The 54,645-nt window shown below is 41.3% G+C and overlaps 4 protein-coding genes across 4 annotated transcripts in view; 2 read left to right on the forward strand and 2 right to left on the reverse strand.

Annotated features, from left to right (window-relative positions):
- Positions 1 to 5,876, forward strand: part of LOC109464871 (bifunctional endo-1,4-beta-xylanase XylA-like) — an 8,960-nt gene extending 3,084 nt beyond the window's left edge. The window contains exons 2-5 of the mRNA XM_019761961.1: positions 332 to 460; positions 1,348 to 3,045; positions 4,712 to 4,847; positions 5,688 to 5,876. Of these exons, the coding sequence (XP_019617520.1) occupies positions 332 to 460; positions 1,348 to 3,045; positions 4,712 to 4,837 (1,953 nt within the window). The 3' untranslated portion in view covers positions 4,838 to 4,847; positions 5,688 to 5,876. The remainder of the gene's footprint in view (positions 1 to 331; positions 461 to 1,347; positions 3,046 to 4,711; positions 4,848 to 5,687) is intronic.
- A 4,880-nt stretch (positions 5,877 to 10,756) lies between these two features.
- LOC109464863 (succinate--hydroxymethylglutarate CoA-transferase-like) lies at positions 10,757 to 21,068 on the reverse strand. The gene is made up of 5 exons (XM_019761952.1): positions 20,998 to 21,068; positions 19,840 to 19,906; positions 13,031 to 13,104; positions 11,586 to 11,671; positions 10,757 to 10,831 (listed from the first exon to the last, which is right to left on the reverse strand). The coding sequence occupies exons 1-5, from the start codon at positions 21,056 to 21,058 to the stop codon at positions 10,757 to 10,759; spliced, it is 363 nt and encodes a 120-aa protein (XP_019617511.1). The 5' UTR covers positions 21,059 to 21,068.
- Positions 21,069 to 23,981: 2,913 nt separating this feature from the next.
- Positions 23,982 to 43,251, forward strand: LOC109464864 (kinesin-like protein KIF28P). The gene is made up of 27 exons (XM_019761953.1): positions 23,982 to 24,062; positions 26,984 to 27,184; positions 27,483 to 27,615; positions 28,289 to 28,374; positions 28,768 to 28,885; positions 29,341 to 29,452; positions 29,924 to 30,031; positions 30,521 to 30,615; positions 30,754 to 30,792; positions 31,316 to 31,386; positions 31,538 to 31,598; positions 32,219 to 32,413; positions 33,132 to 33,247; positions 33,875 to 33,989; positions 34,355 to 34,418; positions 34,856 to 34,996; positions 35,783 to 35,946; positions 37,409 to 37,557; positions 37,974 to 38,111; positions 38,697 to 38,780; positions 39,305 to 39,439; positions 40,012 to 40,080; positions 40,810 to 40,929; positions 41,508 to 41,681; positions 42,107 to 42,184; positions 42,352 to 42,408; positions 42,946 to 43,251. The coding sequence occupies exons 1-27, from the start codon at positions 24,021 to 24,023 to the stop codon at positions 43,249 to 43,251; spliced, it is 3,171 nt and encodes a 1,056-aa protein (XP_019617512.1). The 5' UTR covers positions 23,982 to 24,020.
- Positions 43,252 to 45,537: 2,286 nt separating this feature from the next.
- LOC109464865 (thyroid peroxidase-like) lies at positions 45,538 to 51,817 on the reverse strand. The gene is made up of 11 exons (XM_019761954.1): positions 51,691 to 51,817; positions 51,334 to 51,481; positions 50,915 to 51,126; positions 49,664 to 49,837; positions 49,024 to 49,187; positions 48,468 to 48,552; positions 48,258 to 48,286; positions 47,851 to 47,874; positions 46,631 to 47,343; positions 46,351 to 46,511; positions 45,538 to 45,707 (listed from the first exon to the last, which is right to left on the reverse strand). Exons 1-11 carry the CDS (start codon positions 51,815 to 51,817, stop codon positions 45,538 to 45,540), a joined length of 2,007 nt encoding a protein of 668 aa, XP_019617513.1.
- Between the last annotated feature and the right edge of the window lie 2,828 nt (positions 51,818 to 54,645).

Genomic DNA, 54,645 nt, shown 5'->3' on the forward strand with positions numbered 1-54,645 from the left:
GCACACACAGACACACACACACACACACACACACGCGCACACACACACACACACACACACACACAGGCACGCACAGACACACACACACATACACAAACACACACACACACACACAGACACACACACACACACACATACATGCACACACACGCACAGACACACACACACGCACAGACAAACACACAAACACACAGACACACACACACGCACAGACACACACGCACACACACACACGAATGCCAACAAAAACATATCCTTCTTGGCAGAGGTAATGAAATGAAAGTACTCCTTAATTGACTGTGCCTCTGTGTCAATGGTTATTTCCCAACAGCAGACCCACTGGCTTCTGGGACCAGATCTGCAACACCAGGCCAGCAGGGAGATCATAAACCAGCTGCTATGGGGACCAATCAGCCACTACAACAACGTCCTGCCTGTACGAGTCACCCGGGGATTCGGGGTAGGTCACTTTTAACCCTTGTCCTGCTGGCATTTTTTTTACACAAGATCTGTATTAGGTTTTGATTTATATGGCACAGCCAAAGAATTTTTTGTGCACCCAATTTTTGAGCATAGGTGCACCAGTGCACCTATTCCCAGAACTGAATTTCGAGCCCTGTTAATACTTCTTAATGAACCGTGCCACTGTGTCAATGTTTACTTCGGGGAAGGTTACTTTTAAAGCGATACCGGGACTATGTAAGATTTGTCACTATTTTAAACATTGTTGTTTTACACATTTTCTTGTGCTACATTGAGCCTACCTGGGTTCTATAGAATCTAGATCATCGACTTTTACATGTCGTATTGTACCTTTAAGTTAATATCCTTTGACATTACCAGAGATCATTAATAGAACTTCAAGCTTCTGTTAATTAACTTTCTTTTAGCCTTTATTAACTTGTGAAGAACCTGGATCCTTTTGATATCCTTTCTCCCCTTCTTTGCTTTACGACATGTATATGATTGTATTGTACCTTTGATACTACCAGATCATTTATAGAAGCTTAATATGTTTGAATGTTAAATTTCTTCAAGGAGGTTATATCCTTGGTTTCTTGATTAACTTTCTTTGAGGCTTTGTTAACTTGTGAATAACCTGGATCCTTTTGGATCATTTCTCTACTTTCTTTGCTTTATGTACAATTCATAACATGCTGACTTGATATTAAGATCTAATTTCATTCCGCAATGTGTTTGTTGGACAAGGGAAGAGTTTCCAGTCCCTGGCAAACTGTTAACTTGTGAACAACCTGGATCATTTTGTTAATATGATAATTTCTCACTTTCTTTGCTTTACGTATAATTCATAGCATGCTCTTGATATGGTTTTATTTGTTGGACAAGGGAAGAGTTTCCAGTCCCTGGCAAACATACTCACGCCTTTGGGTACAGGGCCGCAGCAGGGCTACCCGTAACCAGGGGCAACCGCGGAACGACGAAGACGCAAGCTCAGGCCCGGACGCATCCGTCCACGAAATCCAGACCAGAGTGAATCCATGGCAGAAGTATGGGAAGCTGTGGGTGCACGGCGCGTCGAGACCCGACAAGCGAAGCTCGGACAACGAAGACGCGACAACAAGCCTCCTCGACGACCTTGACGTCGAGATAAGGTCAAACCCGTGGAACAAGTATGCCAACTTGTGGGTCAAAGGTCAAGGCAAGAGGGGCGCCGACGAAGAGGTAGAACCAGCTTATTCTGAGCTCAGTCCGGCGGACCAGACAAATTTTGATAAACGAGGGGGTGGGAATCCCTGGAATAAGTTTGCAAACCTTTGGGTGAAGGGCACAGGAAAGCGGTCAGTTGACGCCGATGTCGATTCTCCAACTGACCCGCTTGCTGAGAAAAGGGGGGGAGGGAATCCCTGGAATAGCTACGCAAACATGTGGGTTTCGGGTGTATCACGGCCTTCACGAAACTTTGACGATGACGACGACATGGAACTCCAGGCTAGGTCGAACCCGTGGAACACCTATTCCCAGTCTTGGGTGTCCGGGAAGGGCAAACGTAGCCCATGGGGCAAGTTCGCCCATCTGTGGGTCGAAGGTCAGTCCCAGGGCAAGAGAGGTCAAAATCCGTGGAATCGGTTCGCACACATGTGGGTGGGGGGTGCATCGAAGCCTGGCAAGAGGGGGGACACAGATTTAGAGGATCACACAATTGACCTAAGAGCAAATCCATGGAACCAGTTTGCTCATATGTGGGTGAATGGCAAGTCAAAACAAGGCAAAAGAGAAGAAGATCTAGACGATCAGGCAATCGACCTAAGATCGAACCCGTGGAATCAGTTTGCTCACATGTGGGTCGGTGGGAAGTCAAAACAAGGCAAGAGAGGAGAAGGAGAATTAGATGACCATGAAATTGATCTAAGATCGAACCCATGGAATCAGTTTGCTCACATGTGGGTCGGTGGGAAATCAAAACAAGGCAAGAGAGGAGAAGGAGAATTAGATGACCATGAAATTGATCTAAGATCGAACCCATGGAATCAGTTTGCTCATATGTGGGTGAATGGGAAGTCAAAACAGGGGAAAAGAGAGGATATTAGCGAACTAGAGGATCATGAAATTGATCTAAGAGCGAACCCCTGGAATAGATATGCTCACATGTGGGTGGGGGGAAAGTCAAAGCAAGGAAAGAAGTCTGAACCTACCACAAACCAATCTGTGCAAGGAGACAGTCTGGAAGACGGTAGTAGCCAAGAAAATCGAAGCAAAGAGTTTGAGGATAAGGAAATAGATGAGATAGCAATGCACAGTGATGGGGAACAACACGATGTTGTTAGCAAGAAGGACAACCCTTGGCAGAACTACGGGAAACTGTGGGTGGAGGGGACTGGGAAGCGAGATTCGAACACCGTTGGCTCGGTCGACCAGCGGGCATGGAACAAGCAGGCGCAGATGTGGACGAAGGGGATGAAAAAGGACGACCCGTCCGAAGAAGAAACCGAAGACGAGAATGAAGCGGTCGAAACGCGCTCATGGGGCAAACAAGCTCAACTCTGGACCCAGGGTCAGTCCAGGCGACAGAAGCGAAGCCTTGAGGTCAGTAAGTAGCCGCTCAGCTGGAGCATACGTAGCCGCACGGCCAGCACAGAGTGCATGCTATTGTAGAGGCATGCAGTAGAGGCAGCTGCTTTGATAGAACATCGATAGAGCATCTTCCATGTCCGAATAGCAAATTACACACTTTCAGTTGCATCATTTCATACAGCAGCAGAGGCAATGCCTTGAGGCTGGGGCAAAGTGCATGCTATCGTAGAGGCATGCAGTAGAGGTGGCTAGCTGCAATGGTAGAAATGGTAGAGCATCTTCCATGTCTGACATAGCAAATTACCTCATACATTTGTAGGCTTTCAGTTGCATCATTGCATCATTTCATACAAGAGAAAGCTTGTAGTATGCACCTGCAAAGTGCATGCATCGTAGAGACGCATGCAGTAGACTCAGCTGCATCTGTAGAGCATCGTCCATGTCCGATACAGCAAATTCCATGGGCTTTCAGTTGCATCATTTCATACAGCGAAGCCTCGAGGTCAGTAGTACGTAGCAGCTTGGCCTGTCACCAGTGCAGAGTGTATGCTACATGTATCGTAGAGAGCTATCATAGTAGACCCACATTGCACAATCATCATGAATATAACAAATGAATGTACTTGTGGTAGCAGCAGAGGACCATCTTCAGTTTTCTTCATAAGATCAGATTCCATTGCTTGAAGCAGCAGTGTACATGGCCAATATGATAAATAGCAATTTGAAGTAACTTTCTTCTTTTGCTTCATTCACTGCATGCATGGTAAGAGCATGCAGCAATTGTTTGAGGCATGTTTTATGCATGTAGTAAATATCCTATTTCCAGTATAGTGCTTTCATTTTCATGCATCCAACTAACTCCAACTCCAAGGTGGTGAGGGCAAACTTTCATCAACTTCATATCAAAGGAGGCTGCAATTTGGCTTTCCTTCAAGTTCAAGTCATTTCTGCAACACAAAACTGACATAAAATTACTTACATCTGCAACAAGAAAGCATAGATTGCACACCTCTTTGAAACGTGTTTTGAGAATTTCTAACTTTGATCTGTCTATATGCGTTTTACCATTGGTAAAAATAGCAACAGATAAACAATTTCAGCAGGAAATCGAAGACAGGAAATGAGATAACCTTTTCTGGGACCTTTGGCCTAACTTCCTGCCAGCATCCCCTATATAACTACAGAAACACGATCAAGCAAACATGCAAACAAAAAACTTTAAAAACATGACCTCCATACATAAGAATCTGCATTCAGGGAAAAATGTTTTAAAAGCATACCCTGTCCTTGGTGCTGAAAATGCCTTCGACACCAGACATCCTGCTAGATATGAACTCTTCCTGCTCTCTGCAGCTAAATCTGCCTTCAGACTTGGAGAAAACATTTTAATGGGCACCAGTGAGAGGCATATCAAGTATCTCAAAAGCTTAAACTCTTCAAAAACAATTACACTGCCAACTGCTGCTATACAATGTAGACGCAGTGCAATGTGAACCAGTCAAAATTGCCCTGAGAAAGGTGACAGACGGTCACCGAAACGTCAGCTGAATAAAAGACTTGGTTGAATGTGTAAAAGGTCTCTTTTTCCCACTCCAAAAACTGTGATCACAAAACCACCGCAAACACTTTGAACTTCACAATTCAGAGTAATAAGAGGCTGTTTCTGTCTTGTTTCCAGAGCCGGGGACCGAGGCGGCCCTGGACCACGTGGACCAAGTTGTGGATCGGAGGGACGGGCAAGGGCGAGCGCGTCGCTCGGAGCATCCGGGAGGTCAGGAGATCCGGCGCTGACTTTGGCTTCTGACAAAGCACAGGTAACACCTTCATATGACAGTGTACAAAATACTTTATTGAGCCAGGTTGCTCAGTGGGCAACCTACGGCAAAAGTTAGGTTGCTCATCAGAATTTTAGGTTGCCCCACCTATATATGAACCTAAAATTACTGTAAGTAATGTAACATACATAAGCCTTTGACAATATTTCTAACAGCCTTTAGTTAACTGATACTAGTAATAGCCATTAATACCTAAAATTAAAACGCACCTGCCGGATACAGTGCGCATGATTTCTTTGGCGGGAGGGGGCATTTTTAAAATTCAGGTAGCACACTGGGCTACCTAGGTTCAAAAATAGGTTGCCCAAAGTAAAATTTGGATGCCCGGGGCAACTGGGCAACCAGGTATTTTGCACGCTGTATGATATCTTGAAAGTTCATCTGTGTTGGTAGAAGTCATTATGGAAGCAGTTTAAACATCTAACTTCCAACACAATAGATTGGACTTACCCATATTTTTGGCTGTACAACTCGAGTCTTTGTCAAGGAATGTACATTGCTGAGTTTCACAGTCAAAAATTTGAGTAAGTCCAATCTTTTGCGTTGGAAATTAGAGTTTAAACTGCTTCATAATAACCTTCATATGATATTTGAGTTTGAGTTTGGCCCCAATGATTTATATAAGTTTATGGATCACATCTGCACACGCATTGATTTTCGCCAATATATATAACATGTAGCAGTAACTTTCAAACCTTGGACCTCTCTTGCAGTATCATACATACACTTTTTTTGTTATTGTTATTAATGGATGAAGATGAATTATTTGTTACGTGCAAATAAAAATCGCTAATAATGCCATCTTGTTTATTTCTTTAGATGACTCGACCAGATGACAACACGTGATGTGCTGATCAACAGCAGGATGACTACAAACGATCACGACCAAAGGAGACTCTTCTCAGTCGAATACATTTCTTATGTACAAAAGACTATTTTCAGAACTGTAACGGAGGCAACCTCATGTGTACGTCGTCTAATTATAAGTGTTATGTGCTTCGGAGGCCAGTTTTTTTCTGAGCCTGAAACAGAGACAAGCACAGAGACGTACAAGTTGTACGGCGTTGCCTAGAAGGATGGAAAATACTAGATATACGAGCTGCAAGTATTCTGCAGGAAAAATAGGAATAAACACTCACTGGAAGTTTTAAAGAATCAGATGCTTTTTTGTCATTCTTTCCAGTTCTGGTACTAGTATGTTTAATTTGTTTAGCAAATACAAATACAAGAACTTAATTGACACAACAGATTTGAAAGTCATCAAGTTTCTTAAGATCTTAAACTGGTACATCATGATTCTGTATCTGTATCTGTACAGTCGGTATAACCGCCTTTCGGCGTAACACACCAGCTTCTGTATCTGTATTGCCGGTATAACCGGCCTTCGGCTTAACACACCAGCTTCTGTATCTGTATAGCTGGTATAACCACCTTTCGGCGTAACACACCAACTTCTGTATCTGTATATAGCCGGTATAACCGCCTTTCGGCGTATCACACCAGCTAATGTGTTGTAGACATGTACAGACAGATACGTGGGTACAACAAAATTGACATACATACAAGACAATTGATGAATCAACTTACTAGACTAAGTATACTGCTTGTTCTAAGGTCTAAACATAAATCAATATATATATCCCTACTTGTCCAGAGTAAGGATCTCATACTCAAGTTTTAGTGAATTTCTGATTCCACCCATTGTTGCTGATTCTGTTGACATTTTCCCACAAGCTCCCATGAGGAAACAAACTGACCCTTGTGGCTAATATAATTATCAGTAATGATAGCTTAATTAATGAAGCCAGGGAAAACGAAGTGACTAGAGCACAAGACAGTGTACTAATGAACATGGTTACTTCCTTCCTAATGGAGCCCCCATGGGAGTGTTGAACCGTGATTTATTTTACACCAAAAAGCAGTTACTCAAGCAACTGGATATGATTTTGAAAACGTCAGACGTTTCAGCTAGTATCCACTAGCTTTCGTCAGTGACTGACAGACCAGAGGTGAAATACAGGTTTATAAGCACAAAATGATATCCAGTTGCTCAAGTAACAGTTTACTGCTTTTACTAAAAGTTTTAGGGGAATCTTATTACCTGGATGTCTAACCTTCACTGACGTGTAATTTATTTTATTTTATTTTATTTGCATGGATTTATAAGCATCAGATAGCAAGTGAAATAGGATCCTTCGCTCAAGAACATAAAACATACAAAATTGTAACATGTAATTTCCAGCACAAGAAATTTGACTTACCCAAATTTTTTACTGTAAAACTCCAGGCTTCTCTAATGATGAACTTTCAAGACAAAACCAAAGAATTGTATAAGGATCTTCAATTGGGTCTAAGAGAGAAACTCTTTAGGGTTGGAGGCTGACTCATGCAATCCTACCGGGTGCTGATTTTAAGATCTCGTTGTTACTAGTGTAACTGACGAAAGGTAGTGGATGCTACCTGAAACATCTGACCGCTTCCAAAATTATATCCAGTAGCTTGAGTAACTGAGTTTGCTTATTACATGGATGTCTGAACCTTTACCAATATGTGTTTGTTTCATTTTAATCTTGTTATATGAATAAGATATGAAACGTTTTGTATCTTTTTATTTGTGCTTTTTACAAAATGTAGGTCAAGAAACCTAAGGCGATTTTCTTCTCACTTTCTTTCCAAAGCATTTTCGTCATTCACAGATGCGGTCCACACCCCCACAATCCTTTCTAATGCAGCCTCTAAGTGTCTATTTCGCACGGTATAAAAGAACACAAAAGGTCAAAAGGAGGCATCATGATTGAATAATCAACTCCTAATCACTCTCGCACGATTTTGAATCTCTCCGTTGTCTGACGAAAGGCAGTGGATACTAGCTGAAACATCTGACTGTTTCCAAAATCATATCCAGTTGCTTGAGTAACTGCCTTTTTTTTGCATATCTCATTACCTGGATGTCTAACCTTTGTTTGCCCTTGTTTCATTGGAAGCTTGTGATATATGAATAAGAAATGAAACATTTTGTATCTTTTTATTTGAATGTGCTTTTTACAAAATGTAGGTCAAAAAATCTAAGGTGATTTTCTTCTCACTTTCTTTCCAACTCATTTTCGTCATACTCAGTCTGTGGTCCACACCCCCACAATCCTTCCTAATCCGGTCTCTAAGTGTCTATTTCGCACGGAATAAAAGAACACAAAAATTCAAAGGATGCATCCTGATTGAAAAATCAACCCCTAATCACTCTCGCATGATTACGCTGGCTTGTGGCTTAGACACAGGCCTTTGATGAGCAAACATAATGTAACATAAAACAAAATCGTAAAGTTCAAAAAACATGTCATGACTTTCAAGCCTTGTTAAAGTGTATTTAGCAGTTAAGTGACACCATAACAAGAAGATCCAAAACACATTATAACGTTCGATTGGAAGAACTGCAAAGATAATAAAGATGCCGCTACTTGAAAGATTCTTAAGTACAGATTATCCTTAAGGCTTAAGTTAAAATGGTTCTTTGATGCCCATGTACGTGCTAACATGAAAGCAGACAGGCAATATGCAATAAAAGGATATAGAAGGTATTTGTATCAGGATCTGTATTGGTTAGCCAGTTTAACTGCACTTTGGTGCAACACACCAGCTTCTGTATCATTATGTATAGCCTGTATAACCGCCCATCGGCGTAACACACCAGCTTCTGTATCTATATAGCCTGTACAACCACACTTCAGCGTAACACACCAGCTTCTAGATCTGTATCTGTATAGCCGGTATAACCGCCCTTCGGCGTAACACAGCAGCTTCTGTATCTGTATTGCCGGTATAACCACCCTTCGGCGTAACACACCAGCTTCTGTATCTGTATAGCCGGTATAACCACCCTTCGGCATAACACACCAGCTTCTGTATCTGTATAGCTGGTATAACCGCGCCCTTCGGTGTAACACACCAGCTTCTGTATCTGTAAAGCGGGTATAACTGCCCTTCAGCGTAACACACCAGCTTCTGTATCTGTATAGCCTGTATAACCACACTTCAGCGTATCTGTATAGCCGGTATAACCGCCCTTCGGCGTAACACACCAGCTTCTCTCTCTCTCTATATATATATATATATGATTCTGTATAGCTGGTATAGCCACCCTTCGGCATAACACACCAGCTTCTGTATCTGTATAGCCGGTATAACCGCCCTTCAGCATAACACACCACCATTGCAGGCACGCGGTGTGGCGGCAGCCGGCTACATTACACCGAACAACTTGTTACATCTAACCCTTGAACATCTAACTCTAGACATTGTTTAAAGCTATCTGGTGAAGATACCCCTACTGTACTTCCACTTGCTTTGACTCTACAGTATTCAAATGACACTTCCTTTGGACTATTCAAATGACTACGGACTTTCTTTGGGCAAAGTGATGATGACATGTACTTTTTTTTAGTATGTCCCTCTAGACTTCTTCATTAGGAAGTAGCAAGTCCCAAGTGTCATAACGTGGAAGTAATTGGCATCCTCAAGTTAACGATGACACAAAGTGATACAGTGACCTACAAATGTATATATACAAGGCTCGAAAATCATTTTTGGGAATACATGTAGGTGCACTGGTGCACCCAACCTAAAATATTAGGTGAACAAAAAGTCTTTTGGGTGCACCATATAAAACCAAAACTAATTACAGATCTTACTGCTCCTCTTCTGAGCTTGAATCTGAAATGGGGGCTAACTTTAAAGTTTAAGTTACAACAAAGATTTTATAATTTTTCTGACACTTGTACACCAAGAATATCCTGCATACTATCATATACATAATGTGTACAAAAATATCTACAAAAATAATTGGGTGCACAGCTCCAATTTTGGGTGCACTAAGGTGAACATGCACCCAGTATTTCCAGCCCTGTTATCCAAAGACAAATCAAACTCTACAAATGGATGAATTATGGAGATTACTTCTGGAGATTTCAAGTGACATCTATTACATCTATCACTCTTCTTCAGCATCACGAAAATGAACTTAGAGAACTAGTCAACACTAATTACAAGTTAATGTCAAAGACAAAATATAAACATGTTAATATTAAAAATTACCAAATAATAACACAAATCAAATAAACTAACTGTAATTTCCAACACATGAAATTTGACTAACCCAAATTTTTGACTGTAAAACTCCAGATATCTACATTCAACGATGAACTTTCAGGATGCAACCGAAGAAATTGTATGAAGTTCTTCAATCGGGGCCCAGATGACACTACGTCATACAGTGACCTACACTGTATATATCCAAAGACAAATCAAACTCTACAAATGGATGAATTATGGAGATTACTTCTGGAGATTTCAAGTGACATCCGTTACATAACTCTTCTTCAGCATCACAAAAATGAACTTAGAGAACTAGTCAACACTAATCACAAGTACAAGTAAACAATCACACCAAGCCATACAGTGACCTACATTGTATATATTCAAGGGAAGTCAAATTCTACTACTGGATGAATTATGAAGATTACTTCTAGAGATTTCAAGTGACATTTGATTTGATTTGGTTTATTGAAATTGCAATTGTGCAATACATGTGGGACAAAGGCAGCTATTGCTGGTGTTGTGTCCCACACATGGGAACAAATACAGGACAGACAATACTCATTTTCACTTAAGCTTGGGTTAAGTGGGGGAAAGTCGTGTAAAATGCCTTTCCCAAGGGCACAAGATCGGTGACATGTCAGGACTCGAACCCGGGACCTCTTGGTTCTGAGTCGAGCACGCTGCTGTTGCGCCACACAACCCAACATTCAACTATCTTTTCCAGCATCAAAAAAATTAACTGAGATAACACTATTATTAATAATTATGTATGACAATTCCTGTCCATTACAGTAAAGCTACTCAGTGTTAGTAAGATTTACCTGTTTGATAATCTTGGCCCCCTTTGGATCTTTGAGGTTTACAGCAATACTCTGAAAATAAAAGGCAAATTTGTCATTCTTTTTTACATGTATTTCAAATAGCTACACATGAAAGGGCATCATTGCTATAATGTATTGAAGTGGCTTTTATCCCCACAAGCCTTTGAATTTTTACTTAATATGATATAAATTACTAGCGATAAATTCAAAAGAAGAAAACAAGATACTGACTGTATCTTTAGATGTATTTCTAATAGGTTACATGAAAGGGCATCTGTCATTCTGGACTTCAAAGAACAAATAAACCCCCAATCGTTTTTAGAGCTCCTTTAGCGAACGAGCAAACAAATGAACGAAGGTTAAGCTTCAGAGCCCGTATAGGACTTGTGAGCCACAGCCGGACACACAAGACCTGATGTGATGTTCATTGGTCATCGTCGACTACGACGGACGAACAACAACAACTGTACTAGTGACTAGTACTGGTACCTTGTTGGATTCTGGGTTTTTATGACAAACTTTAAGTCTGAGGGAGAACAAGTCTTAATGTACATTTACCATTAAAGCATCCAACGCAATTTCACGCCAGAAAAAAACTGGACTTTTCTGGTCATAATGTGGAAAGTGAAATACAGAGAGATACAAGTAACATGCCAGGGAGTCGGTCTGCTAGAGAGAACAGTTTGCAGCAAACTGTTCTCTGTACTGTACTGTACTCCCTTGGCCAATTTCTACTCTTTCCAGCTGCCTCCTGAAGCCTGGTGGAGGCTACATTGAAGCTTAAGGCACAGTACTGTTACAGTACCTTCTTGTTCCTGTTGACTGAGAGGAAGTAGGCTGACTCTGTTCCACAGAAGGGCGGACCCCAGGTTCGCGTGTCATCCCCCGTACCTGCAAAACAACCAGACATGCCGATCAGAGATGGCAGACTTCATCCCCTCCATCCTATTCTGGGCATAAATGATAGATCATTCCTTCGTTCATTCATTTGTTTGTTCATTCATTCATTCATTCATTTGTTCCTTCCTTCATTTGTTCTTTCATTCATTATTTTGTTCATTCATTTTTATTCCTTCATTTGTTCCTTCATTTGTTCCTTCATTCGTTCGTTCCTCAATCATTCATTCATTCCTTCAATCATTCATTCATTCAAATTCACATTCTTCCCCACCAACCTCTGCTTGAAGAGAAATTAAACCTTCCAGCTTGCAGAGTTAGTCAAAATATGGAACTAGTCAAATTTTTACAGACATCAACCAGCAGTTTTGCCTAACTTGACAACACCACTATGTGTGCCTTTGCACCAGCGAGACTGCCTCACTAAGTTAGCCTAACTGCGTAATCAGACACAGTTAAGGTCAGTACCCTCTATGGAGAAATTATGCATAATTTTGCACTCTTAGATTAATCCCTAGGGGTCATTCATGGCTGCTATGTACTTCTAACATCATTTTTTACTTTTAACTTGCGATATTAGCCCAAAAGCCAACTGCAGGACCTGGTATATACATGTGTAGAACCTGCAAAGAAGGCTACAACAGGTTGTAAAGTCAGCTGAAGACTGTAGTTCTCTATCATCATATCCCCCTCCACTCCCTGTCAGAGGCCTGCTGTGGCCTGTCACCTGCAGGTTTTTCACAGTTTATGAAGAACCCTGCTCCAATCTTTGCAGGGACCAGTCTGGATCAGATATACATGACCCATTTACTGTTGAGGCAAGGCCAATAACTCCAAGCATTTATTCACTAGAAGGCCAGACTGATTTGATTATATGGATGTCATCCTCTGGGCACCCTAACATGCAGAATATGTACTGCGCCTGCACAGAACCCTGGATTTTTGCGGTTTTCGCTGGATGTTTGGTCAATGTTGCATCAGAATTTTGCCTGTTGTAGACGATATATTTTCCGACCTTACATTTGGAAACGACAGACATTAACATTATATGCATGAATACGACCTTATATGAGATGTTCTATACATTACAGGCTTTGTGCAGGTGCAGTACGTTCTGCTGACGTGCTGGGTGCCCTAAAACTGATGCTACTACCAAAAGAAATCACCATGCAGGGTATCAAGTATGTATGGGAGCACAAATGCAACTAACTGTTGCATGTATTTCAATAGCTAAATTTTTCCTGGTTATGGAAACTTTTTTACCTTTGAAACCGTGAGTGTCAAAGTTTTTCTACACCATGAGTGACAAAATTCATCCTCCAAATTTTATTCTCTCCTTGTCTAGTGCCCTACCTGGTCTCTCCACCTTGATGACCTCTGCTCCAAGGTCACCCAGGATCATCGTTGCAAAAGGCCCGGCCAAGACCCTGGGAACAAACAACAATAGCCTTTACTAAACATTATAATTATATTAACTGTCACACAAATATCTTTCTGTATCTGTAGCTGTATCGGTAGAGCCGGTATAACCATCCTTCAGCGTAACACTCCAGCTGATCCTATGATCTTTGTAAGTTATGTGACACATAAAAAGAAGGCAAAGTCCAGATCCTATGAAATACTTATAAGGGTTCACTCAACCACTCACAGATTACCAGATATGTTCCTTATTAAGCCTGTTTTTTTCTAATACACATTGTTTTCCCATTGTGTACATCTTGGTCTTGAACAGGAAAAACAGCTATCCTAAATGAAGCTCAGCAGAAGTCATATACCTTAGGTAACCTTTCAGATTTCCAGCCCTAAGCCCGGGGCCCCCCAAAACACTGACAGTGACAAGTTAAGTTACAGAAACTAAAAATCAATCATCACTATCACAGCATCAATCGCCTTAAAAAAAACCTTAAAGTTTTTTTTTAAAGCAGATATCACAAACTTACTTAATGACTTTCTTGAACTCCACCCAAGAATGCAACTTGCATTCTTATTGCAAGACAACAAATCGTCAAACAAACGCAAGAAGGAACAGTAAAACAACCTACATTTTGTACCCATAACCACAAAACACCAGGCTGGACTCTATAGGTGCAGCTCTCCATCTACCATCCAACAGACAAGTAACCCTGTCTGGAAACGTTCGAAGGATTTACATCGTAAAAGAAAAACGCTGTCCTGGCAAAAATCCTGTCTCGTGGAAAAACGCCAAATGAAAATACTCTGGCAAGGATAAAATCAAACTACATCTTACAAGCTTGAAACCTTGGCTCACAGCAAAGGAAAAAAGCAGTTAACAATCTGGAAGATAAATACAAAGCTTAAATCCTGTCTAATGGAAAAACGCCAAATGAAAATACCCTGACCAACCCCAGCAAGGATAAAATAAAACTGCATCTTACAAGCTTCAAACTTTGGCTCACAGCAAAAAAGCAGTTAACAATCTGGAAGTTCGAGAGAAATCAGCTTTTCTCCTGTCTCGTGGAAAAATGCCAAATGAAAATACTCGACTATCTTGTCAAGAATACAAGAACAAAATAAAACTGCAACTTACCGGGGTACTAGTTACTGTACAAGCTGGCTCACAGCAGAAAAACAACTATGCTTATTACTTAGTAATAATAAGAGGAATCAGCTTTTCTCCTAGACTAACCAGTCTGTACTAATCTCCTAGACTTGAACGTCGTCCAAGCCAGTCTGGTTTGTCGGCCTCATAAAAGGACAATCCTGTCTCTATTCCTTCACGTCGCCTGGCAGCCTGATTTCGTGGTGGTCACAACTCCACGTCTGGGTCAGACATAACAAAGATGACACTCTCTCCTATGATTACTGAACAGACTGTGAGGCAAGGTCTCAGAAGATCTGCACTTAACTCAAAATGAAACCAAACTTGAACAATAATAAAAAAAACGTTCTGAAATTTAACTTTGATGATTCAGATGATGTTCCTTGAATAGTTTCATCAGGTTGGTAAGTCAGTTAAAGTCACTGAGTAGCTAAGAGACTCTTTTCACACAACCAAGTCTTTTATTCAGCTGTCTTTTTGGTGACCGTCTGTCATCTTCCTCAGGGCAATTCTGACTGGTTCACATTGCACAGCACAGGTGTCGCTGCTATAGATGCATTCCCAATTGTACAATATCTACATGATATTTACATATCTACACATATATGTGATTACAGGGAAATATATCAATGCGTTCCCAAACGTATGTATAACTCTTATTTCTTAAGAATCCTTAAACGTTTGCTTTTCGTTAGATATCACAGCCTCGAGTATTCTCTTTCCTCACATGATGACAAACGACCTGAGTTCACAACCACCTGTGTTTCGCACTGAACTTCTGAAACCCTCCCCTCCGGCATCACCAGCGATCCACTCTGCCAGCCGCCAGCCTGGACAAGATTTACACAAAGTCTCCGACCTTGTTCAAGACTGAGGGGAGATTTACACAGCCAGAGTCTGATCTCATCATATCTACCCCATTTACTATTCCTGTCTGTTTGAACGATGTCCTACAGCCACAGGCATTCCTAGAAAGGCCGAGGAAAAAAATGTTGTGTTTCCTGTTTCAGTTCTGAAAAAAATAGGGTTGTAGGTACAGGGATTATCTTTCCTTCTTTCCTTTTTTAAGAGACTTTGGCAATCTGTAGTGATCCAACGTATACAATAAAACTTGCATGAGGACTAGTACTTTCTTTTTCATTGTCAATATTGGAAATCCGATTATACAACGTCTCATCACTCAGGTGTCAGATCATGGAGATAGAAAAGGTCGATCATCTTGAAAAATTTTGTCTCCGACCTTATTCAAGACTGGGGGGAGATTTACACAGCCAGAGTCTGATCTCATCATACCTAACCCATTTACTATTCCTGTCTGTAACCCTGTCCCAAAGACACAGGCATTCTTTAGGCCATGCCAATTCAATTGGTTGGTTCTCGGATTTGCCTCTTAATTTTTTTCTGATTTGCCAAAAAAAAAAGATCATTGTTCTGAATCAACTCAAATATGTTCATATTTTGCCATCTCTAGTGACTTATACAATAAAACTTGCATGAGGACTGTTTCTTTTTGAATGTCAATGTTGGAAATCCGATTGTACAATGTTTCATCACTCAGGTGTCAGATCATGGAGATAGAAAAGGTCGATCAGCTTGAAAATTTTGTCTCCGACCTTGTTCAAGACTGAGGGGAGATTTACACAGCCCCAGTCTGATCTCATCATATCTAACCCATTTCCTATTCCTGTCTGTAACCCTGTCCCACAGCCACAGGCATTCCTAGAAAGGCCGAGGAAAAAAATGTTGTGTTTCCTGTTTCAGTCCTGAAAAAAATAGTACCGTAGGTGTCAGTAGTTAGGGATTATCTTTTTTTATTTCCTTTTTTAAGAGATTGGCAATCTGTAGTGATCCAAGTTATGCAATATGAGGAGTTGAGGACTCTTTCATTTTCAATATCAATGTTGGAAAACCGATTGTACAATGTTTCATCACTCAGGTGTCAGATCATGGAGCTAGAAAAGGTCGATCATCTTGAAAAATTTTGTCTCCGACCTTGTTCAAGACTGAGGGGAGATTTACACAGCCCCAGTCTCATCACATCATATCTAACCCATTAACTATTCCTGTCTGTAACCCTGTCCCAAAGACACAGGCATTCCTAGAAAGGCAGAGGGAAAAAATGTTGTGTTTCCTGTTTCAGTCCTGAAAAAAATAGGGTCGGTAGGTAGGGATTATCTTTTTTATTATTGTTTTAGACTTTGCAATCTGTAGGGATACAATAAAACTTGCATGAGGACTCTTTCTTTTTGAATGTCAATGTTGGAAATCCGATTGTACAACGCCTCATTACTCAGTCAGGTGTCAGATCATGGAGCTAGAAAAAGGTCGATCAGCTTGAAAATTTTGTCTCCGACCTTGTTCAAGACTGAGGGGAGATTTACACAGCCCCTGTCTGATCTCATCATATCTAACCTATTCACTATTCCTGTCTACAACCCTGTCCCAAAGCCACAGGCATTCCTAGAAAGGCCGAGGGAAAAAATGGTGTGTTTCCTGTTTTAGTCCTGAAAAAAATAGGGTCGGTAGGTAGGGATTATCTTTTTTATTATTGTTTTAGACTTTGCAATCTGTAGGGATACAATAAAACTTGCATGAGAACTCTTTCTTTTTGAATGTCAATATTGGAAATCCGATTGTACAACGTCTCATTACTCAGTCAGGTGTCAGATCATGGAGCTAGAAAAAGGTGATCAGCTTGAAAATTTTGTCTCCGACCTTGTTCAAGACTGAGGGGAGATTTACACAGCCCCTGTCTGATCTCATCATATCTAACCCATTAACTATTCCTGTCTGTAACCCTGTCCCACAGCCACAGGCATTCCTAGAAAGGCCGAGGAAAAAAAATATTGTGTTTCCTGTTTCAGTTCTGAAAAAAAGAGGGTCGTAGGTAGGGAGTAACGTTACGTTTTTTTTTCTTTCCTATTTCTAATCTGTAGTGATTCAACTTATACAATTAAAACATGCATGAGGACTTTTCATTTAAGGCTTTTAAAAAAATGTTGTGTTTCCTGTTTCAGTTCTGAAAAAAAGAGGGTCGTAGGTAGGGAGTAACGTTACGTTTTTTTTTCTTTCCTATTTTTAATCTGTAGTGATTCAACTTATACAGTTAAAACATGCATGAGGGCTTTTTCATTTAAGGCTTTTAAAAAAATGTTGTGTTTCCTGTTGAATTCAATGTTTTTTTTTACTGAATTTTGGGACGGGAGCTGGAAAAGGTGCTTCGCCTGTTCTCCCTCCCTTTCCACATATCTGGTGGAAAATCTTAATAAACAAACAAAAAAAATAGGGTCAGTAGGTTGGGTTTTTTTTCTTTCCTTTTTTAAACTTCTAGTGATCCAATTTATAAAATAAAACTTGAATGAGGACTCTTTCATTTTTAACGTCAATGTAATTGTTGGAAAACTGATTGTACAACGTTCAAACTTTCATCACTCAGGTGTCAGATCTTGGAGCTAGAAATGGTCGATCAGCTAGAAAAATTTATGTCCCTTGCAGGGATCCACACAAAAGAAGGCTCCAGTTGGCAGTTTTTTCCAGGGTCGGCGGGAAACAGGAAACACAACAATTTTGTTCCTTGGCCTATAAAGCCACAGTCGAGACTAAAAACATTAGAACTGCATTAAAAATCAATGTCAATGTTGGAAAACTGATTGTACAGCGTTTCATCACTAAGGTGTCAGATCATGGAGCTAGAAAAGGTTGATCAGCTAGTAAAAGTATGTCCCTTGCAGGGGTCCGCACAAAAGAAGGCTACAGTTGGCAGTTTTTTCTAGGGTTGGTCGGGAAACAGGCAACACAGCATTTTCTTAGGCCTAAAATTATACAGATGTGTGGGATCCCACCTGTTTCTGAATTGTTGGCAAGATCAGTTACTCCCTACTCAATTGATTTAATGCCTGTCTGTCTTTGTTGGCATACGAGTTTTGGAGCCTGCTAGCCTCTACCAGACCAACAACGTGGGTTCTACTTCAAAACTGTTGAAATTTAGCCAAAAAGGGAGAAGTGCAAGGGTCCACATAAAAAAGGTTAGGGTCGGCAATTTTTTTCAGGGTCAGTCGGGAAACAGGAAACACAACAATTTTGCTCCTTGGCCTATAAAGCCACAGTCGAGACTAAAAACATTAAAACTGCATTAAAAATCAATGTCAATGTTGGAAAACTGATTGTACAGCGTTTCATCACTAAGGTGTCAGATCATGAAGCTAGAAAAGGTTGATCAGCTCAAAAAATTAATTATGTCCTTTGGAGGGATGCTAGCCTGGGTACCATCCTGGTTATTAGTTTACGTCCACTCCCACAGTTGCTCCCACCAACTGACCAGGATGGTACCCAGGCTACAGTGATGCAGGAGTCCACAGAAATAAAGGCTAGAGTCGGCAGTTTTTTCCATGGTAGGTCGGGAAACAGGAAACACAACGTTTTTTTCTTAGGCCTCAGGCTAAAGCCACAGTCGAGACTAAACACATTAGCACTGCTGGAACATTGCTCCCTGCAGGTGCTCTTGATGTGGTTTTGGCATTGTTATTTGGAATAGTTGTGGGTTGGCCAAGAAACCACAAAGCTGAGACACACTTCCTCAGCATCTTGCAGACTCAGCACCTTTCTACTCTCCAAGCAGAGGTTTGGGTTATTTTTGGCGTGTTTTTAGGCTTTTTTATCTGGGTTTCCTTCTTGCACTGGAATTTTTTTTTTACTCAACCCAAAAAAAATTCCAGTCTAAAAAAAGAAACCCTAAAAAAACCCTAGAAACAACCCCAAACCCAAACCTCTGCTTGGAGAGTAGTACCTTTCTTGGTTACCACAACAATTAAGAACAAGAAATCATTGATTGAACCAGACTTCCATGTCATTGAAATATTTTGGGTTTTCGTGACCTTAAAGTTCACTTCATTTCCTATGATTGGTCTTTGTCATTCACTTGAACCCCACTGTTACAAAAGTATAGACAAGCCAAACTTCTAGCGTCTGTTAATTGTGACCCAAACTGATGGAGTTTGCAACATCCTCAGAAGCCCTACTGTTAACAAACATGTTCTGCACTTTTCCCATCTCACTTCTTATACTCTTACTAGTACTTTGATTTAAAGCCAGCTGGAGGGTCAACCAAGGTAATGTCACGGCTCCATCTGGTTTTGATTGCTAGTTGTTCAGAGAGAAGTCTTGAACTCCTGAAGGTCTAGGACTTTTAAGGTGTTAGACATGACAAGCATCCAGTGGTGTTAGCATAATTGTAGTTAGGGTTGTTGATTTAGATTCTAACAGTTCTGAATAACTTTTGGGACATCCTCTCTGGTCCCATGTTTGAGGACAGCCACACCTTGAGCATGTTACAGACCCACCACACTTTCTGATAAAACTAGAGGTCCTTCCCAGTTTGAGTGGATCACCTTATTTGATATAGTCTGGTCCTAAGTAGCTTGTGCTTGGCTACCATACAAACCTGTACATGTGATACATATTAACTAGCCTAACTAAACTGCGCTCCTACTAGTGGCCCTTGGGGAGAGGTCAATAACCACTGGTAGCAAGAGATTTTGTACCACAGGCATGAAAAAGAAAAAACAGCAACATTTCATGTCCATTCTGAAGCAATAGGCCTTACCTTGTCAAGTCTAACACCCTGATTCCACTTAGAGGTAGGTCAGCTGCTGCCACACTACTGCAAAATCCTGCAAAAACAAGAGCACTGAAGAATGATACTGTAAATGGTCAAAAGCAAAGATGCATTGAAATCAGCTAAATTAAAAGCAATTTGCACCCTTATCTAGCCTTTATCTAAAAGATCAATATATGTAGTACACACAGGTTAAATGTAGTAAAAAATCTCTGCTAGTAACGTTACATTTCAACAACACTGAACTATTCGAATTCTAGACTGCAAGTCGGGTGACCAACACCCCATATATTAAGCAGACTTGCAATCTAGTACTAGACCACACATCTACTAGTACTGCTGTCACTTCTTTGGAGTCCTTCAGGCTGTACAGAAGACACTTATCTCTGATCCCACTTGTGCAGTACTAATTATAAGTATTGGCATGCATGTAATCTGCCGTTTGGAAGGAAACTGCTAGGAGGATCACCAAAAGAACACTCACGTAATAAGAATATGTCATCCATAAAATAACTTCAGTGGGGTGTTTTGATAATACTGAGCGCTTTTTGATGTTTTAATCATGAAATTAACGTTAGATCTGACACTGCATAATAGAATACAAACGTTAACGTTATAGCATACAAATCAGGAGGGCTTATAATAGATTACTAGTATCACCCGCCCTCAACCTTGACACCGAGTGTTCAGCCATGAACTTGTCAAAAACAGACATAACACAGAGGACTGGTAAATCTGATTCTGATTCAACTTGCTTATCTGCCCCCCTCCCCCATGCCATGTGAACTTTGTCATCACTAATCCTGAACTTTTACATCTGTAACGTTACATGTGTAACAGGCCAATAACTGCGTTACTATAGCATGCCTATGTAGCTGCGTCTATCTAAAAGCTATGGATTATGGAATATGACATTTATCTTTTGCTTGTCGGTGCATAAACGCCCCCATCGAACGCAAGCGGCCAAGTTAAAAAGCGCGCCAGTTCGGTGGGCATTTAAACGTTTAAATTTTCACAACTTCACAACTCCATAAAAGTTCCTACAACTATCGCATGCGTACAGAAATGATACCAGAATGTTCGTAAGTTCTTCAGAGTACGTTTGGGTTGTTGAAATCGGGTAGAAAAGCAAGGAAAGGGGCGTACTTCTGGTGTGAAGTTTCGGCAACAGCAGACGAAATGCCATTTTCGAAGCAGCAGACGCCATTTTGTGATGACATCATCACTGGGCTGCTGGTTACTGCACTTCATGATATATCAGATAGGTGTCGCTAATATTAAAATACTAGTACTAGTAAGTTATACGTTAATGTTACTTTAAAATAAGCTTGTTTTGCAGTGTGTTTTTATGTGTTCGTGTATTTTATGCTCAACATCAAATAAATTACTATGGGTTGAATCTGACAAATAGAGAATAAAGTTTTTTGTCTTCTTTTCAACATGGAACATCTGGTTTGTACCTACTTGGTTGAAGTACCTTCATTTTTCATTAGGTGGCGCTTTAGCAAGGACCTACACGGGGTTTATGAGAACGCTTGATACCGACATAAATCAATGGGTGTTTCGGGATTTCGGGTGGGTGGTGAGCACTACATGGGGACATGAATACTGCATGGGACCAAGGATGGGACTTCAATAACACTATTTTACGCCAAAAACATTTACTCAAGCAACAACTGGATATGATTTTGGAAACGGTCAGACGTTTCAGCTAGTATCACTACCTTTCGTCAGTGACTGAGAGACCAGAGGAGAGATGCAGGATCATGCAGGTTTATATGCACAAACTATTGATTGATGTGCAAATAAAGTGAAGTCGAAAGGGAACAAAAGTCAGACAAGTCAAGACAGGATAATGCAAATTAGTCAGAAAGCTCCTGTTATACAGAACAGGAACTTCTATTTTATTTCATCCTTCATCCTTCTGAAACAAAAACTCAAAAAAAGACCACTTGACTGTTTATGAAGTGTACAGTGTGTTGCTCAGGTTGAGTGACATTTCAAAAAAGCTAAGTTTCAAAAATTTACGATGCCCTAGACTTAAACCTAACCTGATTATAATTACGCTACAGCCTACTTTATGTAAAGACCTTTGCTCTCAAAGCCAATGTATTCATATATTTTGGATCCATTCTAGGACAAGGTGGCCACTACTTGTACTAGAATACAGGCAAAATACACGAAAAATAAAGGCTAAGACAACAAAAGACTTTCGCTTTAGACTACAACTAACTTTAACACTAGAATACAACTATTCTCAACACTATACTACAACTATTCAACACTAAACTGCGCTTACGTTGGTGAAGGTTAGACATTCGGGTAATAAGATACGCCAAAAAACAGTTACACAAGCAACTTAATCTACTTTTCTCCTGCAGTCTCTATTGTCACTGACAAAGTAGTGCAAGTGGATGCTACCTAAAACATCTGACCGTTTCCAAAATCATTTTTTTCTATGCTGTCACCAAGTCCTCAGCTTAGCAGCTGTACCGAATAACGTTTGCTATACAGGTCTCTGACGAGTGGCGCTGAGGTAGGCGTTGACTTTACGTTTGAAGTTCGGAAGGTCCCTGGTGTTGACAATGTCCTGTGGGAGACAGTTCCACAGCTTGACTGTAGCAGGGACGAAATTTTCTTCTGTGGCAGGAGGATGTCGACTTGACAGGTTCCAAGGCCGTGTTGGGGTTATGTAGATAGGCGAGTTTCTCGGCGATGTTCATAGGGCTCGGGTGGTATGCTGTTCAGTAGGGTAGGTGCATCTTGATGGTACATCCTGGCCTGTGTAAGAGTGAAAGGGCCCCAACGTTCCTCCGCTGCTCTACTATAGGCTGGATCTTAATTCCACTTCAGAGAGGATAGTGTCCATGAATCCAGTTGCGTGAGTAACTTTTTTGGCATAAACTGCACTCATCTTAACATATATATGTTTAAAAACTAGACAACTACAACATAATCCTAAAAAGAACATTTACAAGTTAAGAAATCTTGGCTACTAGTAATCAAAGGGGCATTCAATTTGTGACTGCATTATGCAATTAAAAAAACATTCCTTTGACATCTCACAGCTGGTAATTACGAGGAATGTAGCTAAATAGCAGGCAACTATGATATTTCTATAAAACTACATGGCCCTAGCACCATGACAAATTTAGGTTCACCCAGGAAGACGGCAAAAGAATAACAACATGAACATATAACATGAACATACAACCTGAGCAACATTGTCTATCATACATAATGATTATAAAACGTATGCATGTCTATATCATTCATTCATTTATATCAGTATAGCCGGAATAACCGACTTTCGACGTAACACACCAGCTTCGCAGGCACGCGGCGCGGCGGCAGCTGGCCATATTACACCGATCGACTTGTCACACCTAACCCTTGAACTTCTAACTCTAGACATTGAGCTATCTAAAGCTATCTAATGATAATGCCCCTACTGTACTTGGTGACAGTGAGTTCCACTCTGCGATAGTTCTAGGAAAGAATGAATATTTGAACACCTCAATCCTTGGTTGATAACTCTGGTACTTGAAGGCATGGCTATTTCTTGTTCTCTTCTGGGCTGGTATTAGGTACTTAGTAGTTGGGATGTCCACCAGTTTATTAGTCATTTTTTTTACATCATGCATAGTCTGGACATCTTTCTTCTGTCCTCCAGTGAGGCCCACTGTAGGTTTCTTTTAATTTCCGTGACACTAGCACCTCTTTCATGTATAGTTGTTCATACAGAATCTTGTAGCTTGATTCTGTACCCTTTCCAACTTGTCTTTCTTTGTACTAATATATAAAGCCTTATCGCATTTCGTGCACTCATACGAGAGTTAACGTTGATATATGCACGATATCCCGGCCCATCCCCATTATTGTCTGGGCTATTTATTCACCTGTTACCTAGCGACGGGCGTATACAAGATTTGGGTCAATGAAGGGATCATACACCTGTACACCTCCCCAAAATATTTCAATAAATTGTAATAAAGAATATCATTACCTTACGTTAACGTATTATAGATGTACCATTTCATTTTAAGAAAGAGTTTCTGAATAAGTTGCTTTGTGTAAAAGTGAAAAGAATATTGCGAAAGCGGAAATTAAAGCTGACAGGTGCATCCGTTCGGAGGGGGTAGGTTGATTTCTGGAACAGCTATTCCAAGATGGCGGAGAATGTAAAAGTTGCAGTGCGGGTTCGGCCTTTTATATCCTTTTTCTGTCGTTTTTGGTGCCTTCTAGGGTCTAGATGTTGGTTTATAGGTTTATTAGATAGTTTTGTAGGCCATGTCGTCGTTTTAATGACATAGGTAAACGTTAAAGGTGTTAAATCGCCATTGTTGTTAGTGGTTGCCGGTGTTTTGAACACAGAACACCTGTTCGTATTTATATGTGGTAACGTAATACTGTACCTTCAAGTTTACGTAATATAATTTAGTGACAAAGAACGGGAGAGGGACCTCTTGTCGAGAATAGTGAATAGAAAAAACTAACTGTGGGCAAAGACGTATCATTGCTTAAAATGCTGCTTTTGATTATTGGAGATCGGGATGTTTTTGTCAAAAATTGTGCCCTGCCCCCTTCTAGTTCTACATTTAATACAACGTAACTAATCGGGTTACGCTGTTCTTACGGTAATCTGCTATTTCTGGGGGCCCAGAAGAAAAGCCAGTTCCACTTATATGTAGTTTGTTGCCTTCTTTGATGACCCAATAATATATTTTTGCCAGTACATTATGTTTTTGTTTCGTTGTCGTTTTTTCTTTACATCAGTTCACTTCCTTGTCTGAATTTGAAGTTTCGCTATTTGATCTTAAATCCATTTACCTTAAACTTGTTTTGAAGTATTGCTAGTAATGTAACTTGTACTAATTTACTAACTTAAAGGTAAAAATTATGTGGCCAAAAGAATTCAATTTTAAAGACAACTGAATGATGACAAAATCTGTATTTAACTCCAAGATAAATATATTCTGACTTACAGTAATTTACAGTACAGACAATAGACCCTATTGTTAGGTATATTGTTTTGCTCTTTGAACTTTGAAATCCTTGAAATAATTCTAACTGGCACTAACTATTAGCCACGCCAACAGTTATTTATTAGGGTACACAGTTTATCAGTAAAACGTGATGTTTTGTTTGTAATTGAAACAGCCGAGTCATGTATTTGAACAGAGAGGAAAGTCCACAAGACAAATTGGCTATTGACTACTGGGATAAACAGTGCTAAACAAATCAAGAAACATTCAATTCACATTCAAATTGCAGCATCTCTGTGTTTAGTAGTTTAGTCAATACAAGTTTGTGTTGTGATTGGGATTGCAAGTTGTTTGCATTGTCCTCAATTGACTTAATTTTTGGATCAACGAATAGCTCTGTTGCTATGAAAATACAAATTTACTCCCCAAACTTGGCACTTAAGGAGGTTAAGGCTATGTTAACATCGGCTAAAGCAATTGCTTTCTTCCAGGGTTCAAAAACAAAATCTTCAGTTGCCCAATAGGACATTTCCAACTTTTCACTATCAAAAATTTTCAAAATTTCCACTATTTTTTTACACCATTTGAAGCAAGAAAATATTTAGAAGACCAATAACGTATATGTGTGGAAAAAATGGCTATGGCCTGACTGGGCAAGCATACAACGATATACATGTATGCTGGCTGAATTGGTCCTTAATTCAAATTGGCCCAGGCTATTAAGTATTTGATCATTGAGTTTGTATTAAAAAAATTAGAATTATATATAATAATGTACGTATTGACAAATTTAATGTGAGATATATCAACAGAATTTTCATTCCATTTAGCCAGAATGACTTTGTACATGAAACTTCGTCGTTAGTGTTCTGAGAAGAAAATCACCTGTTATCGATTAATATTTCATAGCAAGCAAAGTTCACCTACATTTTATGTGTGTGCAAATATCATATAACTGGTACTTCTTACTAAGTGCTGTTGGTTTGAATTGCAGTAATTGAGTGTCCTTTCAATTCCCGCCCTATTCTGTCAATGGCTAATCAAGTTACAGTGTCTGCACCATTCGTTTTCGTGTGAAACGTAGTCTTTGAAATGTCATGTGGCAGATTGTTATGAATTATTTATGAGGATATCATATTGATTGTAAGTATGGTAGGAGAGATGTTAAGATAACACAGCCATAAGGAAGTAAGATATCACCATGGCGCCTTTGAAAACATAAGAATATTTCATTATATTTCATAAAGATAGATAATGATCATGGTATTTTTGTACATTTCAGCGATACTGACTTTAACTGTAAGACCATCTTTAATTTTTTTTTTCTTTTTTAAGGGAACACAGATCAACTTTGTCTATTAGTAGAGGATGCACAGTTCTATAAAACATTAATTTCACTTTAGATAGAAATCCTGTACGGTGCTTTAAGTCTTTTTTTTTTCCAGAAATTGGTTTAGAAGGCCTCTATACAAGTGAATAAACCATGCAGGCCTCAATGCCTCAGAGGCCAAGAAAATAAACAAGTTTCCAGTTAAGTGGCCTGTTGTATCTATAACCTACTTCCTAGTAAGAATTAACAAAACTGTTAAATAGCTAACTAAAGGTGCTTATTCTTACATTGCAAAATACAGAAATAGTACACAAATTTACAGATTGTATGACAGAATACATGATTGTACTATTTTGTAGGTCGTCTATTCAGTAAAAATAACTAAAATGTCCAGCTCTGCATAGGACCATCTGGCCATTGTGGCCATTTTCTGATCATAGTCTTTTGAATTTTTTCCCATTGACCCAAGAATAAGAAATTCAATCCTAGTTAAGCAATCAGGAGTAGTTTAAAAAGCAATAAATGTTGTAAAAGAACGCACCATATATAAGCACAATGTTTTTACTCCTCCCAGTATTATACTCTACTTGTTCAGTAAACATCCATCTCTACATCAGAATCTCTATAATATCTGGGGTTGAATGTAAAATGTTAGACCATCCTTAACAGTACTCACAATGACCGAGGGAAGTCCCGCAATGCCACACTCATATAATTTAATATATGATTGTGTTATTCTACTGTACTTATTATTAAATAGCATACAGACTCTATATCAGTAATATGTTTTAAGACTTGGAGCCTTAACCGTTCTCACAATGACCGAGAGAAGGCCCGCAATGCCACCCTCATCATCAACATGGTGGGAAACACCACCCTGATAAAGGACCCGGCTAACCTGGCGGAGGAGGGACGCAAGTTCACGTTTGACTTCTCCTACTGGTCACATGATGGGTACAGGGAACGGGAGGATGGATATCTGGAGAGGGCTGGGGTGGGGTCTAACTATGCAGACCAGGTAAGGCAGTACTAAGTCTGTGTGTGAAGACCAGGTAAGCAATAGCCTCAGTAACAGGCTTTGGAGGAAGTGAATGGTATGGTGGAGGAACTCAGGAACTCCCCACTATTTCATGCAACAACTTGGTCTTTGAAAAAAAAAAAAGAATTTTGTATGGGATAGTATTGAATTTGTATTGAAGATATTATTTGATGTATGCCTATTTTGAACCGCTTATCCTTCTGTTACTTAAGTCCTACCACTAGCTCCAAAGCAATTCTTTTATGATTATAATCTTTCATATTCATCTTGCCCCTAGGCGTTGGTTTTTGAGGATCTTGGCAGAGGGGTGCTGTCCAATGCCTGGAAGGGCTACAACTGTTCCCTGTTTGCCTACGGACAGACTGGGTCTGGGAAGTCCTACTCTATGGTGGGGTATGGCAACAACAAAGGTGTGGGCTCTTTTCTAAAGTCAATAAAAATCTAACAATGATCTTACACAAAAAAAAATCATAAATTTGACACAAAAAACTAAAATGGACAGACTGGGTCTGGGAAGTCCTATTCTATGGTTATATGGCAACAACAAAGGTGTGGGCTCTTTTATAAAGTCAATAGAAAATCTAACAAAGCTTACACAAAAATATAACAAGTTGTACACAAAAATCTAACATATTTTCCACAAAAATCTAACATATTTTCCACAAAAATCTAACATATTTTCCACAAAAATCTAACATATTTTTGCACAAAAATCTAACAAATTTTACATAAATGCATGTCTTAGGGTCTGTAGAAAGTTGTCATTCCTGGACCAGAAACTTAATGAATTCCCACTAAGGTTTTGTGCAATGCTTCGGAATTTTAAAAACAAGGAAAGCCATGCTATGGTGCAATGCCACAGTGCATTTGTTGAAAAAGGCAAGGAAATATTGTAGTACATTTTAGCTGTACATTAGAGCGTATGTTGTTCACCAAGTTTGTCTTAAATCACTCGTCATAAACAGTGCATTTGATTTGGTAAGAGTACCTATATTTCCATTCATTTGTCAAATATCAAATACAGTACTTCACAATATACTTGTATCATAAGCTGTTCATACAACACTTCTCTTGTTTCCATAGGTATTGTACCTATCACCTGTGAGCAGCTTTTTGTTGGTATCGATGAGAAAAAACAGAACCCTGATGCAAAGGACCAGGAATTTCAGGTCAGTTCATGTTTGTTGACTTTCAAAATTTGTTGACAAAATAGGTCACATTTTATATTGCAAGGTACACAGTATTAGTCTAATATCAATGATCTGACAGGGCTAAAATACCACTTGTACAAGATGTACATGTATATGCAGGTTAGTGCAGGTAATATTGTTTTTAATGTCTACCTGCACTTATGTGGATTCTTATTTGCTGCATTGACTGTTACTATCAAGTATGAAGTATAAAAAAATAATGGCAATGGTAGTTTTAAGTATGATCCATACTTCCTAGGTCCTGAGTGGCACAGGTAGAATTTGTCTGGTGCAGGTATGCAGAAAAAAAAGGATTTCAAGCCCTGATGCTGAACATGATAAAAATGTGTCATCTTGTATCACCATCCACAGGTGTCTGTCAGTATGTTGGAGATTTATAATGAGCAGGTCAGAGACCTTCTCAACCCCAAAACTGCCCACATCAAGGGGGGACTCAAGGTCAGACAGCACCCCAGCAAGGGCTTCTACGGTAGGTACATGGTCTTATGGTACTGGAAGAATCAATTGATTGATCAGTCAAACTGTCTATGTTTATCATAGAACATAGTACCATGCCTGTAGACAGGGGGGTCAAAGGTCCACTTTTTATCTAAAGGTCCAAGATTTTTCTTTAAAAGATGGACTGATTTGTATCACCAGCAGAGCTGGAATTGTAAAAAAACTGTTATCTCTGATTTTTTGTTTGAAATCCTCTCAAAAATTCAGGAAGTGCCATTTCAGAAGGCGCATGCTGGTCCCTCAGACAGTGGGAAGAACCCCCCTAAGCGAAATCCTGGCTACGGGCATGAGTACCAGTCATTCAGCACCAAGGACAGGGACGCCAGTCTTGTAGTTATAGTAACTGTTGTAGTTACAAACAATTAAAAACTGAGCTTCTTATATAATGTACATGGAGCTTAATCTGTTTTTCCACACTGCCTCCAGTTGACCAGCTTGTGACAGCTCCAGTCAGCAGCTATGATGACATAGACAGAAAAATCAACGAGGGGACACGGAACAGGACAGTGGCTGCAACCAACATGAACGCCACCAGCAGGTTTGTGGCGGAACGGCAGCTAACACACATCAGAATTACCCCCCCAAAAAAAACAGTTACTCAAGCAACTGGATATGAGTTTGGAAACATTCAGACAATTCAGGTAGCGTCCACCACCTTTCCTCAGAGACACTGGAGACTTGTCAGAAAAACAGGTTTATAGGACTTAGTATGACTTTCTAAGCATTTCTGACAACTCTCCAGTGTGACTGACGAAAGCTAGTGGATGCTACCTGAAACGTCTGACCATATCCAAAATCATATCCATGCAGTTGCTTGTCAATGAGTAACTGTTTTTTGGCATATCTTACTTGGATGTCTAACCTTCGACACATCAGAATTAATTTGAGACATTTTCAAGGCTTTGAAAATTAACAAATCTTAAAGTATACAGACACTATAGATTACACAATGTGACAAAGACAAAGAAAGTTGTCATAACTTATTCTGAAATGCTTGGTTTTCCCATAGTCGAGCCCATACTATTGTGGCCATCAACTTCAGCCAGAAGGCCCCAAATGAAGCTGGACAGAGCATGACAAAATCTTCAGTCATCAACCTGGTAGATCTGGCTGGAAGGTAAGACGTGTTTATGATAATCATGTTAACCGAAGGAAAACATATAATTATAATTGTTTTTGCTCTGTTTCTTCTTCTTCTGTTCCAAACACTGACCTCTGAACTGGTCAATGACCTGAACCAGGCTGTCTCTCACCATGGTAACTGGTGTTGGGTTACATCATGTTGCAATTTTATAGTAGGAGGGATTTAGACTCCTGTCACCATGTTATGTGAATGTGTTTTGAATGAGTAAGAATTAACAGAGCAGACCATACACAAAGGTAAACATTATGCATTTGCTTTACAAATGTTACCTTAAAATTTCTAGTTTCATCTTTATTTCATCAACCAATCATTGATGACATTTCATAAAATCTGACCAGTAGGAGCTCTTCTTACATAACAAGATAGCTAAGTATCCAGGTGCAAGTAGAGGAGGATCATTCCATCAGCCAATCACTGATGATGATTCAGATTATTCGACCAATGGTATTTCTTGTTACATAGTGAGAGAGCTGAAAGCACAGGTGCCACAGGAGACAGGCTCAAGGAAGGTTCTGCCATCAACCAGTCACTGTCAACGCTTGGGAATGTTATTAAAGGTAAGAAAATATACTAAAACTTTTGATTATGCTCTCCAACGGTGTATGTCTACAGACTTTTCACTGTTTCAACTTTCAGTTCTGCATACAAAAGACATAAAATTTAATTTTGTGCATTCTTTTGACTTTTTCTTGCAGCTTTGGCTGATCAGTCCAGTGGCAAAGGAAAAGTGATGGGTAAGTTTGTGTCTTTATGCTCAGTTTTGCTGTCTTTAATTAAAATGAAAGGTAGAGATGTTTCCTTAGTCATAGGTTGTTAAATCCACTGTGTCTGGGGCACGGTATTGGAGGGCAGAGCCCGTCCCTCTCCTTCCACTGCCTTTTACCTCCCCAACTGATCATGAACCATTTTACACCTTCAAATTGGTGGAGTGAGGAAAGTCATGCTAAATGCCTTTCTCAAGGATGCAAAATCTTGCCAAGAATGCCAGGAATTGAATCCGTATAATAATTTATTAGCCTCTTGGTACCCTAACCACTCTGCCATTGAACATCTAGATATGTGTATCCGTAAATAGTTTCATCAGAAATGGTAAGACACTGAGTAAAGAGACTCTTTTTACACAACCAAGACTTTTATATAGCCGACATTTTGGTGACCATCTGTCACCTTCCTGAGGGCAATTCGGGCTGGTTTTGATCTGTGTAGCATGTATAACATACCAATCCTTATTCTCACCATGCATCTGTATTTCTGCAGTGCCTTTCAGAGATTCTGTACTGACTAAGCTGTTGAAGAACGCACTAGGAGGCAACAGTAAGACTATTATGGTGAGTTTTCTACAAGAAACAACTCTAACTGCATAGCCTGAAAATTTGCATGTTTTTTTTGGGGGGTACAACTACTTTTCTTTCTTCAGGAGCCGTTAAGAATTAAATCATAACTCATAACTGAACGTATCAATGATGATATTGTACGCAGATTGCAGCCTTGAGTCCTGCTGATATCAACTATGATGAGACCCTGTCCACACTGAGATTTGGTAAGCCTGCTTACATGATACTGTATGGAATTGGTGTGAAGTTTGATTGACATGACATTGTCCAATGGAACAACAGTGTTCAGTTTAAATGATTGAATGCTGTCCAATGAAAAAGCAGCACAGTTCATTGACAGGATATCATCCAATGGGACAACAGTGTGTCAGTTTGATATCCTGAATACTGTCCAATGAAACAACAGGACATTGACAGGACATTGTGTGTTTAATTGGCCTCTTACCATATGACAAAAATAGTCCAGTAGCCAATCAGTCAAATTGAAAATGATATTGTCTGTCACAAGTGATTCTAGGGGAAACAAAAGAAGTGAAAGAAAAACAGATAAAAGGAATTATGAATAGATGCAGGGAAGACTTATGGACATTATAGATTGAAGGAATACACAAGGAGGAAATTAAACAGCAACTTTACTCACTCCTCACCTAGCTGACCGAGCCAAGGCGATTAAGACGAAAGCGGTCGTTAATGAGATTTCCCCTTTGTGTTGGAACAAATTAAAGTTTTATATGTGCCTTAAAGTTAAAAGCATATAACTACCAATACAGATGAACTTTCATGATTGTATAAAAGTCTTAGAAAAGTGTACCCAACCCACCCCTAGCTGACCGAGCCAAGGCGATTAAGACAAAGGCAGTCGTTAACGAGAGTCCGACGGACAAGCTGATCCGTGAACTGAAGGAGGAAAACCAGAAGCTGATGGACATGCTGAAGGCAGCGCAGGCCGGCGGAGTCATGCCACAACCGATGGTCGCAGAGGAGGAGGGGGAGGACAGCAAGGGCAAGTTCACCGAGGAAGGTGGGGGACATTTTGTTTGTATATTTTGCTCGTCGGTTGGTTGGTTGTTCGGTCGGTTCAATGCTGAAGGCAGCACAGGCTGGCGGAGTCATGCCGCAGACACTGGATGTAGAGGAGGAGGGGGAGGACAGCAAGGGCAAGTTCACCGAGGAAGGTGGGGACATTTTGTTTGTATATTTTGTTCGTCGGTTGGTTGGCTGGTTGGTTGGTCGGTCCGATGCTAAAAGCACCCCTGGCCGGCGGCGTCATGCCACAGCCACTGGTTTCAGAAGAGGATGAAGACAGCAAGGGCAAGTTCACAGAGGAAGGTGGGTGATGTGGAATTCCATTCCAGGAGGTTATGTGGCTGGGCTGAAATTTGAATCTGGTAAATTTCTGAAGTCTACCTGCATATGGACTTTTATAATTATGTAACTATATTGACTTGTACCGCCTACATTTGGTAGGGCAAAATAATGGGCTTTTAGTGCGATCCATATTTCCTGGATTCTGACTATAAGTGCGGGTAAAATTTGTTGTTACCTGTACCAGTGCCAGCTAGTGTATCAGGCTGGTACAAACCCCTGGCTACCCGGGTGAATTCTGGCCAGGGGATTGTTCTGGCCCACTGCACTCAGGGTGACTAAGACGATGTCATCTATGAAATGAAGTTTGTGTGATCTGAGATGCTCTGCAATGTTAGGATGATGTGTAATGATTTCTCCATCTGATGCTGCAGAGGTAGAGGAGATGAAGAAGTCGATGGAGGAGCAGCTGAGGAGGAACCAGGAGGAGATGGAGGCCATGAAGATGTCCTGGGAACAACGACTGCAGGAGGAGGCAGCTCAGAACCAGGTGTGTGTATGCACCGTGCGTGTGTGAGTGTGTGTGCATGTGTGTGTGTGTGTTTGTGTGTTTGTGTGTGTGTGTGTTTGTGTGTGTGTTTGTGTGTGTGTGTGTTTGTGTGTGCATGTTTGTGTGTGCGTGTGTGTGTGTGTGTCATTCAGCACCAAGGACAGGGCCTCCAGTCTTTGTTGTAGTTCGAAACAATTGTCAACTGAGCTTCTGATATCTTTATGTTTGTGTGTGTGTGTGTGTGTGTGTATGTGTGTGTGTGTGTGTGTGTGTGTGCACGCGCGCGTGTGTGTGCCCCCACATGTGTGCAATGCATTTACAAATACCATACATTCTTTTTATCTGCTTCAGCTTTTTTTCGGTGAGACTTGAAGAGTCACGTAGCAGTGTCATAAGGGGGTGAAGTCTTCCCTCTCTGGATTGCTTCCTTTGAATTTTATACATTTAAGGGCTTGGCAATATGATCTTTACATCAATGTTTTTCTTCTTCAGAATCTTTTAGTTTTTTTTTCCATTAAAAAGATTTTCAGTATTAAATCTCTTCATCCTAATGACCCACATACAACAGAGAATTACAAATAGGATTCTGTGCTGACAGACATTTGTTTCTGATTTTCAATCCCTTAGGAGAAACTTCAGGCAGAGAGGAGAAAGCAGGAGGAGATGAAAGTCATCCCTCACTTCTGGAACCTGAACGAGGACCCCTCTCTGACTGGGATGGTAGTGCACTTCGTCAGGGAAGGTCAGTGACTTGAAAACATTTTAGTATGCAGGAAATGTAAACTGTGATTTCTGAATTGGACTTTCCCAAATTGTCAACTTTACAACAGCTTACTCCAGTCTTTGTCAAGGAATAAGAAATCCACTGCTTCCGTGTTGGCTTTGACAATATGCAGTAAATCTCTGTTAGATAGATCTCTGGAAACACCCACACTCACTCACTGTCCAGTTTATCATCTGATGTTCCCCATTTTACGATTGTTAGACATGCTTGCACACTGATGCTGAGGCTTGATGGCAGCCTGCCATTTGCCTCTATCCTATAGTTTCACACTCTGTAAGCAGTGTTACGTTGTTGATCCATCTCTGTGGTTTTTGATTTTAAAGGAAACACAAGAGTTGGGAACAAGAAGGCAGACCCTCCAGCTGATGTTGTTCTGATCGGCCTTAGGTAAGAACTCCAAAAATATGCCTATTTTTACATTATATGGCTTAAAACACTCTAAAAGAAATGCTTCTAAAAGGGAAAAGGACAAACATGTGATCCTAATAAGCTTGGCTTGAAGGAATATTTATAGAAAGTTTTTGGGTAAAAAATTTGGCAATAGAGAAGGAGAAACAGAAGTTATTATAATAACTAGCTAATAACCATAATACTTAGCGTAGTAGTAGAAGTAGTTTTTTCCAGACAGTTGTTATCTGTCTTCTGTTACTGTATTGCAATGAGTAATATACTTGATTGTAAAAGCAATTAGCCTTCGGGCATGATTTTGCAAAACAAAAAAAAGTTTCATTATAGTGATGGGAAAGTGTGCGAGACCCTCTAAGCATAACTATTAAATACATATAACAAGAGACATGTTTAAATCATGAATTTGTTTTCTCCAGTATCCAGGCAGACCATGCGTTAGTGAGGAATGACAACAATGTGGTGTACCTGAAGCCGGCATCAGCTGACGCTAAAGTCCTGGTGAACGGGAAACCGCTAACAGCTGAGGACGGGGACGAGGAACTGCATCATAACGACAGGTGGGTGAAAACTAGCTAAGGGGTCCTTGTGAAAAAGAACAGATCTAGAAGAAACTAGAAAGGTAACATTTGCAAGGCAATTTACATCATGTTTACCTTCGCATATGGTCTGCTCTGATAATTCTTACTCAAACACATATATTGTCAGACAGGAGTCTAAATCCCTCCTACTCTGAAATTGCAACATGATGTAACCCAACACTAGTTACCATTGCAACAGAAACAGCATTGGCTCAGGTCAGAGGTCAGTGTTTGGAGAAGAAGAGGAAGAAGAAACTGAGCAAAAACAAACAAATGGATTTTTTTTGTTTCATAGTGATGTTAACTAGCTCTAACCACCTGTTAACTGTAAATAAAAGTTCTACAGAATTATGTTGTATAGATGTGTTTTTATTTCTGTATGAGCCCTGGAAGACTAGCTTTTTAGGCTAAAGGGCATTGAAATAAAGAGAATAAAGAGAAAATAAAGAGAGGTGTCATTGAGGGCTACATGTCCAGGTAATGGGAAATGCAAGAAGTTACTCAAACAACTCTCATGAGTTTTAAAACTGTTAGACATTGTCAAGTAGCATCCATCACTTTTTACTGACGAAAAGTAGTTACAAAACTTTAATGTAGATGACTAGAGTGATACTGAAATTTAAGTTTAACTTTCATTGTAAATCTCACTAATTTTTGTCATCCTGGTGTGTTTCTCTCTTCTGCAGATAAAATTGTCCCTAAGATGAACAGATATTTTTGTTTGAAACAGTCTTTTTTAATTTTCTGTCCTTTTTCTCTCCCCAGAGTGATGTTTGGATCGAACCATCTGTACGTGTTCCACCATCCCCAGGACCTGGCTAAACAGGAGAAGGCAGGGAAGAAGGTGGAGAAAGTCACGTACGAGTCAGCACAGGAGGAGATTGCACAGAACACTGGCTTCGACATGGACAAGGAGGGAAAATCTAAAAGTAAGCCCGATGATTATGATCCACAGTGTTTTCTTTTGGTTTTCTTTGCTGTTTCTAACTGTAACTTACAAGATACCAACAATAAAATCACTGAATGAATAAAGTCTTGTTATTGAGAAAATAGACAAATTTCAAAGTAAGACAAAAAAATACCAGTCAACCAAAACCTGTTTTTTTTTTAATTATCAATGAAAGTATACTGCAGCACAATACAAGTGTGCTGAAAAATTAGAAAGTGTAATTTTTAAAAAGATTTTAGACATTGAAATGCCTTGATTTGGCTGTAAGTGCAAGTTAAGTTTGGAATTAATGTTTTAGCATTTGTGTCCAAGATATCTCAACCAGTCAACACAAACTTTCTCTAGACATGCCCATGATTTTTTTCTGTGACCCACTGGGCTAATACGTGGTAGCAAACTGCATAGAAACAGGAATGGTGCTACCCTTTATATAGTTCTCTGGCAGGTGCAGCTTCTCAACTCTGCAAGTCAGATAGGGGAACTATTTTGGGGTCCGCAACCTGACTCAGCCCTAGATTATCTACCATTGGTGAAAGGAAAGGAATGCTAACAGTGTGATACAGACCAGCTTTCCACAAGTGATAGAGAAATGCTTACAAAGAAAGACTATAGACTGCAAGCAAGTGTCTTTTAGAATATACCCTTATATATACTAGTTGGATTCTTGGTATAATGCATAAAGATCATGCATTTTAGCAGCCTTCTGTACGTATTACCAAGAAACAGGTGCAAATACATTATAGTTTAGCCACTTGAAGTCATCAGGCATGACTTTAATTGGTTAATTTCACGGCTTTACATAATTTCAAGGGTTTCAGGCTTGCCAGTAGTGTACATGGAAGCCTTGGGTTGGCCACAGTTTTGGGTCTACAAATAATTTGAGAAAGGGAGATTCTCTAGATCTACAGCATTGCTAACCAAGATCATTGATTCAGAAGTAGTGTTTAAAGATGAACAGCCACGTCCTGCCCAACTATGCCTGGCAGCTGCTAAGGAGAGCTCCGCGCAACAAACGTAAGACAGCAGGGTCACATCTAGTTTCAGAGCTTTTGTATGCAACCTGTTTCTGCTTGGTACTGTGTTGGGAAAATTTATTTTCAGAATCAATGTTAGAATCATGGTAGAATTCTGCTGAAAAAAAGGTCAATTTTCAGACTTAACTCATAACAGTTTAACAAGACAAACTGGTTTTTTACAGAACTTTTTTCATCATTCTGTTTCAGAAAGATGTCACAGGTTTACTGAGAACAAAGATAATGCAATCTCAGGATCTAGATCTCTAGAGTGCTGAAATTTAAGACCAATCATGATAGTCAAATGGTTACAATGCAAAAAGAGACCAATTTCTTAATTTAAGAAAACAAGGTGCTGCTGCTGGAAGGTGTATGGCATTGTGTTTAATTCCAAACTTAACTCTTGACTGTTGTTTCTGTTGTACCCAGATGAGATGCTGCTCCAGGAGGACTTGATCGCTATGATGCCGATGGTGAACGAAGCCAACGCCATGTCTGAGGAGCTGGACAAGAAATGTCGCTTTGAGATCGCGCTGGTCTCGCCACAGGCTCGCGGACTTAAAGAGGGAAGAACTGAGGTCAGTCAGTCTTATAGTAAAGCAAACAAGTCGCTAGGGATTTCATACTAATGCCATTTCTTCCTGAGCAAAAGAGCTATATTCACCATGATCAAACTTCATGACCGTAACATGTCCAGATATCAAAACCGGAAGTTCTGCTGCAGTACCATAACAAGCTAACAGGGGGCCCAAAATCTTATCATTACTAGGTCGCATCAACACCTACCCACCTACCAAGTTTCATGACAATCCATTTAAAGCTTGTTGATGACTTATTGTGCTAAACCGCATACACACACACACACACACACACACACACACACACACACACACACACACACACACACACACACACACATACACACACACAAACACTATGAAAACATAACCTTCTTGGCAAAGGTAATTATTTGTTTCTTCCATTAATTTTTCAGGTGAGTGTAAAGATGAAGAACCTGGAAAACGGGAATGACTTCATGTGGGACCGGAACAAGTTCATCAACAGGAAGTACCTGATGCAGGAGATGTACCAGAATTATGTGGAGGGAGACACTAACTGGGATGTGGAGAAGGTAGGAGAAAGGGGGAGTAGTTAAAGGGGGGTTAGGTTGGGCTCAATCAAATCAAATCAAAGAAGATCCTCGGAAAAAGCTTTCTCAGTTTTGGACCCGTAGAGTTAGACACAAACTGGGACGTTAGTTAGAGAAGGTATAGGAGAAAGGGGGAGGGTAGCATATCGGCAAAACATACTGTGTGAAGTTGCAGAGCCGAATACTCCCCACAGGCTCAACTCCACCGCAGTGGTAATTTAGGTCGGCGGGCGAAGGGCTTCTGGCTGTCAAAGGAAACTGTTAGCGGCCCGTAAACTTGTCTGGCATCCAGGGTAGTGATGAAATGTGCATAGCACTTTGGCAGAACATCCAATATAAGGTCCTATTCTCGTATAAGACTCCGTCTGTAGTTTCCAAAGGTTATGTCGAAAACGGCAAAATTCTGATGCAACGTTGACCAAACATCCAGCAAAAACCGTGAAAAATCAGTACAAACTTTAGGTACAATTCTGCATGTAGCATAAATGTGTAATAATTCATAACATTGCAGTTTGCTGGCTATGTGATTTGGAATTCTTACAGTTATTGTATTGTACCTTTCATCAGGACAAGGACCCGTTCTGGGAGCCGTCTGACACAGAGGTCCTGGTGGGGAGTGTTCATGTCTACCTGCAGAGCCTGGCTTACCTGGTAGGTGGCGCTGTTCTGAGTCATTGAAACTTTTAGACTAAGTATACTAGAGATGATATTACATGGATGTATGCCCAAATACTGCGTTTCAGGTTGTTTGCATAATTGCCATTTTTTAGTTCGAAAAGACTGATTTTTGTGTTGATATCTTCATCAGCTTAAACTGAGGTTCTGGATTGTTTGCAAAGAAGTATTGTTTTATTAAAATGGTGGTATACTTATGCTAGGTTTATACACGTATGTATGGGTTTCAATGGCGGAGATCGGATTTTATTTCATTGACAGGGGTTTCACATGGTAAGGCCATGGGTTCAAGGATGCGGTTGCAAGGAAAGTATAAAATAAACAATCATGGTTTAATAGCAGAATAATGAATTGAATTCGTTATCCGTATCTGTATAGCAGTGTAACCGTCCTTCAGCACAACACACCAGATTTACCGGCACGTAGTTTGACACAGTAAACTATATCTACTTCTCAAAAATCTCTGACTCTTGTCGCATGTGTGTTGATGTTTTGTTCAGGTTGAACTCGAGGAGAACTTGGCGATCACAGACTACCGCGGGGCAGAGAACGGTCACCTGACGGTGGAGATCGAACCGTGCGCGCCGGACGGGTCTCCGCTCGAGGACGACTTCGTGGAGGACCCACAGGAACTGGTTAGTTAGTTTAAGTCCTTCCCTCACTAGGTGGTGCATAGGGCAGTGCCCATCTCCAGTTGAATAGTCCTTAGGCCACATTTTTTAGGTCAATTAGGCTGATTTTTGTGTGGAGATCGAACCATGCACTCAAGTCGGGTCTCCGCTAGAGGACGACTTTGTGGAAGACCCACAGGAACTGGTACTCAATATTACAAAAATGATGTCATGTATCCATAAAGTCTCATGTGAATAATGTCACATGTCTGTAACCGTAACTCTTGCGAGTTTACGTTTTGAAGTGATTGGTCATTAATTATCCTGATATAGTGGTCAGTGAAAATTTGATCTCAGTGTAATCTTTGTGTTGGAATAAAGTTCAACATTTTACTACAAAAATGACCTGTCAAGGATTGTTTTAAAGGCATCCTAGTGAAATTTCAGGGTTGCAAAAATGGGTTTTAAAGTCAATTTTCAGGTCATTCTATTATTGTAACAGTGTTATAGTAGTAAGTTGAATCAGCCATAGCCTATTCCATAGAATCCTGATATCTGTGAGGCAAAAATATGATGTTTTTTGTTTTATCTTATAGATTGGGACCCCAATGCACTTCAAACTCAAAGTACCCCACGCCAGAGGGCTGCCAAATAAATATGTACAGGTGAGTACTGTAACAACATTTCCTGTCATACTTCAATGTATTAATGTTCTTGGCACAAGTAACAATGAGCACAATATAGTAATTTCCCTGGCATAGTTGATAACAACCAAAAAAAAACTACATGCACTGCCAAAGGGTGATTGAATTCTTCAATTCTAACAGATAGAAAAATGTTCCATTAACTTCTTTCCCTGTCCTTGGTACTGAAATCGTTGCTCAGTCAGAAATCTATTGGATGTTGACAATAATACTTTTTGTTTTCCCCATGTTATAGATAATGGCCAAAAGAAACCTCTCCCAAATTGTGTCTGAATTCTTCTGAATCAATTCCAGCAGAAAAAAAAGCATTCCTTGAACTGCTACCCTGTCCTTGGTACTGAAATTGTTCATTCAGAAATCTATTGGATGTTTTCAGTTTAAATTTGTTTGTTATAGATAATGGCCAAAGAAACTTACCCCAAATTGTGTCTGAATTCTCCAATCCTTAGTAAAAAAATTGTCCTGTTGTCCTGTCCTGTCCTGGGTACTGAAAGCATTGTTCAGTCAGAAATATTTTCTTAAAGCCTAATGATGGCATCACCATTAGTGATTGATGTTGATTGACATGTCTGTCTGTCTGTTTCAGAGCTGTGTGAAGTACAAGTTTTGATTGAGACATGTCTGTCTGTCTGTGTTTTAGAGCTGTGTGAAGTACAAGTTTTGATTGACATATGTCTGTGTGTGTTTCAGAGCTGTGTGAAGTACAAGTTTTACCTGGATGAGAAGAGCAGCAGTACAAACTGGATCGCAGGAGTCAACCCCAACTTCCAACACAACAAACAGTTCTCCTACAGCCCTGTCACTAAACAGGTAGGTACAGGACTCAGTCTCTGATTTTGATTTTGAGAAGCAGCAGATCTATACTCTGGCAACAGATTGAAACAAAGGTAAAGGTACACATAGCTTGTTTAACTGTATCGGAAGGCAGAGCCCATCCCTGTCCTTCCACTACCTTTTACATCCCTTGTATATAAACCTGGTAGCACCTAGACCCAGGGCATATACAAAATACGGAAGGACTTCTCAGTTAACATTTCCTAATGGAAAATGGGGCATTTTCACCACAAAATTTTGTAGCGAGCACTGCACTACCAGGGTTTAGAAGCGAGATATGTTGTTTGTTGGGCACGTCTGGAAAAAACTGTGGCCACATAATTTTTGGAGGCCGGCACTTGACGATGCCCAATGGCAATGTTTTCTTAATTTTGCAGCAAAAGTTTTGACTATTGAAGATTTCAGGTGGTTTAGAACAAAATAGGGAATGATTTTTTTTGGAAGTCTAGAACTAATTCCAATGAACCGGTACACAGCACTAACTTCCCTAACTAATTATAACTAACGTCAAGATTTCTGGCTAACCATGATGTGTTGCCCCCCCCCCTTCCCAGTTTGTTGAGTACCTGAACACCCAGCCCCTGATCCTGGAGGTCTGGGGCAAACAGACTTCAGCGACTGACAAGCAGCGAGCGAACATGTCCACTAAACAGATGGTTGCCATGGAGAAGGGAGGGCTGAACCTCAACGAGCAAAACCGCATGGCGCAGAAACGTGTAACTACACAGGTGGGGGAATCTTTGAAAACCTTAAAACTCCAATTCACTTCTTCCTGTTCACTTTTGAATTTTAGAAAAAATGATGATATCTATGTTTCTTTTTCTTTGACAAGCACGAGATTCTCCAGGTCTAATATGATGACACCCTTCGTAACAAAATCTCAAAGTTTTGCTTGTTCTTGTATACCTAGACATGTATGTATATGGAACAGATAGACACAATGTCTTAAAGCCCAGTGGGCTTCAGGGTCTCTCAACCACAACAGTTGCTAACCTTTAAATGACACCAGATTCTAGTTTACATGTATCAATGTTCCATCAGACACCCTTCTGCAGCTGCTCCACATGTACAACCACAAGGCTGCGATAATCTGGTGTATTTTTGTGTATCGTAATTATGATGTTTATCAATTCATTTGATGCATGTAACACAGGAAGATGAGGAGAAGCAGAAACTGACCCAGGAAGTCAGCCTCATGAAGAAGATGAATGAAAAAATGGACAAGAAACTGGTGAGACCTTTTGTTTGTCTTTTCCATGAACTTAATTGAGTTGGGAGTTCAATTTTTATAGCCACTGTTTTCTCTCTTACTTTTTAATACTTTCCAAATGGTTACCTTATTCCTCTATGTGTTTTTACAAAATTCAGTGTCTAACATCTACCCCCCTCCCTCTACAGATGATGATACAGAAACTTGTGGATGAAGCAAAAGCTGCCGGATCTAGTACTCTTCAGGTTTGTTAGCAGTAGTTAGTTAGCAATCTAGTTAGTAAAGATGTTTAACTTACTGACTTCTGTACCTGCAAGTACCGTTTAGTTGCCAAATTGTATCTCCTTTGGCTAATGCTTAATAAGCATATATATATATTTTAGGATTTTTCCAGTACCAATAAGAGCTTGAAGTGATATGATGGAGGACACTAGATACAGATTTTCAGAAAGTAGGAATATCACTAACAGTAGTAAATACTCTTTATTTGTTTTCTGGATCTTGGAAGTTCATCTGTGTTCAGTAGAAGACATTATGAAATGAGTTTGAACTGCAATTGCCAACACAAGATAATGTTTTCTGGATGTTTGTTTTTCTTTGTTTTGGATCTGGTTTATAGAGTACTAGTACCTTGCCCACTATTCTGGTCATGCCCTACATTTTGTACTCACTATCTTCTGTTTTCAAAATAGAGAATGTAGAATATGGTCATGTGATATGGCAGCCAGATGAAGTAAGCTATATTTATTAACCTCACTCTGCCTCCTCTTTCAACCAATCAGGTGGAAGATGTGGACGCCATCTTGGTCGGAAACTTCTCCCGGAAGTTCAAGGGCACCTCGGGCGTCGTCAAGGAGATTAAAAAGTACGAGAAGAAGAAACTTCCTGCCATTCAACCTTCCTCCACACCCGCTCCCACCCCCAGTACCAATGGACCAGCTGCTTCAAATGGGCCTGGAAGGGCAAGTGGCCCACCTAGCAACCAAGCTGCTCAAAGTGCCACGCCTAGCAACCAGGCTGCTAAGGGTGCCACGCCTAGTAACCAGGCTGGAGATGTGAACAAGAGTTCTGCGTGTACTGTGCAGTAAAAAAAAACACAAACTAGAAAGTTTAAGGTAACATTTACAAAGCAAATGCATAATGTTTACCTTAGTTTGCATATGGTCTGCTCTATTATTAACTTAATTCTTACTCAAACACATTCATATTTCATGTAGTGATAGGAGTCTACATCCCTCCTGCTATAAAATTGCAACATGATGTAACCCAACACCAGTTACCATGGTGACAGACATCTCGTTCAGGTCATTGACCTTCTTTGTTTGGAGAAGAAGAAGAGGAAGAAGGAACAGAGCAAAAACAATATGTTTTCCTTCTGCGAACAAAGTAAACATAAAAATCTGAGGTTTCAGACTATTGGGAGGTCCTAGTATTCTGGGTTTCCATGACAGGTCAAAAGGTCAAACACAGGAAAAGGGGGTGAGCTCGAGAGTAGGTTGACAGCACTTGGGTAGGGAAGACTGACAGGCAGAATTGCAGGTCAGACACAGGAAATGGGGGGGGGGGCTTGAAGGTCCTGAAAACCCCGAATACTTCCAGATGTCTTAAATTTCAAATTTCTTGTTTACTGAGTGTTATGGCTAGAATTTATGAACTTAATGAAATATGGTAATGACAATTTTCACTACTGAATTCTATCTTTAAAGGGTTGTGGACACTGGAAACTTCTTTTTAAACTGTTTTTTGTAAGTGGTTGTGTATGTAATTCTAATGTGGATGTTGTCACTGAACTATGCAGTTTAAATGTTGAGCTATGCAGTACAAGTAAGGTTTTCTTGTTTTAGAAAGTAAGCCACAGTCCTGTCACACAGTGCTATGTGCCTGATGATGTGTTCACATGGTTATATCAAGGTTGAAGTGTACATAAGACACTTGAGATTTTTGTTTTGTAACAAACCATACAGAGTGCCTTTAAAAGGGTGCCTTTGACATCCAAAACAGGTTATACTTAGTCTACTGGTTATGGTTGCAGTACTTCTCATACTACATTGTAGTAATTAAACTAAAATGTGTTGTACTGTGAATGTGCAATAGTAGAATGTACATTGTACATGAAATTCTAGTCAATCTGCCTGCTACTATAATTAACATCATCCAATTAGTTATGTATTTTCTGTCATATTTTATTTGCTACTTAAATGTTAATGCTCAGACAAGTAAAAGCATTCTGCAAAGCCCTATTGCATTGAAATACTAGTAGTACCAAAGCTTGGCATTTAAGCAATGTAAAGATGAACAGGAAAATAGTTTCATCAGGTTGGTAAGTCACTGAGTAGAGAGACTCTTTTTACACAACCAAGTCTTTTATTCAGCCGACGTTTCGGTGATCGTCTGTCACCTTCCTCAGGGAAGGTTTAGGAACAGCAGTGACACCTGTGCTGCAGTACAATGTGAACCAGTCAGAATTGCCCTGAGGAAGGTGACAGACGGTCACTGAAACGTTGGCTGAATAAAACACTTGGTTGACTGTATAAAAAGAGTCTCTTTACTCAGCATAGTATGTTGTATTCTGCAGTCTGACTTCTCTGCACTTACCTGTAACTGATAAAAATGCTGTTAATTTGTTGGGATTTTTTTTCTATTATGCAGTTACATAATACTCTAACTCTCAATAATGTACAAAATAGTATTTTTATAGAAGTCATGTATAAATTCTATTGTGATGTATATGTTTAGATCTATATTTATGGTCATGCATTTTGCTGTGATGCTAGGTATACATGTAGATAATTCTATGTATATATTGGTTATCACTATGAACACTTCACCACTTTAAAGTTAACAATATCAGAACTTTTAAGATGCTTTTAAAATGTCAGTACCAGTACATTGTACCTTGTTGGTGTGAAAAAGATTAGCCTTTTTTTCATGGCTGTCTTGGTTGCTTCTGATCTTTCTCGTCCTTTGAATGCCTTTCGTGTCATAAATGCTTGTCCCTAGCCCTGCATTATATATATACTGGATGTTAAAATTCACAAATTCGTAAAATCTTCAGATACAGAGGTAGCTGCCACCGCGCCATGTGCCTATGAAGCTGGTGTGTTTGCCGAAGGGCGGTTGTACCGGCTATGCTGATACAGAAAATGCCACATGCAATTTGCTGTTTCAAGATGACAAGGGGAAGCAGAGGTTTGGGTTTTGGCATGTTTTTTTTGCCTTTTTTTAATCAGGCTCTCCTTTTTGCACTGTATTACCCAAACCTCTGCTTGGAGAGCAATGCTCTTAGCTATTGGCTCTACAATATTTTAGAGTTGGACAATGTGCCTGCTAATGATCAAGCAGATGTTGTGAGGCTTGTTTTCGTCACAACTTGCTTATGACTCCTTCCACTTGGTCAGATCCACGGTGGTCAGATTGGGAAGATCGGTGCACGCCACCCTCTCATTCCCAGGCTGCTTGAAGACATTTGGCTGCATCTGTTCGGTGTCCGTGTTGTCGCACAGGATCCGGGCCAGGCTGGTCTTCTTGATCTCCGCAAGTTGGTCTAGAGAAAAGGGTAACGAAGAATTAGCTCCAAGCAGATCCTAGGGTGGCAAAAGACAGCATCATGCAAATTGGCCAGGCAGTGTCCATTGGCCAGAGAGGGTCCAACACACCTAGCCTCTACCAGGCTTCGGGAGGCGGCTGGAAAGAGTAGAAATCGCCGGCCTAATAGAGAGATAACAAAATTGCCGGGGATTTGGTCGGCTGGAGAGAAGAGTTTTTCGGAGCGGCAAACTTTTCTCTCCAGCAGACCAACTCCCCTGGCATGTTATCTCTCTATTTGGTCGATTTCTACTCTTTCCAGCCGCCTCCCGAAGCCTGGTAGAGGCTATAACACGCCACCCAATTAGTCACCATTAGTGTGAGGTCGTGTGGTGTCAACTGTAGCATGTTTGGGTCAGTACCAAGAGGTCCCGGGTTCGAATCCATCCTGCCCAATCGTGTGCCCTTGGGAAAGGCACTTTACACGACTTTTCTCACTTCACTCAGGTGAAAATGGGTACCAAGCTTCGGTTAGGGACGTCCATCGGATAGGACATTAAATGGAGGCCCCGCACTTTAAAGAACCCACCACACGTAGGCGCAGCTTAGGCCAAGAAGGTTTTTAAAACAAGGACCTTATACTTAGTAATGCTTTGACCAACCTTCCGTAAACTGCCCGGAATTCTCGAACCAGAAGCGGTCCCCCTTGCGGAGGTCCTGGAACTGCAGGCCGATCAGACAGGCGAAGGTTGGACCGACGACACCGCCCCGCACGGACTCCTCGGCAAGACCCCCCACGAACAGGTCAATGTCGTCCACGTGGCTGCAAGTTTAGGTTAAAGACTAAGAATGACGACCTTTATTGCACATTTTTGTCGCTTTAAACGCATGCTTCACACATATGAACTTTCATGATAACTTTGATTAAATGCTCATTATCACCTGTATAGGCTCTCCAGTTTTTGCCGGGTGGTTAGATCAGGGATCTCCCATCCAAGGTAGTCAAACCCCGGCGCCCTGCGAAGTCCACACTTCTCCCGCCAGTCGTTGTAGCCCGGCTGTCCATGGTCCCTCCCGCGCTGAATGTCGATGGCCGCCAGGTCGAAACCCTGATCTGATCCGGGAGGGTCCGCCAGTAGGAACTTTGTCAGTCCGGAGACCATGAAGCGGTCGAAGTCCTGGGCGGGCTGGGCGGTCAGTCCCCGTAGGATGGAGTCAGGACCGCCTTTGGCGTCGTCGGAAACGTACGACGTGTCAAAGTAACTATAGGCCAGCTTGATCGGGCAATTCGTCTGTTGGAAGCCCGGTTGGTAGCGGTCGTATTCGTTCTGAGTCAGGCTGTGGCCGAATCGGTAGGCTGTCGTGGCGAAGACGTTAGAGATCGTGGGATTCAGGGTGGAATCGTACCCGGAGAAGAACTCGCCTTCCGCGGTGAGGGTTAGGCCATACTCGGTCATGGCGTCAGGTCCCAGGACGAGAGGAAGGTATTCGCTGTACACGATCTTCTGCAACTCGGCGCCGATGATCTTCCTGGCCTCGAAGAACACCCGATCGTCGTCCCAGTCCGGGTTGACTTCGGAGAGCTTCCGAGCGACCCGGTTGTGTTCCCGCAGGAAGACGGTGTGCAGGGAGGTCAGTCCCGGGTTCTGGTCCACCTGTAGGCGACCAATGTAAGATTTGAGGTCTAGCGGTATGTTTAAAGTTAAAACTTTTGGTCCAACACAAAGAAATTCTCTCATCTAGAGCTTTCGACAAGTCACTCTGGTCTTCCTCAGTAGACTGACCCAGTGAGGCTTGTCACGTGGCTTCCTTGAAGTGTGACGTCAACACTGGGTCAAAGGTATCTGGTAGACGATGTAGGCCCCCGTCGCGGTTCAATGAAGGGTGGAAGGGTGATGGGCCCTGATGTATATGGCTCCCTTCACCCCTCTCAAGTAGTCTACAAGATACCTTTGGCACCGTGCCTTTGGTATCTTGTAGACTACTTGTAGACTTCTTCTCCTTGGTGTTAACCCACTAGATAGATAAATAGGGCTGCCTGGAGGTGCAGTGTGAAGACCAGTACTACTAGTACTACTACAGGAACAACAGCAGCAGTATAATCGAATCCTGGATAGCTACATGTAGCTACCATAATTACAGAAACCATAACCGTTACGCACCCGGTTGTCTCCTGCCTGGAAGCAGTTTTCCTCCTCCGGACACTTTGGCAGGAGCTCCTTGTTTTGAGAGTCGTGGAAGGACTTCAGTAGGCCCCGGGACCCTGGCAAGAGAAGGAGGAAATATTTAACGTCGCATCGAACGACTTGAGAGGTCTGGGGTGCCAAAGAATTCACAAAATACGTACGATCCATTACAAGAAAACATACAAATTTTACGGAATCCATACGATCCATTACTCTAATACGATCCTTACTAATTTGGTGATCTGTGCCTGAATCACCAAATTAGTACGGATTGTGTGTCTCCTTGTAATGGATAGTATGGATTCCGTAAAATTCATATAAATTCAGAAAAATTTGTATGAAGTCCGAAAAATTTGTATGAATTCCGTAAAATTCGTTTGGATTCTTTGGCCATCCTCTGGTGCGAGGCCCGCTGCTAACATGTACATGTGTCAACTGGTCTGGGAACTACAATTTTCCGCTATGAATTATGGAGACTCTCTGGTAAGTTAATGTGATAACAGGAGTGTTATCCCACTAATTCACCATATAGAATTTATGAATCTTTTTGGTAAATTAATGAGACCCCTCCCCCCGTGTATTGTCCTACTCACCTTCCTCTTCGCTCTTGGCTCTGAGTTTTTCCATCTCATCCTCCGATTGGCCATAGACATTCGAGGCGTCCACGAAAGCCGTGACCTTAAAAAACAGTAGAAAAATGCATTTTAGCATCACAAACTGTGTTGGTCTCATTAAAAAAATCCCCTCACGGTCGCTCGGTCGCTCTCTCGTGCTAAATTTATTTCTAGAAAAAAAAACTGCCCCTCACTGAACTTAAAGCCGGAAATATTCTGAATAATTAATAAGTAAGGTAATTTTATGGTATTGACACATACTGCTTGACATTAGCACATTTTAATCAGTATTTCATACTTTGGGTATATAAAACTGCAGAAACAAGTCCCAAGACGAGTCCTTTATTTCATGGATGGTACCCTAAAATCAGCACATTCACAATAGCAGGTTTTATTCCTCTGGTTTAGTGGCATTTTTATTTTTGGCCGGAATATTTTTTATTCGCCCGCGCGCATCAGTTTTGGGGTTTCCACATGATGTCATCCATATAATCAAATCAACATGGCCTAATGGAGAGAAGAAGAATGGAAAGACCTGGTGGAATTGTTCCCGTGCTGTTCCCAGGCTGCACCCTTCCCTCACACAGGCGGCAGAACGGGTGAAATTTAAACAGGACCTTTTGCCAAAGTCGGGGTCCACTTTGGGCACGGGAATGTTGAAACATTCTGAATCATCTGAATCACAGGAACACTTGACGTCTGTAGACATGAAATAGAGGACAAGAAAAATTGTCAATCAGCATACTGAGTAAGATCGCGCATAAACTGTTACCGTTAATGTAACAAGTAGGTTAGGTGTAACAAGTCAATCGGCGTGCCTGCGAAGCTGGTGTGTTACACCGAAGGGCGGTTATACCGGCTATACAGATACAGAAGCTGGTGTGTTACGCCGAAGGGCGGTTATACCGGCTATACAGAGACAGAAGCTGGTGTGTTACGCCGAAGGGCGGTTATACCGGCTATACAGATACAGAAGCTGGTGTGTTACGCCGAAGGGCGGTTATACCGGCTATACAGATACAGAAGCTGAAATATTATCTGCTCGGTATCTGTGATTCTCGGTATATGTATCAGTTTTTCTATACTTACTCCAGAAATTTTGCATGACCCTGGTTGATCATTTTGGCTAAATCGTTCCAGTGAAATGAAGCACAGTGGCAGTCGTCATTGCTAACCTTTAGCGTCTGGCGTCTGCGTGACTTCGTGAGACATGAACTGTCCAAACTGCATCAGCATGTGGCTGGCTTCACGACTCGGTTTCCGCAGGTCCTCGTGCACGATCAGGCTGACCAAGCGGGCGTTGGGAAGTGGGCTGCCGTCCCGACCTGTAGTACGAGGCGCACTAAGACCTACAGAGACAGAAGAGACAACAAGAGACGGGGGTCGACATCGTCTACCAGATACCTTTGACCCGGTGTTGACGTCACACTTCAAAGAAGCCACGTGACAAGTTCATTGGGTCAGTCTACTGAGGAAGACCAGAGTGACTGGTCGAAAGATCTAGGTGAGAGAATTTCTTGTGTTGGAACAAAAGTTTTACCTTTAAACAGACAAGAAGGTATTAGGACATGAAGCTGGTTTGCCTGGCCGACTGGTTCATTGGGAAAGTGGGGACTGTTTCCTGGCCATTGAATGATACACTAATCTCCAAGCAGATCCCTACCGGTGGCAAAAGGACAGTATCAAATTGGCCAGGCAGTATCCATTCGCCAGAGACGGTCCATACGCATATTGCAACCCTCTCTGGCAAATGGACACTGTCTGGCCAATTTGATACTGTACGTGTATGTTTTTTTGCCACCCTAGGATCTGCTTGGAGATTAATGATACACATAAACCTACTCCCGGAGACCCACAGATTAAAATCATAGTGCAGTGGGCACATGATATACTATTAGGCTTGCCCCTGTGGCGTCGCCAAAAACAACGTTAGTGTAGTTACATAATGACTTGTAACGACCCCTACATACCATACATATAGGGATATATATTAAAGACTGTATAGATATTAGAAACTCCTTCAGTGATTGTAAAAGTTCATACCTGTCCCATACTATAGTCTTGTATTAGTCTAAGGCATTCACCACAATGAATTTGGAAAGAAAATTTAAATACATATTGACTTGTGACAACCCCTACATGCTATACATAGGGATATATATTAAAGACTGTATGGATATCAGAAACTCCTTAAACGATTGTATTGATACCTATCTCATACTAGCCACCCACTTTTGTATTAGATAAGCCTTATGAAATGTAGTTAACATGTACTTACTTAAGTTAGTAGATGCCATACTTTGTACACTGTACAATTGTTGCGCAATAAAGCTATCTATTAAAATATGAACTATTAGATGCCATACTTTGTACCCTGTACAACTGTTGAGCAATAAAGTTGATTTCGTTTTGTATCAACCACATACCATCTTCGTACTGTGGATCGAGCAGTCTTTTCAGGCATTCCTTGGGGGTTCCCCATTGGGTGTGATCTTTGTTGTTGCCACAGCCGTCTGCCGACCGGAACTCATGGCCGTCTATCTCATGTGTCTTGCAGGTATCTTCTGGCTCATTACACAGCCCGGTTATGGCACTGAACTTAACTTGGCCCAGCTGATCCAGGGTGAATTGTTCATCACTGTATAGGAACAATAAGTCACGGTAAGTATGAAGTAAAGACTAAACTTTCCTTCCAACATTTGAATAAATTAGGACTTTGGGGGGGGGGTGATATTCGGCTGATCCCTTCAACCTTGTTCACAGAATGGACCCGTCTACTCATGGAAAGTGACCATGGTCTCCAGATTTCTTTTCTTTAACTTTCTTCAAAGTTCAAACAAGTCACCTGTTTATGAGGTTCTTGGCCACCTTCTCCAGCATGAGCGCTGTTTGGCTTAGCCTGACTGTCCTGGGCGTGGACAGGTGCATGGCTGCGAACTGACGCTGGCTCCTGTTGATTGTCTCGGAAACCACCTTCTGCTGCTGCCTGGGCTCTACAGAAAGAACGAAAGTGATCTCGAACCAGTTTTAGCTCACTGAAGAACTAATCTTCCATTACAGAAAGAAAGAGAGAAAAAGGAAGAGAGAGAGAGAGAAAGAAAAAAGAGAGACAGAGGGAAAGAAAGAGAGAAAGAAAGAAACAGGGCATGACATAAACCGATCGTACCGCTGCAGTACTAAGGAAAAACACTAGGAGGCGCACCTTTCTCGCAAACGACGTCGCCGTCCTTGCGGACACAGTGGGCGTTGCCCAGTTCCTTGGTTGCCTTGGTAACGGCTTGCCGAATCTGCTCTTCGGTTGGACCGCGTCCAGCGACCACCGCAGCCATGGCCAGTAGAGCAGCCAACAGACTTGGGGAAAATTAATGAATTAATACAGTGTATGCGTTTTACGTCGGTAAAGATTAGACATTGTGGGGTAGGCTGGCGTAGCGGCAGAGTGCGCGACTCGGAACTTAGAGTCCCGGGTTCGAGTCCTGACATGCCACCGATCTTGTGCCCTTGGGAAAGTATTGTCCTGTCATGTATTTGTCCCCTGTGTTGGTGGCGGCATTAATATAAGTTGAAAAAACTTGAGTGTGTCGTCACCACGTCTGGTGATTACATGTTGGAATAAAAAAATAAAAAAAGATTAGACATTCAGGTAACTAGAAAAGTAACATATGCAACGCAAATACATAATGTTTATCTTCGGATATCGTCTGCTCTGTTAATTCTTACTCAAACACATTCATATTCAAAGAAACCCTGCAGTACACTAATATATGCTTTTGACTATATATGTAAAAACTATTCAATATCACATTAGTAGGTACTCATTTCGGACTCGGACTGTTACCAAGTCAGACCATCGCAAATATCTGGTCAACTCGGCCCACCGTCCTGGTCAACTTGATCCACTACCCTGGTCAACTCGATCAACTCGGTCCACTACCCTGGTCAACTCGGTCCACTACCCTGGTCAACTCGGTCAACTCGGTCCACTACCCTGGTCAACTCGATCCACTACCCTGGTCAACTCGGTCCACTCGGTCCACTACCCTGGTCAACTCGATCAACTCGGTCATCTCGGTCCACTACCCTGGTCAACTCGGTCAACTCGGTCCACTACCCTGGTCAACTCGATCAACTCGGTCAACTCGGTCAACTCGGTCAACTCTGGTCAACTCGGTCCACTACCCTGGTCAACTCGGTCAACTCGGTCAACTCGGTCCACTACCCTGGTCAACTCGGTCGACTCGGTCCACTACCCTGGTCAACTCGGTCAACTCGGTCCACTACCCTGGTCAACTCGGTCAACTCGGTCCACTACCCTGGTCAACTCGATCAACTCGGTCAACTCGGTCAACTCGGTCAACTCGAGGTTAGTGTTTGGAACAGAAGAAGAAGAAACGGAGCAAAAACATTCGGTAAACATAATAAGATACGAAAAAAAAAAACATGCCTCGGGGCACATCAACAGCAGTCAACAGACAAAATGAGGCTGTTAACTATGATCTAACCTTCCGAACGCCTCACGAATGTTTTAAACATTCGGTTGGAGCAGCCGAATTCGCCGAACTGTAGCCGACCCAGCCGAACCCCAGCCGAACCACTCCTAACCATGGTTGGCGGGCGTTCCGCTAGCGTTCGGGAGGCCAAATTCGTGAATTTGTGACAGCATATGGCTTGACCGGGCCGGACTAGCCTCCTGTGCAGGCTCCGGGCGGATGCGTTTTGATTCTGCGTTTTGTAGAGTTTTTACACGTTCTTTCAATTGCCGGCCATCCTATACAACCAGCCGCCGAGTGAAGGTTTCCATCCGCCTATGTGGCTGGTTGTAGTATGTCCGGCAATTACAAGAACGCGTTAAAAACTCTACAAAACGCAGAATCAAAACTCCCACCCGCCCGGAGCCTGCACAGGAGGCTAGGGTAGGATAGGTGCACAAGAGAGATGGTGGGAAACAACTGCTTCTCGCTAGAAGCCTAGTTTATCTTGCCTGGGTGCCAGACGCTGGCGTTTCATAAGCGATATTAGATTTTTTGAGGGGAGAAACCCTTGTTAACGTCTAGCCTCTACCAGGCTTCGGGAGGTACCCGGGTACGGCAAACAGTTCTGTCCACCGGACCTGACTCCCCAGGCCTGTTATCTTTCTATTTGGCCGATTTCTACTCTTTCTAGCCGCCTTTCGAAGCCTGGTAGAGGCTACCTAATGTCCGCTACCAAAAGTATCCGCCCAAACCCTTTATCTTTCGAGGAGATGATTAGAGCCAGGGCGTCGACTACGGCCTGACGGGGCGTATGGCTTCCATGGCCGAAGGAGATGTAGAGTGCTCGGCTCGGAGCCTAGAAGTCCCGGGTTCGAGTCCTGACATGCCACCGAGCCCTTAGGAAAGTGCTCAAAATATTGTCCTAGTCCTGTATTCGTCCTCTGCGTTGGTGGCGGCATAAAATAAGTTGACATAACTTGAGTGTGCCGTCACCATGTCTAGTCATGAAATGTTGGAAGATGAAAAAAGTTGATCTCACCTGAAGCGCATGTTGCACCTTTCTACGTACAGCCGAAAAACTGGATGAAGGACGTCACAACCGCTTCCTAACCTCTGCGTCTTTCCACAAGGAAACCTTTCTCCGTCTCCTTAAACTTACGGCACGGCGGTGATCACACTTTCCGTAGCCGTCTTACTCTTGGGTTGAACTTCGAGTGGCTTCGTCGGACGGGTCGGGGTAGACGCCAAGACAAGAGTAACAATGGAACAGCGTCTGTGGGTAATGTGGTGTAATACTAGTGTCATCCTCGAGCTCTGTGTAGACTTATTTATTGTATAATTATAGGATCATTCAAGCAAATGAAATTGGTCATTGACATAGCAAACGTCACGTATGAAACATTCTCTAATAGTGGATCAAAACTACCCAGTTAAGTGATTATAATTAAACTGTGCGATATTTATAAGATACAGAATCGGGTCTATGTTCATCTTAGAGTAGATAAGGCTCTAGATAGGCTCGTCTTAGTGTTAGAATTGGCGAAATGGTTTGACATTTCAAGTGGGCGTGCACTTGTCTGCTAGCTAGTGTGTGCGCCAGTGGGGTAGACGCAGAAGCTCCGAGGACAATAGAATATTGTCTATGGGGTCCTTAAGGGCAAGGTGTTGGAATATTTCGGTACAAT

The sequence above is a fragment of the Branchiostoma belcheri genome, unplaced genomic scaffold (assembly GCF_001625305.1).
Source record: "Branchiostoma belcheri isolate BF01 breed outbred unplaced genomic scaffold, Haploidv18h27 scaffold142, whole genome shotgun sequence".
Taxonomy (NCBI): domain Eukaryota; kingdom Metazoa; phylum Chordata; class Leptocardii; order Amphioxiformes; family Branchiostomatidae; genus Branchiostoma; species Branchiostoma belcheri.

Coding starts and splice junctions, on each gene's coding strand:
- LOC109464863 (XM_019761952.1), bottom strand. CDS start 21,058: ATGGCGTCTGCTGCTTCGAAAATGGCATTTCGTCTGCTGTTGCCGAAA. Junction 11,672..13,030: donor CATCAAGGTGGAGAGACCAG/GTAGGGCACTAG, acceptor GTTGTTTTGCAG/GTACGGGGGATGACACGCGA. Junction 10,832..11,585: donor CAGTCAACAGGAACAAGAAG/GTACTGTAACAG, acceptor TTTTATTTTCAG/AGTATTGCTGTAAACCTCAA.
- LOC109464864 (XM_019761953.1), top strand. CDS start 24,021: ATGGCGGAGAATGTAAAAGTTGCAGTGCGGGTTCGGCCTTTT. Junction 29,453..29,923: donor AACATGAACGCCACCAGCAG/GTTTGTGGCGGA, acceptor GTTTTCCCATAG/TCGAGCCCATACTATTGTGG. Junction 42,185..42,351: donor AAAAAATGGACAAGAAACTG/GTGAGACCTTTT, acceptor CTCCCTCTACAG/ATGATGATACAGAAACTTGT.
- LOC109464865 (XM_019761954.1), bottom strand. CDS start 51,817: ATGGCTGCGGTGGTCGCTGGACGCGGTCCAACCGAAGAGCAGATTCGG. Junction 51,482..51,690: donor CGACGTCGTTTGCGAGAAAG/GTGCGCCTCCTA, acceptor TTCTTTCTGTAG/AGCCCAGGCAGCAGCAGAAG. Junction 45,708..46,350: donor TTCCGGGCAGTTTACGGAAG/GTTGGTCAAAGC, acceptor CCTTTTCTCTAG/ACCAACTTGCGGAGATCAAG.